The sequence below is a fragment of the Sarcophilus harrisii genome, chromosome 1, assembly GCF_902635505.1.
Source record: "Sarcophilus harrisii chromosome 1, mSarHar1.11, whole genome shotgun sequence".
Classification (NCBI taxonomy): domain Eukaryota; kingdom Metazoa; phylum Chordata; class Mammalia; order Dasyuromorphia; family Dasyuridae; genus Sarcophilus; species Sarcophilus harrisii.
The window spans coordinates 621,711,775-621,779,366 of record NC_045426.1 but is presented as its reverse complement, the minus strand read 5'-3'; the positions used below and the strand labels follow the sequence as shown (position 1 = coordinate 621,779,366).

Below are 67,592 nucleotides of genomic sequence, written 5' to 3'. Positions count from 1 at the left end.
CTATGCATGCTCTTACCCCAAAGGTACCAGTCTTCCCTGAGCACACCCTATACCCAAAGTTATGGTATATGAATATAATGGAATACGATTATTCTATATAAAATAACAAGTAGGTGGCTTTCAGAAAAACCTGGAAAGATTTATATGAACTAATGCTGCTTTAAGTGAGCAAAACCAGGAGATCACTGTGGTACACAGTTACAGCAACATCTGTGATGATCAATATGATAAACTTAGTTTTTCTCAGCCATACAGTGATTCAAGACAATTTCAAAAGACTTGAGATGGAAAATGCTAACTGAACCTAGAGAGAGAACTATGGAGACTGAACATAGATGGAAGCATTTTGTCTTCATTTTGGGGAGGTTTTTATCTTGTGATTTTCCTTTTTTGTTCTGATTTTTCTCTAGCAGCATAACTAATATATAAATATATTTAAAATGGTTGTGGATATATAACCTAGATCAGATTGCTTGTTTTCTTGGAGAGAAAATAGAGAAAGGAGAAAATTTGGGAACTCAAAATGGAAGTAAATGTTAAAAGCAATCTTTAGATGTAATGGGAAAAAATAAAATACTATTTACAAGACAGAATAGGGCAACTAGGTAGCACAGTGAATAGAGCACCAGCCCTGAACTCAGGAGGACCTGAGTTCAAATCTGGTCTCAAACACAACACTTCCCAGCTGTGTGACCATGGGCAAGTCACTTAACCCCACTTGCTTCAGAAAAAAATTAAAATAAATAAAAACTGCCCCCCAAAAGTTATTATCAGTAATATTGGACAGTAGAATTAATTTTGTAGTGATTTTCATTGACTATGAGATATTATTTATTTCATTGACTGTGAGAAATAAAAGTGACTGTTACTACTTCTCATAGTAAAAATTAGATGAAGAGATTCAGAGAATGCCTTTTTGCACTTCAGGCTTTCAGAGAGAATATTAAAAAAAAGAAAAAGGCCTATAGTCTGAAAATCAAGGAGAAAAATATATAGAATAGCAGGCAAGAATTCTAAACCAGGTCAGGAGTTTGGAAAATAGAAGAATATGAAATGGAAGAAGAAGGGGGCAAAATAACCACTGAATACCTGGAGCTAAGAAACAGTAATTTTCTTTCATAAAAGAAGAGAGATGAATATTTTCAGAAGATTTCAACTGCTTGTCCTTTAAGGAATGATGCAGCTCCATAGAATATGACCATTTCCCACCTGTACATCTAGTAATGGTCAGAGGAAGAAGAAAAGATTACTGGAAGTCTCTGACTCCCTGTCATAAGGGAACTGAAACAATTCTGTTATTCTGATAGCAACATGGGTCTTTTGTCTCCCGGTATCCAAAAGCTAACAGAGAAAATCCCTAAACTTAAAAAAAAATTAGAGACTGGCTCATTCTATATTGCCCAAGCTAGAAGGGCAGCTCACAGAACCAATTTAATTACTAAGTGTGGACCTTTGACTCGCTCCATTTCTACTATGGGCCATTTCTACTATTTCTATTTTGCCCATCCTTAGATTGCTTGATTGCAACAACTCCTGAGGACTTCCATATTGTTGCCAAATTGAGTATGAACACTCAATTAGCCATAGCCATGATACAGACCAGAAATTTTGAATTGAAAAGATCTACCAACATTAGCCTCTCCCGTAGCAGAGATAAAAGCATGTTTCATCATGTTCTGCTAGACTTTTCAAAACAAATGGCATCTACCCACTTTTGATGATGCATATGGACACAAATGATCCTCCCAAAAGAAAACCAGAAAAATACTACCGATGATTATAAAGTTCTAGACAAGTAATTAAAGGACATAGGGACAATTGAAGATGAGAAACAATTAAAAAGAAACACTTTAGAGGCAAATGGGAGGTTAAGATGATGTCTGAGAATGGGATTTGGATTTCTGAAATGACTTAAAATATAAAAATTGTAGTTTCCTGGCCAGGGACAGATTATACCTAACAAAAACCATTAAGAACCTATTTGCTTAGTGTCTTACAAATCTATAAAAACTTTTAACTAAATATGATTTAGTATAGATTGGCGAATGAATAAAAAAGATTATGGCATGTGTGTTACCATGCCATAAGAAATCATGCATATAAAGAATTCAGAGAAGAATAAAGAAAATGTATATGGACTGATGTTTAGCAAAGCAAGTAGATACAGGAAAATAACATAAATAAAAAAACCTCATATAAAAAGCAACAAAAATCCAGGATATTATGCAATTATAATAATAGACTTGATCCCAGAAAAGAAATGAAAAATGTATTTTCTTCTTTCAAAAGGATATAGGAAATGAGTGTAGAAATTATCTGGACTCTGAGACACAATTAATATATTGCTTAGTTTTGCTAAACTGATTTTTTTTTATTTTTTATTTTTTAGCAAAAAAGAAGACAAAAGGGAGAATGGAGCCAAAATTTTGGAGTAAGGCAGGAACTTGCCAAGCTTTCTCCCAAACTGCTTAAATTCCTTTAAATAATGAATCTAAACAAATTTTAAAGCGTCAGAACACACAAAAAGATGGAGTGGAACATTTTCCAGCCAAAGACAACTTAGATCATCAGAAAAGGTCTTTGGCATTAGGATGGGAATCAGCACACAATTCTGGTCTGGTGCAGCTCACACCCGTGTAGCCCTGGTTCCAGTGCCAGAAAAAAAAAGAGAAGGAAAAAGGGAAGTATTAAGAAATAAAGGTGGTAAAAGTGAAAGATCATTTTTTAAAAAGGAAGATAGAGAAAGTAGGAAGAAAACTACACATTTAAATATATATGCGTGTGTGTGTGTGTGTGTGTGTGTGTACAAATGTGTATTAAACTAAGTACTATGGAAGTCATAACACAGGAAGGAAAATAGTTGTGGAGACATTAGGAAGCTAATAGACAAAATCTAAGAAAGGAATCAGAAGTAAAACTCGGGTTTCAAATGACACAAATTTCTATTGTTTTAAGCAGCAAGTACAATGAAGTAGGGGTCATAACACAAAAGAGGTAAATTGATATTTCTTGAGTAGCATTGAGACTATATTAGATGAGACTTGGAATATGACTCTGTGTTAATATGCCCAATTCAAAACACACCAAGATAGGAAAATTGAAATGATATAGCATTGGTTATTAAGAAGTTATACTTATGCAAAAATATCTAGGAACCAAGGTGAGTTTTTTTTTCTCCCTTCCCTGTCTTCTTTTTTTTATTTTAATTGATCTCTCATTTTTACCACCTTTATTTCTGAATATTTCCCTTTTGCCTTCTCTTTTGACAAAATTTTTAAAATGCAGCTGGAAAGTAGTTGGTAAAAACGAATATAAAATCAAGTATTTTATTATGAGGGTTTACAAATAAAGGCGGAGGAAGAGAAAGGGAAATCGAATATATTACTGAAGCAGATCGGCTTTGCTTACAGAGTAGATAGGTGTACATTAAAACTGAAGTCAGGAACTCCCTGTTTGCTTTAGTTTCCTTAACTATAAATGAAGTAAACAAAATACACACACACACACACACACACACACACACACACACACACCTGCCAGGAACAATGCCACGGGGCTTGACTATGCCATTTGGTATTTGTGAAAGAGTCATAAGATCAGCTGAAAAAACTTAATCCAGTTGTGGCATTAGCTCAAGAAAGCTCTGACATAAAGAGATGATGAACAGGCTGGCTTCAGAAAAGACGAGAAAGACTTAGATGAACTGATGCTGAGGAAAAGCAGGAAAACATTGTACTACCATGGTAACAGTGAGATTATGTGATGATCAAATATGATAGATTTAGTTTTTCTCAGCAATTCCAATAAAATTTGCATGGAAAATGTCATCTGCATCCAGAGAAAGAACTATGGAGACTGTATGCAGATTGGAGCATACAGTTTTCACCTTTTTTCTGCTTTTTTTTTCCTTTTTCATGATTTTTCCTTTTTGTTATTTTTCTCTATCAACATGGCTCATGGAAATATCATAAAAAATTAATGTTCATGTATAACCTAAAAAATTAAAAACATTAAATTTTTTTAAAAAAATAATTTTTTTAAAAAAAGAAAGCTCTCACAAAAACAAGCAATGCCCCCATAAAGCCAGGAAATATTCTTTCATAAAGAGAAACATATGAATGGGAAGAGTAGATTTGCAGAGGGATCCCATCTAATGGGCAAACTTGTGGGGAACAAATCACTGTTAAAATCTTCACCCCATGACAGAGTTCTGTTAAGAAATCTTGGTGTGATGGGACCACAAACAATAACAGACCAAAGGGAAGTCATCAAATTCCAAGGAATTGAAAGATTAGGTAACTTGAAAGTCTGCTAGATTATCCTGGATCACAAGCAGGTTCCCACAAAATCAATAAATACATACTGCTGTTGAGAACATAGCCAGACTTCCTTGTGAACAGAATCAAGGCAGGGAGGAGGAATGGACCAAGAGGGGTCTGAAGAGAAGAGACCCTTCATCAATTGTAAGGAGACTACTGGGGTAGGTGATGGACCAGAAGATAAAGTCTCAGATGAAGATAAAACTAGGTATTTCTGTCTGCTACCCAGAGTAGAATGGACAATATTAACTGAAAACAGAGAAAAAACAGAGCTGTCCAGTTATTAACTTATACCTGTTTTCTCTACTTGAGAATAAAATTTAAAGAAAGAAAAAAAATGAAAATGACTAATAAAGTTGATATTCAAGCTAGAAAAACAGAGCAATTAAATATTTTTGATTAAATCAAACCATGGAGTCCAAGAAAATTACATACAGGTACTGATAAAATTTTTAGATAAAATTGCTCAACCAATGCTGGTGATATTTGTAAGACTTTAGTATAGGGGAGATACTGGAAGCCTAGAGAAGGACAAATATTGTCATTTTTTAAAAGAAAAGAGAATGGAAAAATATTGAATATTATTCTAAATCTAATAAGATTAATTTCAATATATTAAGATTTACTCTTAGGTTCAAGAAATAAACTTCTTTTCAATATATTCTTATTTTTTAAATGCATGTAAAGATAGTTTTCAACATTCGTTTCTGTAAGATTTTGTGTGAGCAATGTTACCCGGAAATTTTGTCTCCCTCTCTCCCCCATTTCCTCCTTCTCAAGATCACAAGCAATCCAATAAAGAAATAAACTTTTGAGATACTACATAGGGATAATAAAATTAATAGTTTGTCTGGAGAAAGATCTAAGATTTAGTGAACTTGTAATAGAAAAAATTCAGTTTCTAGAATAAGGAGGTGAATAGTCTCCTGGTAAAAGTCCAAGTATACTCTAATATTCATTTCAGAATCCTACATTTTCAGAATTACATTAGTGGGCAGGACAGTATCCAAATAAATGTAATCTGGATAATAAATAGCTTGGAGCACATGCCACCTAAGAACTGATTGAACCAACTGAAGTCATTTATCCTAAAAGTAACATAATAATTATCCTTAAATGGTTGAAAGGCCCAACAAATGGAAAAGGAATTACATTTGTTCTGTTTAACTCTCAAGGGCAGACCTGGGAGCAATGTGTAGGTTAAACACAAATTTAAGTTTGATCTAAAGAAAAAATGCTCTAGCATTTAAAGTTATTCAAATATTGAATGGCACAGTGAGCCATAGCGAGTGGTAGAAGGTCTTATTCGAGGCCTTCAAGCAAAAGTTGAGGGTTAAGTTGCAATGGTCATTCTTTTTGGTAGATCTTATTGGAGGCCTTTAAGCAAAGGTTGACAATTAAGTTGCCATGGTCATTCTTTTTCAATTATATAGTTTGGATTAAATGGGTTTGCTTTCAACTCTGAAATTCTGTGATTCTGCCTTGACAATAACTAACTACTCATCACAGTGAGACAGTCAACCACAATATTATGAAAAGTTCCTTAAAAGAAAATGTGATCATTTTCAGGGTCCCTTCACCACTTCTCCATCTGAGACATGTGTGATCATTCAGGACAAAAAGAGGTGTTGCTATAAAGTCTCAAGCCAGGATCAACAGGAAAAAAGGAATCTCCTGGAACTGAACAATTATACTAGTTCAGGGGTATTTTCCTGGTCAAAGGAGGGCAGGAAAACTCTTAAACGTCACAATTAATATCTGGGGATATATGAAAACCAGGAGCTTTTTGGAAATGAAGGCATGGCAGCCAGGTAATCCAGTGAATAAGGATGCTGGGTCCAATCAGGAAGACTTGACTTCAAATTCTACCTCAGACATTTACTAGCTAGATTATATGGGCAAGTCACTTAACTTCAGTTTCCTCATATGTAAAGTAGGAATAATAATTGCACCTACCTCACAGAGTTTTTATGAGCATCAAATGAACTAGCATTCAGCTCTGCAAGCCTTTAAGTCCTACATAAATGCTATTATTATTTTCTTCATATAAAATTAATTTTGATAAATAAAATTCTCTTGTCTTATGTTTGGCTTATTAATGTTACTTCTTCTGAAAAATATGTCCTTGCTTCCAGTTTATAAAGAATTTAAAATTATTATCTTTGTGAATAAACACTTGAATGTCCTAGGAGAGCTACCTGTTTAAAGAATTCCTGCATTAGTTCCTTTATAAAGGAGGAAATTTTCACTAAATGGATGGAAGTTTAAGGGGGAATCTTTAAGGGATCTTTGATAGAAAAATGGTGATTACATTGAGTCAGACTGCTCTCCAGTCCTTTGCTGTTGTCAACAGAGATTGGTGCCTTGAAGGCCATCCCTACTAAATAACAACTGATACCAGATGTATCCATTTGTGGATAAAGCAGCTGAAAGAAGAATGGGGCCATGTTGTGTGGCCTTTCATCCACCTTTAATCACTAAGCAGTTCCATTCCTAAACCTGAGTCTTATCTCTAGGGTTCAAAGCCTTGAAGGAAGGTAGAGAACAGAGAATCAATTGTTATCTAATTAGTGGCAGGGTATCTGAGCAGGGGTCCCTCTGGCCAATGTCCTGTGCAGGTGAACTTCTTAATATAGAGCCCCCAGTGTTTCAGTCGGGATTATTCTGTCCCCTCCCTCCAATTATGGTTTGACATTTTATGAGTAGTTTCATTCACAAATGAGTAGAGGTTGTTGGCTAGAGAGTAATCACCTGTACTGGGGGTAAGGGTATAAATCACTTAGTCCTGACTTTGTTCATAGACATTATCATCCATCCGACTGTACTGGAATAAGCCAATTCAGGTAAGCATTTTTGATTCATGTGTTACTGTTGATTGTGGATATAATGAATGGGGTAGGAGGAAGGGAGGGTTGAGTGTCATTGAGAGGGAATGGGGACATCTCAATATAGTGATGGATAAAACACTTACTAAATTCTAATACTCCGTGCCAGACTCTGTGTAATAATATGAGTTAGGTTCCAAAAAATTGTAGGCATCTCATGCTACAGTGCCCTGAGCCAAAAGAAGCTAACAAATTCCCCTTTTCAAATCTACCCACTCTGTGTCTGCATTTATTCCAGTCTGTGCATATCTGGGCATGAAATAAATATCCTAATTCAGACATCAATATTTCCAGTCCTTTAGATATATGGAAACAATTCTAATTTTTATAGTCTTTAAAGTTTTGAAGGCACTTTCCTCTCAACAAACCTTTTTGTAAGTTTATTGACCCCTTTCTAGTAGATGATCAAACAAGATTTGAGAAGTCAAGTCACTTGTTTAAAGTGGTACAGTCAAGGTGTGGTAAAGGCAGGATCCGAAATTAGCCATCACTGGCTCCAAATTCAACATTCTTTTTGTTATGTTGCCCTACCTCAGTAGATAATGGTGAAAAAGCAAGGAATGACAGTTTCTTACATCTATGTAGCATTCACAACAACCCTGAAAGGTAAGTCGAGCAAAAATTATCATCTCCATTTTATGGATAGGAACAATGAGACTTTAAGAGCTTTAAAAATTTTACCTAAAGTCACTCAGTAATCATCTGAGATAGAAATCAGACTGAGGTCTGTGGACTCCCAATCCAGTGCTCTTTGTACTACTCCATGTTGCCTGTGAAGGAAGGCTAATTTATATCTTATTTTACAAAAAGAGGCATTCAAAATAATTGCATTGGGACTTTCATAGAACAATTGCTTTAAGTATTTGAAGGCTATTCATTATGATTTGAAGATTTGAACTGTTTAGATCTACTGTTCTTGTTTTTCTTTTCTTTGATTTCCCCCTCATATGACATCCCCCTACCCCAAAAAATAATGTTGACAGGAAAATAAGAAGGTGTGTGTATGTAGCAGTGCCTTGGCGATGGTGGGATGCTATAGCATTTTCATGGGCTGGCTCAATATTATGACCTTCAAAGGCCTTTCAAAAAATTGTATTGGAATCAAAAATATCTTCATCCTCCTTGCATCCCCCTGGGCTAACGTAAGTCATTAGCACAGCCTGACACTGAAAACAAAATGGTAAGTGAAGGTAGGAGAAAAGAGAGCACAGGTTAATCAGACAGAAATGAATAAGCAGAAATACAGAAATTTGGGCTATCCGGGATTGCCACAACCAATTAAACACTGAAATGAGAAAAGAATTTAAGGGAAGGAGATGTAGGGAGGTAGCGAAGAGATGAATTATTTTTTTTAATCCAGTAAGTCAATAACCATTAAGAATATGGCAGGCACTGTGATAAGTGCTAGCAATACAAATAAAAGCCAAAAAAAAAAGATCTTTTCTTTCCTGGTGGTCACATTTTGATGGGGAAGGATAAAGAGTGGGCAAATTGTGTATATGAGATAGCATACAGAGGAGATGGTAGGCAATTTCAGAAGATATGAAAAACGGAGGGTGGGGAGGCAAGTGAAACAAAGACTTAAGAAGATGGGATTCTAGCCAAATCTTGAATCCATTAGGTAGAGATGAAGAGGGAAAGCATTGGAGGCATGAATGGCAGCCAGTGAAAAGGCATGGGATTCAAAGATTGTCTTGTCTAAAGAACAGCAAATAATCCAGTGTAGCTGGATTTTAGACTGTGAAGGGGAATAAAATTTAAGAAAGAAATATAGGAAGAGGCTAAACTAAGAAGGCCTTTAAGTCCCAGACAGAAGATTTTTATTTGATCCTTGAGGTAACAGGGAGTTTAAATATGGGCGTTGACTTGGTCAGACCTTCTATATTCTATAGAAATTACCTCGGCAATTAACTGGAAAATGAATTGAGGCAGAGAGCAATTAGAGGCAGAGAGAAATTAAAAGGCTATTGAGATAGTCCAAGCAAAGAGTGAATAGAAGGTAAAAATAAAAAGATTTGACTATGTATTTGTGAAGTGAGTGAAAGCCACGGATCAAGAATAACACTAAAGGGTTATTGTGTCCTTTCTCAGAAGGAAGTTCAGAAGCAAGAGTTTGGAAGGAAAGACAATGAATTGTTTTAGAGTTTAATATGTCTGAGGAACAAAAAAATAAAGTGAAAAATGCCCAGCAGAGAACAAAAGAAAACCTATCAGGAAGCAAAGAAAAGATGGACAGTTATGAATAGAGTGTCTTCTGTTGTTGTATGTGCTTTCTTGAAATGGAAATTCATTGTTGCATATTTTGAAATCTCCCTGATCTTCCTTTAGGCACATGACAATTTTTTTCCTGTCTTTCCTATTGTGTTATTCCCTATTTTTCTTTTAAGTTTTAAATAAATAAATACATTAAAAAGATTCTATGGGCCATCTCATACAAGAGATAGAGATGTGAACTTGGAAATTATGAGAAAAATTTGGCTAAATGTATAAATCTGGGAATTGTCTGCTTTGAGATGATGGTTGAACCCATGAGAGCTGATAAAATCACCAATTGAGGGAGTAAAGAAGAGAAGAGAACCTAAGTTAAAGTGTTAGAAAGTGCCTAATGTTAGTGACCTGAACAAAAATCCATTCAATGAGGCTGGTAAAGTAAAAGGAGAAAGAGGAGAGAATGGTGTCATGAAAACCAAGGGAGGAAAGAGTAATTAGTGATTAACATTGTCAAAAGCTGAACAGAGATCAAGGTGGATGAAGAGGTCTAAAAAGGGCCATTAGATTTGCCCATTAAGAAATAGATGGGAACTTTGAGGTGAACTATTTTATTAATTATACACTGTGTTATTAAGCATTTAAATGGAGTAGGAGATAGAGGGAAGATTCAGTGGTCTCATTACCTTAGTCTTAACTAGAAGGATAGAGGTATAGGAGGCAGCTAGGTGGTATAATGGATAGAATACTAGTCTGGAGTAGGAAGATGACTTTCCTGAGTTCGAATCTGTTCTCAGACATTTCCTGGGTGTGACCCTGGGCAAATCATGTAGCCCTATTTGCCTCAGTTTCTCAAATGTAAAACAAATTGAAGAAGGACATAGCCAAGAAAATGCCAAATGGTATCACAAAGAGTTGGATGCTATTGAAAAAATGACTGTACAACAATAGCTCAGTCGACAGAGATCTGGGTTGGAATCAGGAAAACCTGAGTTCAAATTTGGTCTCAGACACATTACTAGCTATGTCACTCTGAGCAAATTAATCTTTCTGAGCCTTAATTCTCTATCCAAAATTGAGGACTGAATAAAAAAAGATCACATTTCACAATTCTGAAATTTCTTACAATTCTAACATTCTGCAATTAAAAACTTTGACTCAGTAGAATTTATGTAACTAAACAAATATTCCAAATCTGATATTGCCAATACTCTTGGCATAAAGTAGGCCCAACAATGGTAGGTGTCTTGTTTTCTCCTCGGTGGAGTATGTCCCACAGCACCACTATCTGCAGATTTCCTTAAAATTACTCAAGCTCTCTAGCAGAGGAGGACATTCTCAGGATATTATGAATCCTGTGCTTTCTTTCATCTGCTGAACTTACAATATTTTGTCCTTAATGATAATATAGATTCCATATCTTAGAGAATTCTTTGCTAGTCAACCCCTCCCCCAAAGTCCAGGGGACATGCCATTATCAGATCTGAATCTCTGATCTCAGAGACATGAAAATCTTGTCTCTGAAAATTTATCCACATTTTATGGCTGTCAAAGTATTATCAGCACTTTTTGCCAAAGTGAAATATATCCAGGTCCCTGAAACATTTGATCATAAAAACAAAAATTGCTAAGAGCTAGAAGAGAACGTGGTAACAGAATATATTACATTTGGAAGAAATTTTACCCTGCAATGGTAGAGCTGGAGTGGATCTTATTTTAAAGTTGAAGAAATTTTCTCTGAAAAGCCCTAAATTTCAATAGCAAATTAAGGTTTTCAAAGTACTCTCATCCCAACAACTGTGTGAGCTGCACGTGTTGTTGTCCCCATGTTACAGATGAGGAATTGAGGCTTGATAATTGAGCCCAAATCTAAGTCCTACTTTCTAGCTCCTAGGACAGGATGTCTCTGAGCCCCAAAGTGGAGAATTTTATCTTTCTGAAAGTCTCAAAGTACTACACATAATAGCAAGGAGCCAGGGTTGGAGCACAGGCTTCAGATAAGCAATCAAGTGCTTCCTCCACTGATCTACACAGCCTTCCACTGACAAAGGTTTCCTATCTGCATTTGGCTTGCATAATTAATATTTGTGGAATTGAATTGAACTGAGTTGAGCAAATATTCTTCATCACATTTCACTTCATTCAACAGGACACTGATTCATTTCTATTCTTTGGATGAAAACCATGCTTACATTTATCGTGATGAGTATGTTGATGTTGCCAATTGTTGGTAAGTGAATATCCTTTTTCAAATTCAACATAGAGTAAGATATCTGACTAGTTTAAAAGATGTTCTTTTGAATAAGATCTTAGTTTTGCTGGGAAAATGGGGGGATAGGGACTGAGGAGAAAAAGGTGATACTTTTCTGTAAATGTAAATGCAGAAAATATATATATATTGGAAATTCAAAATGGGCATAAATGACTTGGCCCACACTCTCAGGTCAGTAGAGAATTATACTGGGACCTCCGTCTATTGGTACATTATAAGAGCTCATGATTATATTCTTTATTTTTGAATTACATTCAAATTATATTCAGAATTATATGAGTATCTAAACTTATTGGTATGGGCTCTCTATCTTTCATGCCCTAGCAGATGATTTCATGTGACAGTTTTCTGTGAAAAAATGAAAAAGAAAAAAAAGTTATTTTGGTGGCTGACCAACTTTCTTGTGATGAGCCTTCCCAAACATAATTAAGCTGGTCCTCATGCAACAGAAAAATGTCATATTCAGAACTCAAGATTTTCTATTTTCAAAAAATGATCACAGTCTGTGGAAGCTCAGTTTCCTTCTCTGTAACAGAGAGACAATAATGCTTATCCTGATCACCACGAAAGTCAGAAGGCTCAAATTCTGCCTTTGACATTGACTGTGTGATTGACTTTAAGCAAATGACTTAATTTTCCTGGGCTTCAGTTTCTGCATCTGTATAAAGAGATGGTGGGAGAGTGGAGAGATTTACTAGATGAATTCTTGGGCTACTGATAGTTCTATCCCTATAAAAAATAATAAATAGCACTTGGAAAATAAGAAAAAAATCTACAAATATTAGGGTTGTTATATAAAGTACCACTAACTTATCTAGTTTTAAAATTAATTGTAGCTGTATAAATCTTCTTATCTACTCATTTATCAGTCTAGTTATACTATCTTATTTTTCTCATCTCTATCTTGTCACCCAAACTGAATTTTTTAAAACTTCTTTCCAGATGAACCTTCCTTGATTAATAAATAAATTAAAGCTAAATCCCTATAGTGTTCAATGACATACTCAGCATGCATATAGTATATTTCCTCAAATCTTTCTGCTTATTTTCTCTGCATAGAAATCCCTCTCTTTCTCTGTCTATCTCAGTTCAACATGGATTTAGTTCCTTCAAGTCTCACCATCTCGAAAATTCAGTTTGATTCAACAAATACTTTATTTGCATAAGTGCCTACTGTTGAAATATTTGAACTAGGGAAGAGTCAGGAAGAACTGGTTTCAATTTCCCTTTCTGAAATATACTGACTGTATAGTCAATTTGTTTAAGTTTTCAGTAACAAGCAGCTCTCTATATCTGCTATAGAGAATTCCCATCTTTGTATTACAGGAGATATCTTCTTACTTGGATGCCCCTATGTTGCAGGTAAAATGACAGGTCCAGACTTTCCAAATATAATCAAGACATTGTTCTTGGTGCTGAGTATGCAAAGACAAAATAAATAAATAGTACTTTCCCTCAAGTAACTTGGGCAGAGATAATGCATACAAATAGAAAACCTTCTCCAAATACGTAAGACTGTATTGTTCTCTCCTTCTCTGAACTAGAATCAGAGAAATTTCAGTAGTAGAACAGTTCTTTGAGGTTAAAGTTAAATCATTTAACCCTTACTAGAGAGCTGAATACCTTTTTGCTACAAACTCTCCAAACCAGAACATCAAAAGAAAGGAATTATATGCCAGATAATAGAGCCATCACAGCTGAATCCATAAGATAAGAAGGTAGAACATCTCTGCATAAGGTTAAAAATTCCACACATTTTAACTCTGGAGAACTGAGGTTCTTACTCAGTACTCTTTCTTACCCCACCTCCCCAATCAACTCCACATACTAACTGAAGTGAGAATTGGACCTCACAAGTTTATAACTCAGGCCATTCTAAAAAGGATACCATATAGCAGGCACATGATCCAAATCCCTCCCTGACCCAATAAGAAACAGAAGACAGTGAATTTTCACTGTCACAAAGGAAAGAAAAAGGATTGACAAATGAAAATTTCTCCCAAACTAGTCTAATGCCATTGATTGGTTGGTTGATGATTAATAGAGATATCTAGATCCATACAGGGAGTGTTCTCAATTAACAAGGGCAGTTATTTTAAGGGAATGGGAGTGATGATTGGTTGACTGGATGGATAGATCTACATTTTAATTCCAGGTCTATTGTTCTACTCCTACCATGTTGTGCCAACCGATAAATCCAACACCATTTTGAATCCCATGATTTTTTTTTTACCCTTATATCTTTTCTTTTTTTGTTTCCTATCTTTCTCTATCTCGATTCTTTTACATGAACTAGCCCATTCATAGAACCCAAGGATAGACTCTCAGATAGTGTTGGAAGGTACCCCAGAGATGACCTAATACAATACCTTCATTTTACAGATGATAAGATGGAGATCCATGGCAGCTAAGAGACTTTCCTAAGTTCATGTGGTCAATAAGGATCAAAGGATGAATCTAAATCTAGATTTTACCACTCCAAAGTCACTAGTGCTCTCTCTCCTATACTCTTAGATTGTCTTCTAAGTCCTAATGGGATGGAAGCATTTATAATGTATGGTTAGAGTATATGAGAATTGATCTACTAAAAATAAGTAGAAATGAAATAAAAAAGATATTTCTCATTAACACAAATTGGTAATAATATCAGCTAGAATTCTGGAATAGAATTTAATTATCAGTCACATGAAGAAAATAAAAATGTAGTAATTATCAAGTAGGAGATAATATTCTGCAATTATTTCTTCAGTGGAGAGCAGCCATTCTTACACCAGTACCTTTTATACTAATTAAACAGATTTGAGAAATTACACTGCATTTGAAAGAAGCCAAAGTTATTACTGGGCCTTTGTGCTACTGACTAGCACTTAACAATGTTCTTTCAAAATCACAATAAAGAACTGTTTTTCACTGGAAAGGTTTATATTTTTTTTCAAAACATGATGAAAGAGCACTCCATGACATTTTTGGCATAAAGATGTAATTTTCCAAATTGTAAAAGATTTCTTTTCTCACCAATCACTGTAGTAGCCTCCTATTCAGTTTTCCCTATTTCTGAGACATCTTACCCCCAAACCATCCTTCACATAGTAGCCAGATTCATATTTTAATACACAACTCTAATTACATCACTCCCACTACTCACAACTTTTTCTTACTAATCTTCACATGCAACACTGCTGACCACCCTCTTTTCTTGAATAGGCTCTCCTCTCTGGGTATTCCATCACTCAATTCTTCTATTGTAATTTTCCTCCTGCAATTCTGATTGCTTCTTTATTGGATCTTAGGTTTAGGTATATCCCAAAACCCAAGTCCTCTTCTCTTTACACTCAATGAACTTATCCATTCCTGTGGGTTTAAACAGCGCCTCTATGCAGATAACTTTTCCACTTTATATCTAGCCCCAAAGTATGTCCTGATTTGTAGCCCCACATCAATAACTGCCTATTTATTATTTCAAACTGAATATCTCAGGGACATCTCAAATTTAATATGTCCAAGAGCTGTCATTTTTCCCTTCTTTATCCTCACTCTTCAAGTCTTGTCATGTTTGTGCTCACAAAAATCTCTTTCATCTGTCTTCTCTCTATTCACAGTGTAACTATTCTAGTTCAGGCCCTCATTACTATTGGACTACTATAATGAATTCATAACTACTTTGCCCAATTCCATCCCCTCTAATCCATCTTTCACACACTTTAAAAAATAAGTATCTAATGCACAGGTATTTATAGCAGTCACTCACCTGGTAGATCCATCTGAGCTATAGTATTTGTCTGATCAGCCACCACTTTACCCAGTGTACTATCATCCCAACACAGAGTTCAATCCTTTTCAAAAATGATGGATAACAACCAACCAATAACTAACAACAATCTCAACTGGCACTATTCCTTATGCCCTGGCACTTTCATTTGGGGGAAATGCCTTTTTGAATGAGTTACAGAATTATTCAATCAATTTTGCCTCCTGTTTATAATATCATATCTAAAGTATGGTGCCTATAAGATGATCAGCCTTCAAATGGTATAAAAAAACTTGTATTCACTTGTAATTAACCTAAAATTCTTATTCCTAAAACCCATTTTCCCATCAAGAAGGCAAAAGTGATCAATCCTCTTGTAACTGTAATTGAAGAGGCTACTTTTGGGAAATTGAATGTCTCAATTCTTTGGTACTAGGGAGTTTTATTCATACTTACATTTATTTACCTAACCCAGAAAGAAACTACTTATTCTGGAACGAAGAAGTTTTATTTTGTTTTGATTTTGGGGGGATAGTTTCAAGGAGAGAAGGTAGTTAAAAGTCTCATAGGCCAGGGTAAAGGGAGATAAACATTTAGGAAAGGTTCAGTTGAATTGGAAATTCTATTTTGGCCATAAATTTAATGCTAACTTTGCCTCTCAAAAGGAAGAATGCAGGGAAGGATATGTGATATTCTCTCAACATTTCTCTTTACTCTCTCCAGTTGATTGATCATCAGGCCAGACAATATGATATAGGAGCCATATTGAAATACTGCTGACTGGCCCAGTTGTCTTGGGCCATTGACTGTCCCCATGTCTGCTCCACTATCTGGTAATGATCAGCCAGATGGGGACATTAATAGAGAAAAAAAAGAAGAGGTATTTAAAATGTTCATTTTTTAAAATTGTTTCATAATTATTTCCCCAATCTATTGCCTCACAACTTGAGGATGAATAATTCCTATTTAACTACATAGTCATAGGATTGTTTGATGGGCAATGCAATGGACATGATGCTGGCCATGACATTAAGGAGGCCGAAATTTAAATCCTGCCTCAGATATTTGCTAGCAGTGTAATCTTGGGCAAATCATTTACCTTCTCTCTATTTTAATCATCTATAAAATGAGGATGTTAGATTCCATCTTAGGGGAAATGGCTAGTTTTTCATCTACTTATGAAAAAACTGAAGCCCAAGGAAAATAGCACAAGTTGTCATCCTTATAAAAGGCTTTAGAAGTAGAAGAATCTTAGAAAATATTTAGTCTAATGCACAGTTGAGGAAACTGAATCTGGAAAGGAAAAGTGGCCTGAGATCATACAAGCAATAAAGAGCAAAATTGGTATTTGAATTGAATGTGTCAGACTATACATTCAAGATTCTGTCCACTATTCCAGTAATTCTTAACCTTAACCAGGTATTGGACTGGATGCCTTCTGAAGTCACTTCCAGCTCTAGGTTTCTAAACTATGAACTCTAAAGGCAGTGACATACTTTTTCAATGTTTTGACTAGTTTGGCTGATTTCTTTCTTTCTTCTTCCCTTCCTCCATATCCTTGAATAGATATCTATCTAAGGAAAAAGGAAAGGAAAGATAGAGGAAAGGAAAAAAAGGAAGAAAAGATAGGAAGGAAAGGAAGGATAAAAGGAAAAAAAGGAAAAAAGGAAAAAAAGATAGAGAAATAAATGTGTACATATTTAGATAAATGTACGGATATCTACAAATATACACATCTCTATATGTTTATTTGTATAGATATATTAAATGTCTACTTACATGTATGTGCATATGTATACACATAGAGATATAAGCACATATGTGTATATTTCATTTCTAACATTTACTAAATCATCTAGAATAGATCAACAGGATCTTCCAGGGAATAGGAGGTGGTTCAGTGGGGCAAGATAATATATGTGGCTACTGCTTTACATCTTGGTATTAGTATAGCCTCCCCATCCTTGATATACAAACAGATGTGCTTCCATTCTATTTGATCTCTTATCCCTTACTTAACTTCTATTATAACTGGCTTAGCAGACAGAATGGCGAAAATTGCTTCCCTGTTCAAGCAAGGAAAAAGAAAGGTTGTTAGATACCCCCTGACTCACCAACACATATCTGCAGGAATAGTCAAACACTGGTCTGGGGAATCCTGTAACTTCAGAGCTGTGGGCACTTCATTATCCTTACAAAGTAGGAAAATTTTCATTATCATTTAAGACTTTTCTTTGTCATAAATAGGTGGACAAGCTGGGGATACACCTGACCTTCCATCAGAAACAACTCAAGGATTTCCAAGAAATATAAGTAAGAATCTTTTGAATTTTTCTTACTAAGTTAGGTTCAGGAAGGAATTGGAGAGATTTAATGGGGAGGAGGGGAAAAGGGAGGGGAAATGAATCTTCCTATATGACAGCTAAAGAAGTTTATTTTTCTTAATGGTACAGTCAATCATTGTGTTTCATAAAGATTTAGAGTTTTTTCTTTTTCTTGCAATCCTGCCTCTTAGTAAATAGTATGCCATGATTTCCCCTATAAGCACCTCTCAAATTTGGTAGGAATACTCTCCCAACTTATTCTACTGGTAGGATTTCTATCAAACTGCCCACAGCTCTGAAGTTACAGGATTCCCCAGTCCAGTGTTTGATTATTCCTGCAGATATGTGTTGGTGAGTCAGGGGGTATCTAACCACCTTGTTTGAAAAGGGAAGCAATTTTCGCCATTCTGTCTGCTAAGCCAATTATAATAGAAGGATAAAGAAAACACCTTAAGCCAAAGTTATGAGGATTATAAATAACTGATTTGACATAGAGAGTACAAAAGTTTCATTTAGCTTTTAAGGATACATTTTACAGGGCAAGGATACATAGTGGTCTCGGTTCTGGTTCTGGTTCTGGTAAATATCTGAACCCCCTTGTTTCCTTTATCATTCTGAAGATTATGCCCATAATGGTAGTTGATTCAGTTTTTTTCAGGAAAGAGCAAACTTCCTGAAATGTCTGAGAAGATCCACAATGTCTGGGCTGGGTGTTTTCTTTCACTGTGAAAATCCAGGGTACTTTATAACCAGTATAAAACCTTCAGTCAATGGGTCAACAACAATCCGTAGCTACCCATGTGACTTGAAATTCTGTTTCATATTCTAGAGACGAGTGTTAGGCAGATGTCCATCCTAAGAACATTAAGACTTCCCCCAGTGTTATGGGCAGATGAGAACACTTTGTTCCAATAGCCATGGAGATAGTGAAAGCAGGTGTTATGGAGCACTTAGAGCTTTGTCAGACATCAAAGACACCAAGGTCCTCCACTGCATCCCAAGCCATAGCCAATCATCTTGACTTTTGTCCTCCCATTGGATTGTGATGACTCTGGAAGACATAGTGAGGCTGAAGACTTTGTACCATTCTGCCTCACTTAAATCCATTCAAGCAAGAGCCATTGGTCCTCTGAAAATGAAGGAAAAACAACAATAATATTGTATGGCTGACCTTTTCAATGATCTTTTTTTTTTTTTTTTTTACCCTAAACCAATTTCCTTTTTCTATTTCCCAGGCACTTATTTAGTTGCATGGTTATTGACCACTCCCCCTAAACTGTCTTTCAAATCAATTATCTTACCTTCCTGAGGGTGGAAACAGAAGATAATTTTACTACCCTATCCTAAGCCTTTTCTAGGTTCTAGCAAAATAGAAGTTTATCTTTATACAAACATTATTCTTTTCATGATGACATTTTTTAAACTTTACATCTTTCCTCTCTTTTTAGATAACATCACATTCTTCAATGGAGCATTTAAAGATGTAGAAAGTGTAACATTATTTTTTGGTAAGTTGAATCCCCGATTTGTCAGAATAATATCAAGGCAATTGTTTTTAACTGTTGGGAATAGCTGCAGTTCCTTTCATTAAAAACCCACTTACAAAGGATAGTTTATGTAGGTAGGATCATAAAATCAGTGATTTAGAACTAGGAGGGACTTTATAGGTCATTTAACCCATCCGCATCACACATTTTATAAATGAGGAAACTAAATCCAAGAGATACTAAGCTTTGTATCAAGGTGCATGAAAACTAAGTAGAATAACTGGGAATAACTTGAGACTACCTGAGTCCTCTATGACTCCAAATTCCACATCTTTTCTACTGTATCATATTTTTTCATCAGTTCTGTCATAGTAGGTATTGAGTAAGCAATAGGGTAATCTTGATGAGAAGAATCATTGCTCTTAGGACTTAGAATTCAACAGAGGAGGTAGAACACTTATGAAAACAGATGATGACTATATTAGAATTATAAAAGAACTGCCACTTCTAGAATAGAGTATTGGGCATAAGAAAAATACATCTTCCTATTGTAGAGGGCTATTTTACTACGAGCTAGAGAGGAAAAGTAATTTAACCAAATGTCACAGCTCCATAGATCCAACTGCAGGAGCCCTAATTATAGTCCATTTCCCCTGTTGCCACTCTGTAATAGTAATATTGTTATTCAGTCTTGACCCTATTTAGAATTTTCTCTCTTTTTTTTCGCTAAGGCAATTAGGATTAAGTGACTTGCCCAGGGTCACACAGCTAGGAAGTGTTACAAGTCTGAGGTCACATTTGAACTCAGGTCCTCCTGACTTCAGGGCTGGTGCTCTATTCACTGCATCACCTAGCTGTCTCTATTTAGAATTTTCTTAACAAAGATACTGGATTGGTTTTCCATTTTCTTCTCCAGCTCATTTTACAGATGAAGAAACTGAGATAAGCAGAGCTAAATAATTTGCTCTGCATTACACAGCTAATAAGTGTCTGAGGCCAGATTTGAACTCAGGAAGGCTCAGAACTCTCTCCACTGCACTACTTGGTAGTAGTTAACATTTCAAAAGGACTTTATAGTTACAAAGAATTTTATATTCTTTTCTATGGTCTGAACAATAAGTTTCTCAGATTGATGATGGACTCTCCCCTTTTCATAGATTATATAATCCATAATATTATATTCATTTGACAGATGAGGAAACTGAGGATCATTAAGTAACCTTTCATGAGGTAATGCAAGTACTACATGATAGAACTGAGACTACAACTCAGACCTACTCATCTCCATTCCAAGGCTCTTTGGTTTATGCCATACAAATGTCTTCTGTGTCTCTAGCTGTATTTTTCATAGTGCTGGTCACATACCAAGTAATCTATGCATCCTTGTTGATAAAGAGTACCATGGCAACATCAAGGCAACTGGACAAAGACTGCTCATGGCAGTCAGATGAAGTCCTGGTTTCTATATCCCAAAGAATTTCTTTTTCCCCTCTACTTTCTGCAGACTGCTTGGGCTCCCATTTTACCTGGCTGCAGGCCATCTTCACGAACTTCCCCGCCTTGTTCCATTTTGTGAACAAGTTGAAGTGTGTGGCTGGCCTCTGTCCCAAGGACTTTGAAGACTATGGCTGTGCCTGCCGGTTTGAAATGGAGGGGGAACCCATAGATGAGACTGACAGGTAAGTCTATAGAACTTGGGAGGGAGAGTTTACTGGCTGCTAGAAGTTAAAGGAATCATGAGGAACTTCATCAGCTAGACAAGGGTTAGAGCAACTCAGCTGTCCATTAACTTCCCATGGTATACTACTCCACTTTGGGAAAGGTCAAACTATTAAGTTCTTTGGGATGTGAGTAAATCAATACAAGAAATATAAGGGATAGAGAGAAAGGGAAAGACAGAAACAGAGAAAAAGAGAGAAAGAAAGAGAGAAAGAGAAACAGAGAGACAGAGAAAAAGAGGGGGAGAGAGAGAGAGAGAGAGAGAGAGAGAGAGAGAGAGAGAGAGAGAGAAAGAGAGAGAGAAAGAGAACAGAGAGACAGAAACATGTACATACATGTATATCTCAGTAGATAGATAAGAGCCAGACAGACAGATAAATGACAAATAGACAATAGACAGACAGACAGATAAAGACAGAGATAGGTAGATAGGTAGACAGATGATAAATATTCAGCATACAGATAGACAGACAGACAGAGAAATAGATGATATACAGCAGACAGACAGATATGTCAGCTAGATGGCACAATGAGTTAGACCTGGAGTCAGGAAGACTCATCTTTTGAGTTTAAATCTGGCTTCAGACTCTTACTTAACCTCATTTGCCTCAGTTAGCTCACCTATAAAGAGAGCCAACGAGGAATATAGCAAACCACGCCCAGTGTGTTTGCCAAAAATACCCCAAATGTGGTCATGAAGAACTGGACATGACTGATTAAACAACAAATAACTGTGTCTATATATCTGAATCTATATATCTATATCTGTGTGCACACACAAATATATGCACATACAGAATATAAAAATGTATGTATACATATATATCTTGTTATATTAACTCATATATATAAACATATAGATCTGTGTGTGTGTAGATCTAGAATGAAAGAGCTATATAGTCTCCCAAAGTCTTAGTGAAATATTGTCTGAATAAATCAAAACTGCACCAAGACATTTTAGAAACTCTGTATATATTCTATTGTTGGACAAATCAAATTAATTTTATATTTATGTGAATGGCAAGGGATATATGGATATATACACATATTTATATCTAGATGTGTGTTCCAATATATGTCTCTGTCCCATATATACACGTATCTTTACATTCTTTGCATGCATGTGTATGCACACATACACAGGGATATTATATAGGTGCATAAGGACACATACCAGGAATACAAGGTATACACACATACATTCAAATATATGTACATACATAATACACACATATGTAAGGAATATAAGGAAATGCAAAAACACAAATATATACATAGGAATATAAGACTATATATATGCATATGTAGACATGTATATATTTCTATATATAACATAAGTTCACATGTGTATATGTATTGTGGGCATACGAACATGCCCACATGCCGAACATACACATACGAAAAGACAATATTAATATAAGGACATATATCTATATGTATGTACACATATGCAAGAAATATAAAGACAATAGCAATATAAGGACACACATGGAATATAAGATAAACACACATGTTATATTCCACATATATACACACACATGTGGGTGTCATATTCCTTGTGTATGTCCTTATATTGCTATATGGTCCTTGTATAAGTTTGTCCTACCAAGCTAGAAAGAATCTAGAAAGAGAGATCTAGGGAGGGACCACATACTTGTTATCCAAGGCCTTGATTAGTCACGTTTTGAGATACTTATCATCAGACTGGCTACAGTAGAGAGATTTTTGTTTGTTTTTTGCGATAGCAACTAGAAAGACCAGTTCAGAGCCATCCAGAGACACTTAAGTGGCTGTAGGGTTCTGAGCAAATTATTTAAACTTTGTCTACCTCAGCCTCCTCATCTGGAAAAGATATAATAATAGCCCCTACCTCTTAAAGTTGTGAGGATTAAATGAGAAAATGTTTATAAAGTACATCACAAACCTTGAAGCACTATAAAAATGTTAGTTATTATCATTATTTTCAAATCATAGAGGGGCTGCAATCTTTCAATGGAAGGAACACCCACACTGTTGAAACTATAGATTATTAAAGTATTGAAGCAGCAAACTTTACTTAATCATGATTTTTTCCCCACTTCACTCAGGATAAATTATATGGGAGGCATGGGAATGTAGTGCAATGAGCACTATTTTTGAAGCTAGAAAACCTAAATTAAAATCTTAACTCCACAATGTATCTATAGTGTAGCCTTAGGAAATGACTTACTATCACTGAACCTCAGTTTCCTCATCTGTAAAATGAAAATGATAATTTTTGCACAGTTGACCTCACAGCATTTTGAATTTCCAATGAAATGTTTGTTAAAAATCTTTGTAGAAAGCTAAATAAATCTAAGCTATTATTATGCTTCTTGAGGACTTTTGGATGTAAAATCGTTCAATCTGCAATAAGACACTAAAACAGAGCTCCAAACCTCTATATCTGACCCCTTTAATAAACAGGAACTCAGATTTTCCTCACTATATAAGATTCCCCCTGTTCCCAGGGCCTTACTTTTATAGTTTTTAATGCCCAGATGCACATAAAAGGCAAAGTAAAATATAGTGTCTCATTGGTTGATAGACCTTAGAAAGATCTGTTATATCAGATATTAATTATACCTTAAAATAATAAAACATTTAAATGTCAATCATGTGCAGAGTTTAACTGAAAATGAAATATCCCTTATATAGTACTTATTAAGTAAAAAATGAAAATAAGCTGAAATATAAGCAGTAGGAAAAATTCTCCAAGACAATCCAGAAATGGTGCATCAGCACAGGTGGTCACAGAATAGTCAAGGCTCAAGAGTCATTTTTACTAAGTGACTATATACAATTGTGAGTCTCCACCCCTCATGTTGGACAAGGAAGGATGGTCCAGAGGTATAAAAATAATTTGGGAAACTTTCAATAGAACATACCACCCACATTGGATTTATTCACAGTGAAATAAGCAAAAGAAATCAGAATCTGAAGTCCTTTCACTCACCTTAGCCTTGATCCTGTACTCATCAGACTAAAAGGATGGAGATCCTCTAGTAAGCATTCTTCTGATTAAATAAGTAAACTTTATAATAGTGCACTTAGGGCTTATCATTTAATGTTTGGATATTAAAAGAAAGACTCTATCTTATCTAATTAATCCTAAATATATGTAAAATATCTATTAATATATGTGAGTTCTATATTAATATTAGTTGACCTGGCTAACTAAATGTATATTAATAAATAAATATAACATGAATAATCACTATTCTTATGGAATCACACTGATTAGAATAAAGTAGGGTCTAAATAATCATCTGTCACAGGGCAAATTATTCATTTTTATATCCCACAATGCCTAGCAAAGGCCTATGAATGAAATAGTTTGATTTAATCATGGTAAGTTTTTGACATTGTTCATTAGAGGTATCTGGCCCTCATTACATACTTTATTGATCAGGTTATGAAAAGTAAAATTTCCATGTTTTAAGAGGGATTAGTGACTTCTGTATTATTAAAAAAATAAATAAACCAACCAACACACAAACCTTCTTCTGCTTTTAAACCTCCCAATGTTGGCCTGTTTTTAAAGATATCCAGGCAAAAGTTTGTCTCTGTTTCAGAAACTCTCAGCAAGAAGAATTCCTTGAATATGCATGTTTTCATTCTGAAATGGGAGATAGATTCAGCTCAATGAGTTGGTAGAAGGAGGAAATCCTTCCCTTGCTCCCTTTATTCTATTGCAGGGATTGGGGTGGGAGTCTCCCAAATGTGTAAGCATCAGAGACTACAAAGCAAAGCAGCAATCCATCAAAGTCATGGACAGATCAGAATTATTAAATCATGCACATTGAAAACTGATGGATGGGTGAACACCGAATTTCATTTTCTTCACACCATCTGAGACGATACCAGGAGCCCAGAGGGAACTCTGAAGGAGAGGTAGTTTCCTTGGGGATTTGCAGATCAAATCTGAATAAATCTTAGCAGATTTATTTAGGGATTCCTTATTTTTCTATCTCAAATGTCACAGACTTCCTGATCAAAGGCAGCTTTTCCTCTGGATGAAGTTTTGATTACTCAGTCTATCAATCAAAAAGCATATATTGAGCTCTTACTTACATAGTACCACTATTCTAATGAATATCCTATTTTGGACAGTTACTAGATTAGAGGGGTGCCATATACGTAGTGTGCTTGATTTCAGCAAGGCATTTGGGAGAGCCAGAACTATGTCATCATAAAGGTGATAGACCTGAAGTTGGAATTTTAACTCTACAGCTGTGACCTCTGGCAGTTCACTTCACTTATGGATCTTCTTTTCTCTTAAATTAAGTATTTGTATTAGATGAAAAGACCTCTGTGTTCCTTTCTGCTTTTATATCTATGAGTTGGTAATTCCAAATCATTCTTTGGAACTGTAAATTAGGGACAAAATGTTTATGGAACCTGGTTCACAGGACTTTGGTGAAGGTCAAATAAGATTCAGTATATAAAGAACTTTGTCAGCTATGTAAATATTAGCTATTATGAAATCCTTATGGTTAAGAGATAAGGATAGAAATTAGACAACTCCAGTTGTATAGGACTATAAGGTACACAAGGAATAGAATATACACACATATATACATATAACACATACATCTATGGAATATAATGACATACATATACATATTTGTGCTTGATTTAAAAACTAGATACAAAACATTTTGATTTTTGAGTTGATAGCTACCTAAGCAAAAGTTCCTATTGAAGTGTTCTGGGGATATGTCTAAAAATGATCTGTACCCATGAAGTATTTAAAATATAGTTAGGGTGATAAAATATAGATACTTGAAAGATGGAGCTCATCCAGAGGAATCCAACCAGTATAATGAAGAGTCTCACAACCATACTGTATAAAAATTAATTGAAAGAACTAGGAACATTAAGCCTGGAAAAGATAGTTATCTTTGAATGTTTTAAAGATTGTCTTATAGAAGAGATAAGAGATTTGATCCCTAGGGCAAAACCAAATGGACAAGATGGATTCCTGAAATCACTGATCCTGAATCAGTGGAAGAACAATAACAGAGCTAGCCAAAAGTCAAATATATTGTCCTTGGAGAGAATGTTTTCTTCACTAGTGGACATCCAGCTTTTGCTTGATTCAGTAAGTTATTGAGGAGACTTGGTATTGCTTTTAACATTTTGTGTGATCTCGGACAGATCAGTTTCTTCATCTGTTAAACAAAAGACCTCAATGACCTCTAAGATTCCTTCAAGTTGTAACATTCTATGTTCTAGTATTCTTTATTCCAAGGTTCCTTCTATATTCTAACTAGAATTAATGCTGTATTCTAATATGCTCTTCCTTCAAACTTTGATTCCAAATATAATTTGTTTAGAGGAAGACATCTATATGTGATTCTCCTACTGGGGAAAAATTATAGTATTATTAATCCAGAGCTAGAAGTTCCCTTAGATATAATCTACTCCAATCCCTTTGTTTTACCAAGGAGGAAACAGATCCATAAGGTCAAGCAGGATCATAGAGTCAGTTAGCACCAGAAGAGGGATTTGAATTCAAATTTGAATCTTGGACTCTTTCCACTCTAACAAGATGCTTCTTTATTCTAGTATACTTAAATAAACAAAGAGTTCTTTCTTCTCACTCCCCAAATTTTATTTTTCTCCCCACAACCATATGTCCAGTTGTTGTTTCCAGCACCGAAAATGTTATGAAGATGCTGCTGAATTGGAGTGCACCCAAGACTTAATCAGAGTTTCCACTGATGTTACTTGTAGCAATCAAAACATGACTTGTGGTGAGTGAAATTCATTTCCCTAAGTCCAAGATATCCTAGATAACTACCCTGTGATACTAATTTAACGTACGTTTGGGATACAAAGAACTTCCCTTCCTTCCCAAGATATCCTCTGTCCAGGGGAGCACAGAAATTGATCCAAAGGATTTCCCCTTCTAAGAATCTATCACCCTTTGGGGGAATAGCACCAGCTGGAAAAACAACTGTGATAAATTTGATGGATATGTCTGATATTCTCTTTACAACACTCACTCTTCCCTTATAGGACCCAAAGGATCTAGAGCTGAGATGAATCTTAGAGATCATCTAAAGCAAAGCTAAATTGTGGGTTGTGACCCCATATGGAGTCATATAATTGAATGTGAGGGTTGCAAAATTATGACTTATTTTCAGTAAATGTTTGATTTAAAGACCTTTTTCATATACCTGGGGTCACATAAACATTTCTTGGGTAAAATAGGGTCATGAGTAGAAAAAAGGTTAAGAAGCCCCAGTCTTAGGGGAAATGAAATGAGTTGGGGAGTTTTCTCAATCTTCTCCATTTATTTGGTCCATCTCTCTAGAGTCCAAGGATCTTTGTGAAAATCTTCTATGCAATTGTGATAAAACTGCCATTGAGTGTTTTCTTCATTCACATATCAACTCTTCCCTCAATGGGCTTGACATTGCCCTCTGCATCCCCACAGTCACAGGTAAGAAAAAACAGAATGGATTTCTCAGTCTCCTCCATAACACTTGCTATCAGTCACTGGCTTTACCTTCTCTTCCTTGTTAGTTATCCTTTGTCCAGTATGATTCAATGACAGCTATTCATAAAGGACCTGATACTTTATAAGTCCTGTGCTCAGCCTTAGGGGAAATCTTGATTCTTACCTCTAAGAAGCTTAAACTCTAATGGGAACAAGAACACAAATAATTGAGATGCCAAATAAGGTAAGATAAGTAGAAAAGAGATAAATTAGAAATAGCTGTAGGCAAAATGTAATGGGAAATATGGAGAGAGAGAACATTTTCTTTTAGGTAAATAGATAGAAAATTTATTAAACACTTGCCATATGCCCTGCATTATGTTAAGGACAAGAAATACAAATAAAAGAATATATATACACACACATGTATATGTATATTTTATAGCTATATACATGCATGAATATATTTATAGATATGTACATATATGCATTAGCACACATATACATGCACATATGGTGTATATATACATACATGGATATATAGCTTTACATATATGCATGCCTGTATTAATATGTGTATATATACATGTATGCATATATTTGTGTATATATTTGTGTTCACATGTGTGTTTATATACGTATGCATGTATATTTATAGGTATATTCACATATATATGTATAAGATATATTCACATTTGTGTATATATTTATAAATATGTGTATATGTGTGATAGATGTATTTATATGTTTATATAGATATATACATATATGTGTATGCATATCTTTATGTATAGATAGATGTATATACATATATAGATACATACACATTTATGTATGTATATATGTACTTATAGATATATACATACATAGTAATATACATATGTATATTACTATCCTTATATAGACATATACAGGTATAAATGTATATATTTATAGATAGATATATACACATATATGTATGTATGTATATTTTAAATAGAGATATATATGTGTATATATGCATTTTATGTATATATATATGTATAGATAATGTATATATTTATATATATATGTACATACATATAAATATACATATATACATTTCAAGCATGTAGAACAGCCAGTGAAAATATGTAGCATTCAAAGAAGTCTTGTATGAGGAGTCTGTGATTTTGAAGAGTAGTTTATATGATCACCTAGTGATTAGTATACAAAAGAATATTAGAATAAGAATTAGAATATGAATTCCAGTCCTGTAACCTCTACAAAGTTACTGAGTAATTTTCAACTTCTTCAAATCTTAGTTTGCTTATCTGCAAAATGGTGACAGCTTTAACTGTCCTATCTATCTCCCTCAGGGTTCTAAGAATGAAATGAGAAGATATATCATTGCAGGAAAAAGAAAATGCCATTTTACTATGTCATTATTATCAAGACATGATTTTTAAATAGCCCCTTGCCACTGGCTCAGAATGAGGAGACATTTATAGTCAAAGAATAATAAATAAGAATGCTCATTTCATCTATTTTATTCCTAATAGGAACTATGAGAGAACAAAATATACATATTTAGAGCTATAGTCTCAGTAATTCTTTTAATAAATGGGATACCTAAAATCATTTTGTATACTCTATTCTCAAAGAATGATTTCTTCCTCTCTAGTTGGGCTGCTGCATTCAAGTGACTTTTCCAGATAGTTTAGATAAGGCAATACTAGGGTAGAAGAAGGAGGGTTCATATGGGGTCTTGAGAATATGGGTCTGAATCCAAGTGAGACCCTGAGTAAATCATCCCTGTGGTAGTGGTGTCCATTCATTGCAGTAGGATACTACACTTCATGATCCCATTTGGGGTTTTCTTGGCAAAAATACTGAAGCCGTTTGCCATTTCCTTCTGAGATAAAGAGGGTTAATTGACTTGCCCAGGATCACACAGCTAGTAAGAGTCTGAGGTCAGATCTGAACTTTGGTCATCCTGACTTTAGGTCCTGACTCACCTTTTTGAGTCTCCTTTATGACAGTATAAACTACTGCCTCTCACACTATCTATTTCTCAGGGATATTATCAGGAAAGACCTTGAACTCTCAAATTCTATAGCAACGTGAGATATTCTCGCCAACTCCTGCATCTCATGAACTCCTGCCATCTTTATCCTTCCCTGGATTCTTCTGGAGATGTGAATGTCTAACCCAAAGGTGTTTCAATATGCACTGAACGGAATTCTTGAGGCCTTTTCATCTCCTTTCTCTCAAAGTTTCTCCTGTCTCCCAAGTTTTTGTCCCTTGATTCTGAGACTGAGTTTAAAAGATTGAAAACTTAATTCTCTAAAGTTCTCTACCAATATGTTATCTTTTCAGATATGAACAGCAAGGAAGAGACCATGGCCCTCCCAACTGACCGTAAGTCTTTCTAGTTATATTTGTTTGTATGCTAAGGGAGTAAAATGACGAGGTGTTGATGGGTGGGTACAGATAATATTCCCACACTTTAAGGGTTTGCAGAATACTTTCTTGACAGCAGTCTCATGAAGTACTTGCTAATTGTGAGACTTTGAAGGAGTTACTCTGAACCTCAACTTAGTTATCTGATCAAGTCAACAAGCATTTATTAAGAGCTAGCTATGTGCTTGAGCTAAGCATTAGGGATACAAAGAAATGTAAAAATAATCCATGTGCTTAAGAAATTAACAGAATAATAAGGGAGGTGCATGTAGGCAACTATGCATAAACAAGACATAAGCAAGATTAATTGGAGATAGCCCATGAGAAAAGGCACCAGCGCTAAAGGAAACCAGGAGAGCCCTCTTGAAAAAAGGTAGGATGCTACCTGAGAAATGAAGGAAACCAAGAAGCTTCTTACAACAACCTACTTCCATGACTGTTTTATCAGAAAATGTCATTTAAAAAAAATCCACTGTTATCATGAGGCTTGTAAATGGTCCCACATCTACTGGCCCAAGATGAGGAGACATTTGAGAACAATGAATAAGAAATAAAAATACTAGTGTCATTTATTTTACTACCAGTAGGAAATGTGGATGAAATTAGAAAATATGTGAATATGGGAAATCATAAAATTCCATCCAAATATAAACCATGATTATTAAGAGGTTTGAAAATGTCTCCCCACCTACTGACTCAATCTGAAGAACCATTTGAGCCAAGTGAATAGAAAAAAAAAAAAAAGGTCTCACCTTTTGATAATATTGTTTTTGTTTTTATACAATCATTTCAAATTATGTATGATTCTTCATAACCCAATTTAGGGTTTTCTTGGCAAAGGTACTGAAATAATTTGCCATTTCCTTCTCTGATTCATTTTACAGATGAGGAAACTGAGGTAAAAACTGGGGGGTAAAATGACTTGCTTAGGGTCAAACACCTAATATGTTTTTGAGGTCAAATCTGGATTCAGGTCTTACTGACCTGACTTTAGACCTAATGGTCTATTCATTGTACCATCCAGCTATATGATTCATCTTATAATACTTGCATATTATTAAATCTTTTTATAGATAAGAAAAGATTCTGAACATTTAAAATGCCTTGCCTGGTACTACACAGCTTGGACCAGAGCCAGGATTCATAGGGTAATAGATTAAAAGCTACAAAGATTCTTTAAGGCTATCTACTGTATGGATTTAATATATATAACATGTATTGCTTGCCATCTAGGGGGTGGGATGGGGGGAAAGGGGAAAATCTGAAAAACAAGGCTATGCAAGGGTCAATGTTGAAAAATTATCCATGCATATGTTTTGAAAATAAAAAGCTTTAAATAATTTTTAAATAAATTTTAAAAGATCATTCAATGTAGTCCTTTCATTATACAGTTGAGATCCAGAACAGTCAAATGACTTACCAAAATCCACCTGGGTTATAAATGTCTGGGGCAAGATTTGATCCTCCCAACTCTAAAGCTGATACTCTGTCCATTGCACCATCTAGTTGCCCTCCATTGTAAAATGAGCCCCAGAAAAGTTAAATGAGTTTCCCAGCTTCACATAGGTTATAAATGACAGAGCCAAGATTTGAATGCAGCTCCTCTGACTCCAAGTCCAGCACTCTATACATAACAAGAGGCTTCCTCTTTGATCAAAGCATCTTCCAGTGGGCATTGCTGGGTTAAGCCAGAAGTATCTATGACAGCAGATGTGCTAAAATTCCCAAACTCAGCTATTCCTCTGCTTCCAGCAACAGGAAACATTAATTACCTTCCATAATGAGACTAATTCAAACATCCAAGTGCAAAACAGGTCCCCGTGCTGTACTTAACAGATGTGAATTTGCATATGTTAGGATGTAGACCATTAAGTACCCTTTTTCTCCTGCCCTCACTGTTGCCTCCCTTGGATAATTAAGCTGGTCTGTGAGCTGCCTCATGATGTTATTGAGGTAGAGGACTCAGCAGTGCTCAGAAAATGCACACAGACCAGGCAGAAAACTGCGTACAGCATCTGTTCCCAATCATTCCTCTCCAAGGTCATGCTGGGCTCTTCTCCCCATGACTGAGTGAGGAAGTTCATCACCAGCTGGGCCCTCAAAGGGATTCCACCTCTTTTCTCCTCCGTGGTTCAAGGCACAGTGGTCCAGGGCCGTGAGGCTATATTCAGCCTCCTTCCTCTCTGGAAGCTGTCAGGGCAAGTCGAATGGTGAGTTCCCCACTTATTCAAAGAGAAGTTAGAGGGAAGACTTTTGATCTGGTAGGAATTGAAGTCTCTTCTGACTCAAAGATTTTAGGATTCAAAGAGATCCAATAATGAATTCATCATCTAGTGTACTTAGAAGCTGAGTAGCTTCTAAGAAGTATCAAGACCTCCCTGATTCTGGCTATCACAGACTTGGCCAAGGGATGATGGGCATGGCAAATAGTGGAAAGAGCATTGACTTGATAATTAGGAGGTCCTGGCTCTGCTAATTCCTAGCCATGTGACCTTAAGTAAATCACTTAAAACCTCACAGAGCATCAGGTTTCCTATCAAATTGAAAGCTCCTTGAGGGCAAGGTCTGGTTTTTTTTGTTTTTTTTTTTTTACCTGTTTCTATCTTCACTGTTTACAAAGTGTCTTATACATAGTAGGTACTTAGAAAATATTTATTGATTGACTGGAGAGTAAGAGGACAGGTTGAATTGGATAATCTCTAAATTGTCTTCCAATGGATTAAGACATTTGGGGTAACAAATTAATGATGAGAAAGCACTGTGACTCTTAAGTGAGAGATCCTAGAGACAATGGAGTCTGTCTAATTTTAGATGCTGACCATGATTCCTTATATATGTTGTTTACTTCAACTAGAATATAGTTTTGTGGAGGACAGAGACTCGAATTTTTATATTTTTTATCCTCAGTGTACCCAGCATATATTAAGCACTTTGAAAATTATTTTTATCCAAGATGATAATGAATGGTGGAAAGTGGGGAGCCCACTAATGATACTTGGGCTCATTCTTGACTATACAACTTCTTTCTTATGAACAGAAAACACTACATAGTGTCCTTTAGAAGTCAAAGGAGGTGGAGCAAAGCAACATGTAATCATATGAATGATGTGGGTGTGGAAATTCTAATCAGAATCAGTATTCTGCATTATACTCCAACTTTAGGATATGAGACAAGAAAAAGACTGGGAATTTATAGATCTTTTGGGTCAACTTCCTATTGGAACAATGAGAAATTAAGACCATTGATCAAAAGCCTTCATTGAGTCAATAGTAGTTCTAGTATCCAAACCCAGTTTCTCTTAGTCTACTATAAGTTTCAGAAAGTTCTTTTGTGGTGTGTAAGTACAGGGCCACAACAGAAAAAAAAGGTTATACATAATATAAACTCTGGGGCACATCTAAGCCAACTATGGTTTACAGAAAAATGCAAACCTTCACCAACCCAGTATTCTTTGCCATCATCTTGGCAAAGTCCTTCTATCAGGATCTTAGTTATCTCATTTCTATCATCTTATTTTAGAGACATAGACCTTAATCATAAAAATCTCAGTAAGGCTGGGAGAACCTACAATGCAGAGTGATGGTCCTTTCTTGATAACTGTTAATTATGATGGTTTGTATGTAAACAGGTTTGATAATGAGAGATTTTTTGTTTGTTTACTTGTTTGTTTTTAAAAGATCTCTTCTTTCTTTCACAGAGCTTCTTGGCCACAAAAGTTCTTTGACACCATGGATATCCACTGCACTAACAGAAGGTATGATACGAGGAAAATACAAAAGAAACACCACAAAAATAATATTTGTTGCTTATACACTTACTGTGATTTATGGCATCCCAGAATTATAGAACCTCAGAGATGCAAGGGACACCTAGTCCAATCTCCCTGTCTTACAAATGAAGCCCCAGGAAAAGCATGATTTGTTTAAAATCACACAGTAATTGTCAGAGCTGATATTTGAGCCAATTTCTTTGGATTCCAAGTCCAGTTCTCTTTTTGCTATAACATCTTTTTTGGGTTTTAGCTTCATCAGCTGTAAAATAGGAGTAATAATTTCTGCTTTAACTTCACATAGTAGTTATGAATAAATCACTTTTGTAAGATGTAGAAAGATAAGTAATATATCATGTGAATTTTGCTTTTTTGTTTTTAATATTCGTACCCTGTAAGAATACAGTCCCTCTATTTTTTCCTCTTTCCCTATGCTCATCTACTATCTCCTGCCTCCCAAATAACTGACTGAGGACTTATTTGAATTTTCTGTTTGGAGTAATTGGTGCACAAATAGGCTTAATAATAGTCATGAAGATGGCTCAAGAGGGAATTGCTAGCAGAGGACTTTGGTGATATCAAACTGAGACTTTGGGAAGATAAACATTTCCAAGTGTCTCAGAGAAAATAAATCCCATTTTCTATAGGACTCTTCCTTAATGTCTGCCTTTAATTCTATTGTCTTCCTTCTGTTAGTTATCTTCTAGTTATAATCTATACAACTTTCTTTATTGCATGTTGCCTTCACCATTAGATTATAAGCTCCTTGTAGGAAGGTACTATTTTTTTGCCTCTTTTTTATATTTGTAGCACTTAGCACACTGTCTGACACACAGTTAAGTGCTTCATAAATGTCTATTGATTGATTAATTGAAGGAAACTGGGGCTCTGAGACAACTAGAAAGCTCCAGGCAAAACATTACTGTCACCATAGAAATATTGCTGACTTTGTCAATGGTGACGACCCATGGCACTCTGGGCCTGTGATAGAAGTCCCTTTTGTGATGAATTAAGCCTTAAACTAAGACTGAAAATGTCCTGAAGATGAGGAGGGCATTGTTTGAAGGCACCTGGAAGAATTGAGAAGTGGAATAGGCCACTGGAATATGAGAGCTAGAAAGGTCTATTGAGATAATCTGGTCCAACTCTCATTTGAAAGTTACATAAACTAAGGCCCTGACTCTCAGCCATCTTCAAGAATTTTCCCTCTTCCCTAGAGTAAATAGGGTTTGTGGTAAGAGCCTTAGATTTGAGTCTGCCATCGTGTGAACTATGGGACTACTCTAGGAGAGATATTTCACTTCTGTAGCTTTCTTGGTTTTATCCTTTATGAAAATGAGGGGATTGAATTAAATAGATTTATAAGTTATTTGCCCAATATCATACATCTAAGCCAAGTTATTATAATTCTAAGATCAAAGATGTAAATGTGGAAGAGATCTCAGAGGCTATCTAGTCCAATTCCCTCATTTTACAATTCTCTGGGTCTCAGGGAAATTAGGTGGCTTGCCTATCTCAAAGAAAATAGCTTTAATAGGTAGGATTTTGTCCTGACTCAATAGCCTTTCCACTGTACCACACTACTTCCCTGTTTTAAGTTCAAATTTCTCCTTTTGTTGAGTCTGTTGCCTCTTCTGAAAAAATCTAATATAGTTCCAAGACTGGCCTTGGTTACCATCCATCCTTGGACCTAAGAAACATGGCTGCTTCTGAGTTTTCTTGAACACTTTAATTCCATCATGGAAACAGAAAATCTCAGAGCTGGAAGAAATCTTAGAGATCAGCCTATTCAAACCCTACATAGCTAATTTAGAATCTCTCCTATGATACCCTCAACAAACTGTCATTCAATTTTTGATTAAATATTCCCAATGAGGAAGAACTTACATTCTGCCATGATAGTTCCTTTTACTTTGAATAGTTCAAATTAATGTTATTCCAGACACTGTCTAAATCTGCCTTTTCTCCTAGTTCTGTCTTCTAGAGTTCTAGAGTCTATAGCTTAATTCCTTTTCTTGAGAAGGTAGATGGTGCAGTGGATAGAGCCTGGATCTGGAATCAGGAAAATTCATCTTTTGAGTTCCAATCTGGCCTCAGACACTATCTGTGTAACCCTAGCCAAGTTACTTCACCATATTTGCTTCAGTTTCCTCATCTGTTAAAAGAGTTTGAAAAGAAAATGGCAAATTACTCCAGTATCATTACCAAAAAAAAAAAAAAAAAACAGATGAAGTGATAAAGAGTTGGACACAACCACAATAAACCACAATCTTCAACTATAAAAAGTCAGCTAGGATGCTCGCATCTAAGTCTTCTTTAGTCTAAACTTCCCCAGTTCTTTTACTGGTCTCCATATGGCATAATTTTAAAGCCTTTCATCTGTCTCATTGCCCTCCTCTGGATACATTCATCCAGTGCATGGAAGAGGAGGGAGAGGAGGAGGAGAAGAAGGAAGAAGAGGAGAAAAAGGAAGAGGAGGAGGAGGCAGGGAGAAAGAAGGAAAAAGGAAGAAGAGAAGGAAGAAAAGGAGGAGAAGGAAAAGGAGGAGGAAGAAGAAGAGGACTAGGAAGAGGGGGAAAAAGAAAAAAGCAGAAAAAGGAAGAAGACAAGGAGAAGGAGGAAGAAAAGGAGGAGGAGGAAAAGGAAAAAGAGAAGAAAAAGGAAGAAGACAATGAAAAGGAGGAGGAAGAAGAGGAGGAGAAGGAGGATGAAGAGAAAGAGAAGGAAGAGAGGAGGAGGAAAGGGAAAAGAAGAAGGAAAAGGAGGAAGAAGAGAAGGAAGAAGAGGAAGAAAGTAGGGGAAAGATGAGGAGGAGGATAAAGAGGATCAAAGGATGGAAATGAAGGAAGAAGAGAAGGATGAAAAGAAGAAGGGGAGGAGGAAAAAGAGGAGGAAGAAAAGGAGAAGGAGGAGGAGAAAAAGAAAGAACAAGGAGGAGAAGGAAAAGGAGGAAGAAGAGAAGATGGAGGAGAAGAAGAGAAAGAGAGGAGAAGGAGAAAAAGGATGGGAGTAGGAAAAAGAAATGAAAAAATGAGGAGTGATTCTGGTGGTGGTGTGTTGTGGTAATAATCCCTACCATTTATTTACACTTTAAATCTTACAAAGCAATTTACATATGTTATCTTATTTGATACTCTTAACAACTTCATAAGTAAATTCTATCATTCTTACCATTTTACAGATGGAAGAAATTGAATCTAAGAGAGGTTATTTTAAATTTTTTAAAGGTGTCTCATAGCTAATAAGTTTCTGAGATGGGATTCAAACTTAGGTTTTCCTTATTCCAAGCAAAGTCCGCTAACCCCTTCACCAGATTTTATAACTAAATACTGGTGATACAAAGGCAAAACCAAGAGGCTTTATATACTGGGGGAAAATACATCATGAATACAGATAAGTGAATCCAACGACATAAAAAGTCAACATAAGGTAATTTCCTGCAACAAGAAAGGGTACTAACATCTGAGAAGATCAGAAAAGATTTCACATAATAGGTGAAACTTTAGTTGAATCTTGAAGAAAATTAGGGATTCTATGAGGCAGCAGTAAAGAGGGAGAACATCTCAGGTGTGGGGCAGAGTCTGGTTAAAGGCATGGAATGTTCTGTCCTGGGAAAAATTAGGAGTGCTGTTGTTTAAAAGATAGAAAATGTAGAAGAGAAGAAAATACTGGGACCAGATTATAGCAGACTTTCAAAACCAACCAGGAGTTCATTAAAACACTTCTGTCCTAGTTGTCTGTTTTCAGAATTCTACTCTCTTCTCTGTCAGTCTAAGAACCTGTCAGTGCGAGGAGATTAATGAGTATTAAAGTGGTATGACAACTCAAGAAATAAATTTTCATTTAAGGATCATTCCTCCATGTCAGAAAGAACACCAAACTAGTTGTCAGGAGACCTATGTTGTTTCCCTGATTCAACTACTAACAAGGGGAAATGATCTTAGAAAAGTCATTTAATTTTCTCGGCTAGTTTCTTTAGCCATAAAATTATGGGATTGGACTATAAAAGGAGTTTTAAAAATTGTGTGTGGGGGTGGGGGGGTGTCCTAGATTTGAACATCTATGGTTTTCTTAGGGAGTGGTGTAAATCATAAGGACATTTAGAAAATAATGTTTTGAAATGGTATCAAATATTGCAAAGGAAATTTGATTACATTGAAATAGTTACCAAATATATATATATATATATATATATATATATATATGTGTGTGTGTGTGTGTGTGTTTATATATATAGATATTTTTTTTAAATAAAATATGTTAAGATACATATTATTATGGGTAACCTAAATGGCACAGTGGAGAGAGTGCCAGGTGTAGAAGTAAAGAAACTCATCTTCATGTATTTAAATCTGGTTCCAGATTCTTACTAGCTCTGTGATTCTGGACCAGTCATTTATTCCTGTTTGCCTTAGTTTCTTTATCTGGAAAATGAGCCAGAGAAGGAAATGGCAAACTCTTTCAGTGTCTCTGCCAAGAAAACCCCAAATGGGTTCATGAAGAGTTGGGTACAAGTCTTGGTATTAATTCAAGTTGTGGGATCTCTTTTCATAGTCACACCTAAAGTTCCTACAGACAGCAGCTTGAAGGATTCCTCTGTGGAAGGTATGTAGAAGGGATTTTCTTCAGCATTATTTACACCTGTAAGGAGATATCCCCATTAAAATTCTTCTCTGCTGCCTAGTAAGAGGGGGACCAATATCATAGAAGGTAGAAGTGGGTTGTAAAATGCCAAGCAGATCCTACAAAACTGGAAAGGCCCAGTGATGATTGTATCATTCTTCCCAGTAACTGAATAAGTTTTGAAGGTCTTAGTGGACTCACAAGCTCAAGGTAAATCAAGAATGTGATTATTGAATAAACTAAGGGTGAATTAAAGGAGGCATTTGGAAGACAGCAGTCTCAATATACTCAGTCCTAGTCAGACCCAAAATAAAAGTGTTGTGTTTATTTCTGGATGTTGTGTTTTAGGAAAGACATTGGGAAGCATTCAATGATAAGAAGTGAGATTATTAAAAAGGAAATCATGCAGTTTAAAGATTAACTAAATAAATGACAATAAGTCTTTCAGGGAAGTTTTCTGGTTGATGTGATTTTTGTGCAGGTCTTTAAAAGATGGGAAAGAACTCAACAAATGAGGAAGGGAAGGAAGAAAATCTGGTAATAGGGAGGAATCTGTGCAAAGACAAAAATGTGTTTAAGAGGCAGTGAGTCATCCAAATTAGCTGGAACATACATGGACAGGCAGGGCTCTACCATATTTTAGAGGACCTCGAATGTTGAAAGAATCTGAACTTTTATCCATATGCCCCCATTTAATATTTGCTACATCAGAAAACTTGAGGGGCAAACAAGAGCAGATGTCATCATTATTTTGGTAGAAAGGACCAGATTGTGATCTTGATTATTTTGGTGAATTTCCAATTCACCAATTAACAGTGACATTCAGCACATTTGGGGGAATATCAGGTAGTAAAAGTTTAAGTTATCTACCTAGAATCACCCAATCAGTATGTGTCAGAGACCACATAATAGTCTTTAATCAGAAAGGGTTAATGTTAGAGTCTGAATTTGGGTTTTTCTGACCCAAGACTAGTTGTCTACCATACCATGTTACATATAATTCTTATTTTGTAGAAAGAGAAATTGAATCCCAGCAAAGTTAGCTTGATTTCTTTACATCATATAATCAGCGATGGTCCCTTCTCCCCACCACATTGTATTTTTCAGGATGTGCTTTTCCACTTGGTTCAAGGATCTTTACACATTTGGGGAGGGAAGTAACTGCTCCCTCATTTTAAATTAGATGAATTTTACCCAAGCTTTTCGCTTCAGTTAGTTTAAAGATCAGCTAACTCTTGCTGCTCTTAATCGATAAACACTTGTTTGGATTATAATCATATGTTTTCAACTGTTCCTACTGTCCCCAGTTCATAGGAACACACAAGTGATTGGAGCCCAGGAAAAGGTTACAAGGTCTCTAATTGGCTTCCTCTTCTATCATAATAGATTCTACCTTCTGAGAACAGAGGTGAAGTTGAAAGGAAAAATCAACCTTCAAGTGATTTTTTTTCTCTCTTTTGTTCAGCTATTGTCAGAGGCCATGAAGGCACAATACATCCAGATACTGTAGCAGTGAAAGGTAAGTAGCCCATGGATTTTTTTGACTTGGATTTTATTTCCTGGCTATGGAATAAATTAATGAAGCCAAGTGCATTGGAGTGTGAAGATTGGGGAAGAAATAATACAACACAGACAATACCACAGAGAGAGCAATTGAAATAATCAAGATGGTCAGGAGAACTGATGTCAATTTAGGAAATATTAATTGAATTATTACTGTGAGCAGAACACACAATAATTACTATCCTTAGCACCTGGAGTGGGAGTGGGGGATATAAAGCAAAAACAAGAACTGAGAACCACATAGAGAAAAATCTAGAGTTATTAAGATAGTCAGTTATTGTGAATCCTATCAGTTCACTGAAAGTTAAACATAGATTTTAGATTTTCAGCAATATTTCATCTCATTCCTTAAATTCATTCGTCCAGCTATTGGGAAAACGATTCATTCTGTCTACCACCAACTGTTATTGGTTTTTCCAGTGGCAGAAACAATTTAGGGGATTATAATAGTTAATAATTATAATAGCAATTTTATAGTATTTATAGGTTTGTAAAGCACTTTACAATTCTTTCACTATAATTAGTTATCATTATCATCTTATTTTATCCTCACAGTCACCTTGAGAGGTAGATGTTCACCCTATTTTATAGGAGGGGAAACTGAGGCAGCCAAGGTTTCTTTGTTTTTTTGTTTTTTGGTGTTTTTTAGTACTTTGTAAAGAGTCATAGAGCCAATAAATTCCTAAGGCAGAATTTGAACATTTTATATATTCCTATACTTAAGAGACTAGAGTCTTTAGGAGCAACACTGAGCTAATGAGTGAAGTAGAACAGAAACCTGGTGAATACTTCTGTTACTGTATTCCTTCTGTAGATAATCAATATAGTGATACAATCCCTACCACAATAGCATATCTAGTATTTGGCACAATGTTTATTGGTTGATTGACATGTTGTCTTTTACAAGATTAAGCAAGATGCACAAAGCAAGCTATATAGCCAAAGTGTCTAACAACCAGTTTATAAGGAAAAAATGTGTCCAGGATATGTTTTTAAGTTTAATCTGCTTCTTAACATTTTCTCCATTAGTTTCTTGAGTCTTGACAATAGACAACACCATAAATTAAGTCCTGATTTGTATTATTTGCTGATTTCCAAGAAATAAATGCTTACACTGAAAATTTAACAACCAGTTCTCAAGAGCCAGTTTGAGCTAGCTCTGACATAATCTTGTCCCTAAGTAAGGGAAAAGGAGAAAAATAGGTGGGTCACACAGACAGTCCTGATTTTTGCTTTAGATCATGTACTGTCTGATGCTGGTTGGGAAGAACTGAGGTAGACTGGAGGAGAGTCTATATTATCATCCTATGTTTTCTATCCAAATGTGAAAAATACTAATCTTCCAAAACTCTACTCTGGCTCCTCATCATGGTATGAGGGTGACCTTCAATTTTCAATGGCTAATTCAACATCTGGCAAAACTAAAAAATAGATTTTAATAGGGTCACATTGACACAGACAATGAAGTAGACCAATAGATTAGCCCCTTGATAATAGAAATACATGAAGAAAAAATATAGTTATCCTCAGTCTTATGTGGCCCCCTTCTGGTTCTGCAGTAATAATAGAAGTTTAAAAAAGAAAAAATGGTGCTAAGAATCATACAAATTTTAGACTTTTTATTAATTTTAACTTGTTTATCAATAAAGGTGAGATCCTTGCCTAGTGACCAATACACTTACTAGAACTGAATCATTTCAGTTTTAATATAGTTGCTATAAATGATACTAGAAGGAAAAAGAAAAGTTATAGCTAAATGGAAGGATGATACATATATTTCTCCTTGAAAAAAGCAAATAAAATAATTGATATAATTAGTTGCCTTAGGATTGGAGTCAGGAAGCCCCAAGTTCAAATTCAGTTTCAGACACTAATTGTAATCATGTCACTTAACTTGTGTTTGCCTCAATTTCTTCACTTATAAAGTGGAGAAAATAACAGCACCTATTTCCTAGGATTGTTGTGAGAAACAAATGATGTAATATTTATAAAACTATTAGCACAGTGTTTGGCGTGTAGCAGGAACCATATAAATGCTTATTCTCTTCCTTTCCTAGTCCCTTCCCTACTCATCAGAAGATAAGAAGGAAACATCATTTCATGGATCATTTCTTATTGTATTATTTATGATGAGCATTTACAAAAAAACAGCCATGAAGATAATTACATTTTTTTGCCATCTGTTACAAATAATAATGAGATAAAGAAGTCCTAGCAAGAACTCAGGAAGACCCATGAAATTAAGTTAATATACCCTCTAATGGAAACCAGTTAGGTAGTACTATGTATGGATAGTGCTAGACCCAGAATCAAAAAAACTTGATTTCAAATTCTGATTTACTAGCTGTGTGATCTTATGCAAGTCACTTACTCCATGTCTGTAACCTATGCATGCTTGTCTGCTTCAATAACTCTAATTTCTCAGGGCTGTTGTGAGGATAAATTAGATAATATTTGTAAAGCACTTTGTAAAGCTTAAAGTGATATATAAATTCTAGCTATTATTGCTAGATCTCCCCCATTCGATACAAAGGGGAAAATGGCCAAAAAAAAAAAAAGGAAAATATGGAGAAAAGGAGAAAAGCTAAAGCCTAGGAGACTATGCAAAAGTCTCATTTCCATTTATCATGAATACTCTGAGAAAAGTAGGGAAACTTTGGACATGATGAGTACTTTTTTAAATGAAATATATTATATTTTAATAATAGGAAAATACAGTACAGGGAAAAGTGAGTTTATAGGAAATGTGGTTAGACCCAATTAAGCCAGACCATACTAAGAGAATTTAAAGACAAAAAGTAAGAGAAAAGGAGATCCAAAAAAATGGGTAAGACACGTAATGATTTTTATCACCAACTTTTTCCCTCCATCAATGACAGAAAAGCCTCTACTTTGGGATTTTAATATCACAATTTCCAATGGGTAACATGTAGAAGCAGAAATATCAGAAGGGAAAACAAAATTGGGAATAGAGTTTAGAGATCAAGAAAGACTCTACACAAAAAAAGATATATGCTAGAGTTAACACAAAGATAGAGTAGAGGGATTCTCCAAAATGTCTGAAGAGAAGATGAAAAATCAAGAGCTCCTTCCATGTCACAAATTCCCAAAAGGCAACTGAGAAAGTAGCAACAACTATCCACTCCCCAAACCTATTTTCCCATGTCAACAAAAATTGTATGTAAATAACATGAGCACATATCAGAGATGAGAAATAGCCTGAGCAAAAGTATGAGCATTTTAGAGGGAAGGCAAAGAGTAGTCTAGTTTGAGTGGAGCCAAAAGTGCATAGAAGGGGAGAAGAATATGAGATAAGGTAAGAAAGGTAAGATGGTCCTTGAATACCAAGTAGAAGACTTTGAATTTGACAGAATAGACTGAGGCACTGGAGGTTTTTGATCAGTAAAGTAACGTAGCCAGATATATACATAAGATTATTAGATTAGACTAGACTGGGTTGTATCATAAAAGATAGTATAAGAATGCAATAGATAGATTTTGGTAAATTATTCTACAACTGACCACATCTTTCAATTGGAAAATGCAGACACTACAAAAAAACTGTACTCATTAAAAAAAAAAAAAAAAGAACTATTAATTATTTGATTCAAAAGAGCTATCTGCCCCTTTTGTTTGCTTTTTTCCAGTAAGATCTCTCTTATACATGTTCTAAAACTCACAAAAGCCTTTGAAAGATATAACAACAGGAATGACTTTGTAAGAAAATTTCTAGTTATCAGATCAAATGAAAACAGAGCAATTCATGGTAACCAAAGATCTTTTCTCTTGTCATAAAGGATTCCCAACTCTCAATCCCAATGAAAGATGGATTTACTATAAATAATGCCTCCTTCCAGGTGTTCTTATTTACATATCACATTGTTCTGATAACATAAAGCTCTAGCTCTTCCTCAGTGAGATCCATAGTCATTCAAAAGAGTTCAGACAAATGCAGGAGGAAGAGTGTGATCTAAGTTGAGACGTAGTAATTTAGATCATAAAATCTTATATTTTGGCTAAAAGGGGACCTGAGAGGCTTTCAGGGCTGACCTCATTTCATAGGTAAAGCTACTGAACTCCAGAGAGAACCTAGTTAGGATCACACAGTAGTTACAGGTCTGAAGTAGAATTGGAACCAAAATCTTACTAATTTCATATGCATCTAATGTTTATCTGTGATATGCACATATACACATATTTATCTATATATGTGTATTGCTCTATGTACATCCTAGTACATACATAAAGTTAAGTGGCAGAATGGTTTGAACACTGTTCTTGGAGTCAGGAAGACTTGAATTTAAATTCAGCCTTAGATACTTATTAAATGTATGACCTTGGACAAATCACATAGGTACCTTTGTGTAAATATATGTGTGCACACTGTGCATGTATGTATATTCAATGCATACTCAAATTCAATATATAATAAACAATATATAAACATATGCTATATGTGCATAAATGTGCATGTTAATGCACAATCATTTTGGCATCAATATTCTTCCAGTGATGATATATAGCTCTGAATTATAGAATACTGTGGTCTCCAAAAGAATTAAATTAGAGGGTCAACCAAAGCAATTGAGAGCTACCTGATAATCAGAAGCAAGTTGTATTATACAATATGAAGAATTATGCATAGTGGAGTAGATCATCACCAAAGAGTTATATAATCTAGAAAGTAGATGGCCATAGAAAAAAATGTTAGACAACCAGTGTTCCATTTACATACAATGTAAGAAGAAATAGGGAAAGATTCCTAACAAGTTGGGTAGAGATGAAATCATACAAGTATCAAAATAAGAACAATAAACCACATTTATATAATCTCTGTTGTTTCAAAGCTGTTTACAGGTATTCAGGCAAGCAAGTACTTATTAAGCACCAAATATGTTCTGGCACTGCATTTCTGCTAGAGATACAAAGACAAAAATGAAATAGTATCTTCTCTATGAAAGTTTATATTCCATAGGGGAAAGAGGGTACCACATGTAGATCTATAAGTATACATAAACTAAGTGTAAGGTAATTTGGAAGACTTCACTAGCAGACAAGAAAATCAGAAGATGCCTCATGCGGAAAATGGCTTTTAAGCTGGACTTTGGAGGAAAGAAAAGATTGGGAGGTCAGGAGGAAATATGTTCCTGGTATGGAGGATGGACTTTGCAAAGGCACAAAGATGGTTAATAGAATGGTCGGTGTGATGAAAAAAGCTAAAATAGGTGTTTGACTAGACTGGTTGAATGAGTTAAAAGGAGTAATAAATATTTTCTTGTGAAGTTCAGATGTAATGTTATCATTCCACTTTATAGATGAGGAAACAAGGACTTAACCAAGTGCTATGACTTGGCCAAGAGAATACATCTAATAAGAGGTTAGAACTCAAATACAGTGTACCTGACTCCCAGCAGGCTGCTCTTCCTGCCTGGATCATTTTAATTATCGCATCATTCCATTCACAACTATTATCGAATGAAGGGCACTAGAATATAAATGAATAATCCACAAATAAGTACAAGAAACAAAAAAATAAAACCCATTAGAGGCCCAGAAGAGACATTCACCCTTCGAGAACTAGATTCCAGTGAATTCTCATGGTGACAATGTTAGATTTGTCCACTCTCTCAGAAGTCAGAAGAAAAGATCTTGGTCTTTTGGATGGACACTACTACTATCTCTATTAAGACAGCACCCACTGACTAATTTGCCTAATGAACAGTTTCTACACACGAGCTATCATTTATGTGTTTTAGGACCCATACAGCCTGTTTCCATAATGAAAGGAGTAACAATTGCTCTGTCTGGTCTTAAACCTGTGGAGTCAGATGTACAAGCTTCCCAACTGATCCCTAAGGAGACAACAGGAAAAGGTAAGTAGGAATGCCAGCACTGTCCTTGGATCCAATTAGAGAGAATCCCTCCTGTCCATATAGATATGAGACCTATTAAGTCACTGGAAGGAGGGTTTTGATTCTGAACTCCAAAGTGGTAGTATTGTAATATTGAATCCAAGCTTATTTGTTTTGCTTGACTATATATGTGTGTATATAATACATGGTGTGCATATATACACAACCATTTTATATATATATATGTGTGTGTATATATATATATATATGTATATATGTGTGTGTGTATATATATATATACATATATATATATAATATGAAAGGGAGGGATGTGTAGAGAGACAGAAACGTTTCTTACATTTCAATAATATTCCATCACATTCATATTCCAAAATTTGTTTAAGCATTCCCTAATTGATGAACACCTCCTTATTAAGCAACTTTACCTAAGCAACAAACTTTGTGAAAATTAGAATGGACCAAATAGAATTTAATGATTCCATGAAACAATAAGAAGCATTAAAATAAAGTGCCCCAAAAGTGAGTAGTGAGTGACAGAGCTTCCGTTTAGTAACTGCTCCTAAATCCTGAACAAGGTCTGACCCCTCAGTGCTAGACTCGTCATCTCTTTTTTCCTTAAGATATCCAGCCTCTCTCTTTTCTGAAATAGATTTTGTCCCCATTGTCTGCAGACCTCTCTCTCTTTGATGACCTAAGCTTAAAAAAAAAACAAAAAAAAAAACCTCACTGTGATATTTTTTTTAGATTTTCCCAAACAGAACTTGATATAGTAAGTTTCTAGATCTGTTTTGTTGTTACAGGAGAAAACAGATTTGCATTTCTTCCTTTTATTCTGGATTTGTACATATTACATATATTTAGAAAACAATCAAGCAAGCTATGTGAAGAGATTCGTATTTACACATGTAATTATATTTTTCTGTTCTGCTTTGCAAGTGTAAATTTTTTTAGTGTTTATTAAATTCAGAATTAAAAAAAATAATATTGGACTCAAATCAGGGCTAGGCCATGCAGATGGTTTAAGTAATCAAATCAGCCCTTTTCTAAGCAACTTCCCTCTAAGACAATAATTTGAAGACAGTTGCCAACCTGCTTTGGTAAAGTAAGCTCCCTTAGCCAGGATCTCCTTATATCAATGGAATCATAGGTCTAGGTCCCTAATGGTCATCCCTGCTCCCTATACTTACATTGATATCCCATTTTGGGTTAAAAGTAATCTATCATCCCCATCACCACCTGATTCAATTACCTCTATCTGACAATGAATGTATATAATTTTAGTTTTGTGCCATCTGAATATCTGCCCAATATGCCATTTGTGCTTTTTCTAAGTCACTAATAAAATTTTTTCAAAAGTCAAGCAAAGATCCAAGGGCACCCCATTGGAGATCTTCAAAACTGATACTGAACTGCTCTCTCAGTTAGTCTATTCAATCACTTCTCAATTCATCCAATTGTATTTATTTTCTTGTCAATAAGAATAGTAGGGGAGACCTTACCAAACACTTTGCTTCTCTAGACATTCATAGCCATTCCTTTTATAATACTTTCTTTCCAGGTAGCTAAGTCAAACAAATGATGGCTTATAATTATAATTTTGAAGATAACATATTCTTCTGTAGTCCTTTTATAACATTTCTCCCTCCATGGAATCCCAGAAGTCACTGACAATGTCTTGGAAATTTTCTTTTTTATTTATTTCAGTATTGACAGATACTAAAAGATTCATCTGAGACAGTTGACCTGAGCTCATCAAGGGCTTTTATGTCCTTATTCATCTTGTTTTTGTTTTGTTCTTACTTTTGAAAGAGCATTTGTCTTGGAAAGAGAAGACAGGCAAAGAATAAGCATTGAGTAACTCCGATTTTTCTTTATTATTAATTATCATTATTCCATCCACTCTAATCAGGGATCCTATCTTTTTGTGACTTTCCTCTTTTCTTCAACAAAGCCATAAAATTTTTCTTTTATTATCCTTAGCTTTCCTCACCAGCCTCTGTTCATATTACTTCAGAATTTCTAACATTCCTCTTTAAAATTTCTTTTCTTATTCTTTTGAAAATGTAATGTTATTTTTGAGTCTACATTCTCTCTTTTCCAAACCCATATCCCCAGTGATAAACTAAGAAAAACAAAAGCAACTACTAAAAAGAATTCATCTTCCTGAGTTCAAATCTGGCCTCAGATACTTACCAGCTCTGTGACCTTTGGTAACTTACTTAGCCCTGTTTGTCTCCTCATCTATAAAATGGGCTAGAGAAAGAAATGACAAACTACTCCAATGCTTTGCCAAGAAAACCTCAAATGAGCTCAGGAAGAGTCAGACACAATAAGCAACTAAACAAGTACATATGTGTGCATGTGTATAGATATAAATAGATGCATGTGCACTTATAAACATTTACATACATGTGAGTACACGTGTATGTACTTGTATGTATGACAAGATATGTACACACATTTATATTTCATCATGAATTCTCTGAATTGTTCTTAGTTATTATCTTGACATTCTTCTTACAAAATTTTGCCCTGGTTTTGTATTCTTCCTCTATTACCTGCCTTTGCTTTCATCTTCTGTATATAATCTTTCTTTTTTCAACTCTGTGAGTCGCCAGAGCATCTACCTTGGTATCTTTAAACAAACCCCCCTTTTCTTCTTATTGAAGTTCTTCTTTGGGTCTTGAAAATATCATTCTTGACAGTTTCTCATCCCTCCTGGGCTAACTTCTCCTACAGAGTTCCAGCTTTCATTTGAAGTCTATGAAATTCATTCAACCCAAATCTAGAGTGAATGTCAGATTATTTCTTTCCTTCCTTTCCTCTGTGGTAAGTTCAGTGACTGATTGTTTTCCCTTCAAGGTTTCCATCATTACTACCTCAGGAACTAGTTCCTCCTTAGGGAAGATTTAGATAAATTGATGCATTACATACTTGCTATAAAGGACTAGTAAGGGAGGTTAGATTCCAGGTTAACCTTTGACTGCCTTCTGCTAAAAACAAAACCACAGATTGGGTATGTGAGCAATTTATCCAGTGTGGTGTTGATAGGAAATTTTTGTTTGTTTGTTTGTAAGTTCATTTATTTTTGATACACATTATTTTATGAATCATATTGGGAGAGAAAAATCAGAGCAAAAGGGCAAACCATGGGAGAGATTAAAAAACAGCAAAAAGAAGTGACTATAGCAAGTGTTGATTTACATGCTGATTAGAATTTCAAAGAAGGAAGTAGGCCTAAGGATTGTGTATTCTGACTTACCTTGTTTTATAGATAGGGAAACTGCAGCATGGAGAGGTTAGATGCTGGAAGAATCTGAAAGTCTGATTTCCCTGACTTGCCTATACTATTGAAATGTTAATTCAAATCATTGGATATCTCTATAGTTTCACATAGTGAAAATGTGAAACCTACAATTCCAGGGTTTACTGATATCCCTAGTAAAGCACTAAGCATGTAAGTACACATAGGCCTCCTCTATCTAGCCATCCATTCTTAGACTCTAGTTTTAAAACTATGTGCATTCCATCAGCATAGCAGAGAAAAGTCATCAGCAATGATCTCAGCTGAACACCAAGGCTAAATGTCTCATTTGGATGACTGAAGGTAGTTTTTTTGACCCTTTGAAAGCTAACATAGCTTTACATAACGTAGCTTTGTTTAGGTGATGGAAACAGGTTTCCTTCAAATACTCCTTGCTGAAAGGCTGTTAGCTGGGCTTTCTACCTTCAGCTCTTCCAATTTTTCATGAGAAATTCTCTGGAGAAAAGTTGAACTTGATGTCCAGCATTGCTTACTGGTTCATTGTATACTTGGAGGCTTATCTGTATCTCTCTATGGCAGACTAAATGGTAATATTCCCTGAAGTCTTAAGGAAAAAAATTTTGTGTTGCTAGGAGCCAAATTAGTCATAAGTCCTAAGCTAGTGAAGCCATTCCACACACATGCTTCAGAGACAAAGATATGTCCATGTCCCTCCATACCCCTCACACACACACCGGGTAATGAGGTGTAATGGAAAAAACACCCTATTAAGAGCCAAGAGATTCATATCCCATTTCTGCCATTTTTTGGTTCTGTGCCTTTAGGCAGGTCACTTTACCTAAGATTCCCTTTTCTCATCCACAAAATGGAAAAATACTTCATAGCATTTTTATGGGGATCAAATGAGATATAAAGTGCTTTGTTATTATAGAGTGCTGCTTAAAGATTGTCTAGCCTTAACAGCAGCAATAAAAACAAAAACAACATTGATAAGTCCCCTACAGTTATCAGGAAATCAGAGCTGCTTTGTAGTTTGGGAAATGAGTCTTCAGCTAGATACTGAGGAAGTAGGAGTGAGCTTAAGATACAGGACAAAGCCTCAGCAAATCAGAAATTCAAGAGCAGAAGGCTTTGTCATGCCTTGAAAGGACCCTTCAGATTAGTAGTCACAAGCAGAAACAGAATTGAAGAAGTGATTCATAAGTTCTTAGGCATTTACAATTAGAACTTTAGATGTTATCTTGTGCAAACACCTCATTTTTTACAGAGGAATAAGATGAAACTCAGAGTTGAATCAAAAGGTCTTTGTTATGTTCTTTTAAAGGAAAGTACCACAAAATATTGGGACCATATATGAGGGGAAAATAAAATAGAATGAGAAGATAAAAGTCATCTTGAACCTTGTGATTCTCAATGTCTATTATCAAGAGAGCCATTGTTGTCAGTCCATGGTTAGGAAATATATAAAGTCTAAAAAAGATGAAATTTGTGGAATTCTAAAAATATCTGGTCTTCCTTTATTACCTTTGGCCAAAAGGCATTCAGCCTGTAAATATTGCCTATTAGGCCCAATCGTGTTCTGCAAGGGCCTTTTCTTTCTAGGCAGAGGTTGGTGCTCCAGAATTTACCATCTTCCTTTTCCTGTGCCTCTTTCCTTAGTTCTCTGGTAGCTAATGGAATAAAGTTATCACCACTAAGGTGTTAATGACTCATAATGGTGTAACATGTAACCTATGTGACATTAGCCTTTAAGTGGCCACCTTCAGTTCCTTGCCCTTAATATTAGGGTTAGGGTTAGTTATGGATAATTTCAAACATCCTAGATCCACGTGAAAGATATTTTTGTAGAGACAAGGCTTATCTAGTACCATTCAAAGCAGTCACCCATTGTGCCCACATGTAGGGCTATCCCTGTATGAGAGATCATCATCCTATTCAGACTGTGTGAAGAAAACCTTCCAATCTTGGTCTGTAGATTCCCATTCTTACCCCCAAACCTGTACTTCATTATGTCAGAACTCTCCATCTCTGAATTAGAATTGTATTTTCAAGGTTTGTCCTTTTGAGATGAATAAATTCCTCTATTTTTGCATCTGAGAGAATGATCATTTTATCAGTTCTCTGGAGTCATGGTTGGTCATTGCATTGATCAGAATTCTTTAGTATTTCAATTATTTTTTCATTTGCAATGTTGTTGCTATGGTATAAATTGTTCTCCATTTTACTTTAAATTAATTTCTAGAAGTCTTGTCAAATTTCTCTGAAAACCTCCTTTTTGTCATTTTTAGACAGTGCAGTAATATTCCATTACATTCATACACCATAATTTATTCAACCATTCCCCATTTAATGAAGACCCTCTTTGTTGCTATTTTTTTTTCTTTTGCTTTAGTGAAAAGAGCTGCTATAAATATTTTGTATATGGGGTCCTTTTCCTTTTTCCTTGATCTCTTTTGGAGTATGTACCTAGGAACAGCATTGTTAAGTGTATATATGCTTCAGTGATCTACAGCATTTTAAAAGTCCAATTAGACTAATTAGACCTTTTGCCTTTCCATTTATTTTTGAAATAGTTTTTAATTTATACATTTGGTGAGCCTATGAGCTCTTTGATAGCAGGGATAGAGTTTTTGTCTTTCTTTTTGTACATAGTACATTTATACAATATACTTATTGATAGGATTGATTTTTTTATATTAGATTTTTCCTAAATCCCCTTTCCTTCCCTAGGCCATAACCTTGTGAGGAAAGAGAGCTAAATGAAAAATAGCTATTTTTCATTTTCCCTAAGACTGGAAACCCTTTCCCAAAAAGTAAAGTAAGGTGATCTGACCTTGGAATGATGATGAATGGAGGTGGGGGGAGGGAAAGGTATGGTAGTGGTAACTGATTTGGAAACCTTCTCTGATCCTTGTCAGTAATAATGTTTAGACAAGACATTATCCCTGGTCTCATGGTAGATGAAAGGAAGATTTATAACTACTAAGCATATAATCAGTATTTCTATACAACTATTTCCTGAAAAATATTAATTAATGTCATATGGCTTTTTTTCCAGGCTGTTCTTCAAAAAACTCAATTTTAACTCAATTTGACAGATAAAAATGTTGGTGGGAAAAGACACAAAGACATAGTGTGATTTAGTACTCGTTTAAATTCATCGATAATCTTAGATGTCAAAATTGCCATCCCTACAATCCTTATCAAACAATTTAATATGTGGAGGAGAGAAGATGGTTAGGTAACAAGTTCAGATCATGAGATTTTAAAAGAGAGATAAAGGTACAAACACCAGATATTGGTGATATTCTATCCACACTGATGGTAGATGCATTAAATAAACAATCAGTAAACAATATTAGTGAAACGATGGTCATGCAAAGATGAAAAAAATACCTAATTGTTGATCACAAAGAGCTTCTCAATTGAGTAGTGGAATGAAACATGTTCATAAGTAATCATAGTACAAGCTAGGATGTGGCAAGTGAATTGGAGAAATCTGAGATATTCATAAATAATGATTTATCATCCCCAGAAATTCTGATGGGCAGTAAAGAATGCTAATGATAGTATCTTTTATTTATTAGAGATTTTGCATGTCTCTTCAAAGTACTTTCACATGAATTATTTAATTTGATCCCTACAAGAGTCTTGAAATAGATAAGGTGGATGTTATGTATGTTAGAATGTTAAATTCCTCAAACACTACACACAGTAATAGCAATATGATCAACTGTGAAAGATTTAGCTATTCTGTGATCAATACAATAATCCAAGCAAATTCCAAGGAACTTATGATAAAAGTGCTATTTATCCACAGAGATTTGATGAAGTCTTGACTGCAGATTGAAGCAAATTTGTTCACTTTTACATTTCCTTCTTTTTTTATTTTTGGAAACATAGCTAATATGTAAATATGTTTTATATGATTTTTACATATATAACTGATATCATATTACTTGTCTTTTCACTGGGTGGGGGACAGAAAGGAAGAAGAGACTGTGGAATTCAAACTTTTTTTTGGAAGACCATCAAAATTACTTATCCAAGGTTACACAGCTAATGTGTCAAATGTTTGAGGCTGAATTTGAACTCAGGTCCTCCTGACTCTAGGGCCAATATTCTATCCACCACGCAATTTAGCTGCCCCTTACATTTTTTAATGAATGCTAAAAATAAAGTTTTTAAATAAAAAAAATCATAATCTAATTGATTAGATTTAGATAGGCTGTCTTTCTGCCTCTCTTCATATCTTTAGCACTTAGCAGTGCTAAGCACTTTGCCTGCTTAATAAATGTTTGTTGATTGATCATTGCTATATAGGAGAGAGCAGAATAGTGTAATGGATAAAACACTGAACTTGGAATTAAGAAGACCAGAGTTTAAATCCTAGCAGAGACATTTATTAGCAATGTTGAACTTGAGTAATTTATTTAACCTCTCTGGGCCCCAGTTTTCTCATATGTAAAATGAGAGCATTAGATTAGATGACTTCTAAGATAACATCCACCTCTAAAACTTGTTTTTCATCTACAGATAGGACAAAGAAGCAATTCTATTTTCCATGGGTCTCACAGGTTTTTGGACTCCCAAATTTTATGGTCTTTCAAAGTCCCTCCCTCCTAAAAGGCTTATAAACTGCCAAGGATTTCACTGTCTTTAAGCTCAGTTTCCTCGATGGCCTGAATAGCTGAATATTTGATTTTCTTTTTCTTTTTTAAATTAGATTGTGACAGATTCACCTTGGTGCAACTGGGAGAAAGTGGAGAAGTCAAGCACGAGATGCCCCAGATTGGAGAAATGCTCTATTGTCTGACAGCTCGGTGCCCAGAGGACTTTGAATCTTATGGTTGTTATTGTGGTCAAGAAGGAAGGGGAGACCCTGTTGATCCCTTAGATAGGTATGGGGGATTGATTATTGCTCTGTGATATAGATGCAGGGCCCACTGTCAGGACACAGTCCAGATACAAGGTCAGCTGTCATTGGTTCATTACAACTGAACTTCGACTCATTAAGACATGAAGGAACAGGAATACTCTTAGATCAGAGCTCTATAATTTGTGTGTGTGTGTGTGTGTGTGTGTGAGAGAGAGAGAGAGAGAGAGAGAGAGAGAGAGAGAGAGGCAGAGACAGAGAGAGAGAAAGAGAGAAAGAAGGAGAAGGAGAGGGAGAGGGAGAAGGAGAGGGAGAGGAAGAGAGAAAAGGGGAGAATGAGAGGGAGAGGGGGAGGAGAGAGATAGAGAGACAGAGAGAGACAGAGATAGAAACAGAGACAGAAAGGAGAAAGAGAGAGAGAGAGAAAGAGAGAGAGAGAGAGAGAGAGAGAGAGAGAGAGAGAGAGAGAGAGAGAGAGAGAGATGGTCTCTGTGGCAGTCTGGTGAAGCCTATGAACCCATTCTTAGAAAAATATTTAGAATGCCTAAAGCAAAATACAAAGCATTACAAAAGATATTATTTATATTGAAGTAATGATGTGATTTTTTCCCCATCAAGTTCACAGTTTCCTGAAATGTATCCAAGAATCTCTTAGGGATCTATAGATTTCATGTTGAGATTCTTTGTTATGAATTATCCTAAACTAGTTTTATCAGCAAAGACCATCGGGAAGGGCAAGGATATCTGTCAGACTTATTTCCAAATGGAGGAGGGGAAAGGAATGCTAATGTGCTGAACAACCTACATATATAGAGAACTATAAAGTTGTAAAGTATGTGAAGTAGATAATATAAGGAGTGATCAAATTCAAGAGGCCTAGGCCCCTCCCCATGGTTCTTTGTTTTTAAGTTTATCTTCCATCTATACTGTGTGACACTTTGGTATATACTTATTTACTGGTTCTTTTCCCCATTAGAATGTGAGCACCTAGAAGACAATTGTGTTTTTGCCTTTCTTTTTATCCCAAGTTCTTGATGTTTTTATATTGCTTGGGTGTCAGATTTTTGGTCTCTTCTAGAGAAAAAAAAAGGCTAAACAAAACAGCAAAAAAATTTATTGAGTAGACAAGGTTGTTCATTTTTAGTCATATCTGATCTCAAGTTTATTTTGAGTTTTCTTTGAAACACTTTGTCATTTTCCTCTCTAGCTCATTTTACAGATGAAGAAATTGTGGTAAAAAGGTTTAAATGATTTCATGGGTAACTGAACAAATCAGTTCAGGGTCACACAGCTAGTAAAATCTGAGGTCATATTTGAATTCAGGTCCTTGTGACTCCAGGGTTGGTACTCTATCTACAGAAGTATAAACTCTTAGAGCTGGGAGAATCTTCATTTGAATGGAGTTCATTTCACATTTATTGTCTATAAGTACCAGGCCCTGGACTAGGTGAGTATTAAAACTAATATGGGCCTTAGAGGTGATCTAGTCCAAAGACTGTCCATTCCAACCTCTACATTTTATTGATGAAGAAACTAAGATTCAAAAACACAAAGGTGATTGCATCTATAGTGAGATTTCAAGAATGTAGCAGGGTCACTAACTCCCCCTACGATTTCAGTTTCACATATGATTCATGAATTAGGTGCATGAATTGCCTGCTGCAGCATCAGAACTGGGGTTATTGATGCTTTTGCTTTTTAAAAAAAAAATCTTTTATCATGTTCATTTTGTTTAATTGTAATGATTATTAGCTTAATATCATTCATAAATGTAATGTCTTTATGGCTGGCATAGCTCAGTGTTTTCTTCCCTTTTTAATCTACTTATTCTGGTGATTCATCAGTTCCATGAGTTTAACCATCATCTCTGTTTAGAAATCTCTCTTGATTTCAGCTGCCCATCAACCGCTGTCTACTGGAGATTTTAAATGTGGTGCTTCATGAGCATCTCAAACTGAAACCTCTTTGCAACCTGGTCCCAACCTACCTTCCCAACCTTTTTACATTATACTTCCTTCTACATACTCTATAACCCAGACACACAGATCTACTTACTGCTTCTCTCACATAGCATTCCATCTACCTTTGCCCTTAATACCCTCCAGCTTTTAACTTCCATGGCTTCTTTCAGGTCTCATATTTATTAATCCCTTCTGTAAGAGTCCTTTCTTTAGTATTCTTGAGGGTAATGCTTTTTCCATTAAGGTTATCTTCTATTTGTTCTATGCATAATTTGTACACACCTGTGTTTTGACATTGCTCCCTTTGGAAAGCAAGTTTCTTGATTGCAGAGATGTTGGTCTTTTGTTTGTTTCTTTGGTTGGCTTGTCTGTTTTTATCTTACTTTGCATCCCCAGCACTTAGCATAATGCTTGACAATACTCAGCTTCAGAAATGTTGAATCAATAACAAAAATCCTTTGAGTATAAATGAACACTGATTTTTCTATTTGAATACTACTGAGACAAACCAATAATCAGTTTGCTGTTTGAATCATATTCTGATTGATGGATTCAACAATTCATTTCTTAGTGGATAGTCCAATAATTTTTCAATCAATATCTGCATTAGCTTATTACATATATTTTGTACTTGCAGAGAAGAGAATATATGAACATGATAAGTAAGATCACATTCGCCACCATTACAACTTTGTTTCCTCAAAGAATCCCTTGGCTAGTTTCACCTAACCCCAGAGATTCATAGAATACAGTTTTAGGAATGTTGATGTGATGTTCCTAGTTTACAAGAGAGCATTGTTAATATATTGCTTTCTTTTTTCTTAAAGGAAAGGGCATAGGTTCTTGTTTTTAAAGAGAAAAACAAAATTGTTCTTGGACTGTTGGTGGACTATACATGTTTTGTTTTGTTGTAGATGTTGCTTTTCACATCATTGTTGCTTAGAACAAGTGAAGAAATTTGGCTGTGATTTAGACAGAAGTTCAGGATCCAAAGTGACATGTGAGGATCGCAAAGCAAAATGTAAGTGACTGAATGGAGAATTGGTGGTCAAATCAAACCAGAAGGAAATCACTGAGTGTCTACTAAATATACACATAGCCCTTCACTCCAAATAGTTTAATAATTATAGAGGAAATGGATACAATTTATCTATTTTTGATATTATGTGTATGTATATTTATATATATAAAAGCAGCAGTATAAATTTTAAAGTATTTTTATAAAAGTAATTTTACAACAAGAAAAAGTCACAAAAATTATGAAGATTAAAAAATATAAGAACCATAACAAAACTATAAATAATTCAAATTTATCTATATTGAATTTCTAAAAGTATTAGTAGTGTCTTTGGTTTTTACACCATTGTTATTACCCACTTACCTCAGCAATTTTCTATATAAAAAGTTAATATTTATCGATAAAACAATTGTCTAATATATGTATATTCTGCTCCTATAAGTCACTTACCTTTGTATCAGATATATTTCATTATGTAATCTCCAAAGATTGATTACTGTGAATAATGGGAGTCTGCTTTATTTATGTTGTAATCATTGTACATATTGTTCTCCTCTTTCTCCTTATTTTACCTTCAATTTTGGTCTTCAAGTGTATGCTGGATGGTCAGCATCATCTTGTGGTGATGGGATTTATGTTTCACTTTGGAACTAAACTAGATGAACTCTGAAGTTCCCTAATTCCATGAAATTGTTATTTTAAATTTAAAATTGTTATATTTAAATTTTAGTTCCAACTAAAACATTATTTCTCAATGCTTTAAGCAAGAATGTTAGACATTGTGAGGCCTATGAAGAAGTATACAAAGAAAGGGTTAGGATACCCAGAAACCAGATTAGATGAAGACAGTTGAAGGAAGTGGGACTGTTTAACCAGAAGCAGAGGAATCTTACTTAGGTAGATTATGAGAGCTGTTATTAAATATATGAAAAAGTATAATGTGGAAGGGTTATACTTGTTTACTTAGGCTAAGAAAGAAATTGAAAACAGGCAGATTTAGGCTAAATATGAGGAAAATTTTGCTAAAAATATAAGCTGCCTAAAGGTAGAATGTATGGGTTTTGTAACTTTTTAAAGAGAGGATAGACAGACAGACATTAGAGACAGCATTTAATAAGCACTTAATATTTGAACGTCTCTGTGCTAAATGCTACAGATAGAGATAAAATTGACGACATAGGAAAGAGTGATAGGTACTAGAGGGGGAGAGTACTTGGATGGGTGGAAGGAGACTTTATAAGACCAAATTAGAAGAAGGTGTATGTATCTTCAAATTTGTAAAATGCTGTCACATTCAAGAGATCAAATGTTTGTTTTACTCAACCCTAAAAGGCAAGACTAGAACTAATAGGTAGAATTTAATTAAAGGAAAAACAATTGGATAAACATAAAGAAAATATTTCCTAAATATAAGAGTCTTGCAGAAATGGACTGGGCTGCTTTGAAAGTTTGCACAAAGTCTTTTAGCACTGGAACAATCCAAGCAGAGATTGTGCTGTCACCTATTAAGGTTGCTATAGGTGATAGCCAAACTTTATATGGGGGTAAATACAGTATCTCCAAAGTCCCTTCCAACTCCTCAAGGAATTTACTATCCAGCAAGGGATTTCATTCCCATAGCGTACAATAAAACAAAATTGTGCTTGATAGGAGCATTATAGCTAACACATTTCTATGTAAGAAGTGATAAAGGAGAAAGAGAGCTCAACTTAAAATTTAAGATCTGAGTTTGTATCCAGATACTTCCATATATTTTGTAATAATGGGCAAATCATGTAATCCTCTGAGTCTTTAAAGGGATGATAATATCACACTATCTGTGTCACATGACTATTGTAAGGAAAGTCTTGGCAAAATATAAAGTTTTACTAGATATGCATGAATAATTATTGATGACAAGGATGGAACCTTCTCATTTGTCCACTGTTTTTACCTCTGCTTCTTTAGGTAAAGGGCAGAGTCTGTGTGAGAAGCTTCTGTGCTCCTGTGATCAGACGGCTGCGGAGTGTATGGCTGCTGCTGCATTCAATGAAAGTCTCAGATTCTGGAGCAGATCCAAATGCCAGGACAATGGAACACTATGTGAAAACAGTAACCATGAATGGCCTTTGGCTCCTACTGGTTTAGGGACGAGGAGCTCAAGCTCTGATGAGAACAGCAGTGAAGAGTCTATTGCCTCCCATGTGAGGGGTTTCAGAAGAAAGGAAAGATTTTTGGGAAAGCTATTTGGCAATGCTGATTCCAGAGCAGCCCAAGGACAATAATGTCAGATGCCTTTTTAGTGAGAGATACCAAAAGCAGGAGTTCTAGATCTATATTGTTCCAAATTTTAGCTTTCTGAAGCCTTGGGTGCTTCATCATCCTAATCATCATAATGATGATCTTCTACCTTTCTCTCCACAGGTGTGATGGGAAGATTGAATAAATAAAGAAGGCACTTTGCAAGTTAGGAGTCTTACACACAGAAAAGGCATTATTATTGTCATACTTGTTAGAATGCAAAATCAGAGGGGTCTGGATACAGTTTTCTGATTTGTACTGCATGCATTGTATTATGGAAATTAAATAAACATTCAAATTAACTGTGTTTTTAGAACTCTACCATTTTAGATGGCAATGCACAAATACTACCAGTGGAATATATAGGAGAAGAGATGAGAGGATTGTCACCTGGACATTTAAGTCTTTAAATGCCATTTCTAGCAAAATTGACCTAATGGTAAAAATCAAAATTAGCACTTTAGGTAAAGGATATTTTAATCAAGTAATGCGCCACTTAACTAGCAGGCAACCAAGTGGACAGAGGACTGGCTCTGAAGTCAGGTAGATCCATCTTCTTAAATTCAAATCTAGCCTCAGGCACTTAATTATGTGACCCTGGGAAAATCAGCTAACCCTGCTTGCTTCAGTTTCATCATCTGTAAAACTAGTTGGAGAAGGAAATGGCAAACTACTCCAGTATCTTTGTCAATAAAATCCTAAATGTGGTCATGAAGAGTCAGACACAACTGAAAAAGAACTGAACAACAAAAAACACTTATTTATATAGCAGTATGCATGTGACTATAATTAGTTGTTTTTCAATCCCAGAGATAAAAATGTAGTTTGTTATCTATGAGTCTTCAAGTACACCTGAGATTACAATTCTGCTCAATTCACTTTAGATTTACCACCTGCTTCAAGAGACTCCTATCATGGAGTTGTATACAAGGAGTACAATTTAGTCAGTGCAACAAAAAAAGATATTTCTTAAACAATAAAGTACATTCCGAATGACACTTTGAAAAGATAAGCAATCTGACACTACATATGATCAAGATTTTTTATATGAGAGGGTGTAGGCTTTGTATAATTGTAAACTGTATGCTTTCATTCCACAATGTAAAACCTACAAACTTTCATCTCTGTAGCAAGGGGGAAAAAATTGACTTCTTGTATTTTTTACTTAGATATTTTGGAATGGCAAAAAATATGGAATCAAAAAATACAACAATTAGCCTTAAAAGGAATTTCAATAATCATGTAATCTCACTATTCTATTCAGGAATCCTTATGTCTTTGATTGGTGGTCATCCAACTTCTGCTCCAATATTCATGATGGAGACCTTGTTGCCTCTTAAGACAACCTTATTGAACCACCTTGTTGAACCACCTTGTTGGACTTTCTATTAGGAAAGTCAAATATCTTGAGTAAAACTTTTCCCCCTTCGTTGATGCCATTGATTCTGTGTTCTCTGCTTAGGCATGCCATCAAATGTATCTTTAAGTAACTTCCAGGACAGAGAAGAGAGACTGCTCTGAGCTTGGCTTTCCTAGCAAATACCTGACCTTCAGCATATAAGATATAAAAGTGATTAATATAGAAAAGGCGTTCCAAGGCAACCAACTTTTTTTCCATTCTAAATATTATCATTTCACTCTGCTGTCATTTGAAGGTAGTGAAATATCTCCCCCACATCAGCAAGTACAGGACTCAGATTCTACCCAGAATTCTGTTATTTTTGGCTAAAAGATTTTAAAGTGTATTAAACTGGAAAAAAAACTCTCATTCCCTTTCTCTCCTAAAAGAGGAAGTTTTTTAATGAAAGATATTTAATGGAAACATTCTTTCTTGAGATCAGGTTTTGAAAGATGTGAAGTTAGAGAGGGACGAATGCTGGGAAGAATGGGGGAAGCTTGAAGTGCTGAATATCCATGAACTGATAATTTATGAAATAATGAAACAGCAGACATGCCCAGTTTTATTAGGTACTTGAGGAAAGATCATATTTGGCAGTGGGAAAAGGGGTGGCAGTCACACTTTAATTAAACAGGAGGTTTGGAGGCAAAAAAGAAAGCCTGTAAAGACCAAAAAGTCTAGAGACAGATCTCATGGGAATAGGATGGGGTAATGAAGGGAGGTAGGAAGGGTACGAAAAAGGGTGGAGAAGGAGAGAGGCAAGAATCTCACCCATGTAACTGTAGATTAAAGTCTGGCAGCATGGACCTTATGGAGAGGTGAGAAAAGCACTGGGGGGAAGGAGAGAAAAGAGTTTGAGGAATCATTTTATTGTTTTGTTTTTTGGTGGAAATAGGCCAAGATCCTATCTATGATACTTTGGGGTTAGTTCATTGACATATCCAAATTATCACAAAATCATGAGCATTCTTTTGATATTCTGATCTAGAGCTTTGGAAGTCCTGATTTCATAAGGAATTCAAATTTCTTTCTTTTTTTTTAAATTTAATAGCCTTTTATTTACAGGATATATGCATAGGTAACTTTACAGCATTAGCAATTGCCAAACCTCTTGTTCCAATTTTTCACCTCTTACCCTCCACCCCCTCCCCCAGATGGCAGGATGACCAGTAGATGTTAAATATATTAAAATATAAATTAGATATACAATAAGTATACATGACCAAAACGTTATTTTGCTGTACAAAAAGAATCAGACTCTGAAATATTGTACAATTAGCTTGTGAAGGAAATAAAAAATGCAGGTGGGCATAAATATAGGGATTGGGCATTCAATGTAATGGTTTTTAGTCATCATCCAGAGTTCTTCTCATGGGCGTAGCTGGTTCAGTTCATTACTGCTCCATTTGGAAATGATTTGGTTGATCTCGTTGCTGAGGATGGCCAGGTCCATCAGAACTGGTCATCATATAGTATTGTTGTTGAAGTATATAATGATCTCCTGGTCCTGCTCATTTCACTCAGCATCAGTTCGTGTAAGTCTCTCCAGGCCTTTCTGAAATCATCCTGTTGGTCATTTCTTACAGAACAGTAATATTCCATAATATTCATATACCACAATTTATTCAGCCATTCTCCAACTGATGGACATCCATTCAGTTGGAATTCAAATTTCAAAGGATCAGAACCTTAATACCTTCATAGATTGTTCATTCCTGATCTACCACTATATTACCAGCATATGAATTTTAATTAATATATGAAACAACTTATAAATCATGCTCCTTTGATCTTTGAGACAATTGATATATATATTGTGATTTAGGAATTGTATAATATGTTAATCATCCTGAATGGGTCAGGCTGGTGGATCAGCAACTAGCTGTGACTCCTCCAACACAACCACAGATGCTAAATTATGAGCTCCCAAACTCCAGCATAATAGGTAGGACTTGGTCAGGCTCACCCAGCTCAGTGGGAAACTCTGCAGCATCACTGGCCCAGTGAGAGAGAGAAGAAGAAGAAGAAGAAAGAAGAAGGAGGAGGAGGAAGAAGAGGAGGAGGAGGAGGAGGAGGAGGAGGAGGAGGAGGAAGAAGAAGAAGAAGAAGAAGAAGAAGAAGAAGAAGAAGAAGAAGAAGAAGAAGAAGAAGAAGAAGAAGAAGAAGAAGAAGGAAGAAGGAAGAAGAAGAAAGAAGAAGAAAGAAGAGGAAATAATAAGACCTATGCAGGAGAAATATGAAAATTTGGGGGAAAATATCAGCAGCTTTGAAAAGGAAGCACAGAAATTGACTTGAGAAAACTCCTTAAAAATAAATTTGGTGAAATAGAAAAAAAGCTTTATTTTATATATGTGTGTATGTGTGTGTGTGTGTATGTGTGTGTACTGAAAAAAAAACAATATCTTTAAAAATAAATTTGTCAAAATAGAAAAAGAAAAAACCCTTAAAAATAGAATTGGTGAAACAGAAAAAGAAAACATCTTGGTGGAAAAATCTATTGAACAAAATAAGTCCTTTAAAAGTAAAATTGATCAAATGTAAAAGGAGGTTTAAAAAAAAAGCTAAGTGAAGAAAATAATTCATTAAAAATTAGAATTGGACAAATAGAAGTGGATGACTTAATGAGATATCGGGAATCAGTCAAACAACCCCACCCCTTCCTCCCAAAAAGAAAGAGAAAAAGATAGAAGAAAATGTAAAATATCTCACTGGAAAAATAACTGACCTGGAAAATAGATCTAGGAAAGACAATCTAAGAATTATTGAATTACTGAAAACTATGATGAAAAAAAAATCTGAATAACATCTTTCTAGAAATCATCAAGAAAAATTGTCCTGATATTTTGGAATCAAAGAGTAAAATAACCATGGAAAGAATCCATTGATTACCTCCAGATAGAAACTCCAAATGAAAACTCCTAGAACTATTGTGGCTAAATTCCTGAATTATCAAATCAAGGAGAAAATACTGCAAGCAACCAGAAAGAAATAAATCAAATTTTGAGCAGTCACAATTAGGATTACCCAGGACCTAGCAGCTTTCACATTAGAGGATCAGAAGACCTGGAATATGATATTCTGGAACTACAACTAAGAATGAACCACCCAGCAAAATTAAGCATAATCTTTCAGGGGAAAAAATGGATATTCAATGAAAGTAGAGTATTTCAATAATTTCTTATGAAAAGAACAGAACTGACTAGAAAATTTGACCTCCAAAAAGTTTCAAAAAATATAAAAAACTAAACATGGAAGGAAAACCCCCAACTATTTTTAAAGGTTAAAATGTTTACATCCTACATGGGAAGATGCTACTTATAATTCTTGAGATGTGTATATTTGTCAGGGCAGTTAAAAGGGGTGTACTTAGAGAGTCACATAAGCTTACTTTAATGCAATGATATTAAAAAGAAATTAGGGTGAGAAAGGAATTGTACTGTGAGAAAAGGAAAAGTTACATGACATGAATAGGTACAAAAGACATTACAATTGAGGGAAAAAAGGGAGGAGAATGAGCATTGTTTGAACTTTAATCTCAATGGACATGGCTCAAAGAGGGAATATCATACCTAGTTAGTTTGATTTAGAAATTTTTCTCACCATATAGGGAAATTGGAGGAAAGGGGAGAAAAGAAGGGGAGACACTAATAGAAGGGAATGGAAAAGTAGAAGGGGAAAGAGATAAAAAGAAGGGGCTGAAAAAAGAGAGAGCAGATTGAGGGAGGTGGTCAGAAGCAAAACAATTGTGAGGAGGGAAAGGAGAGAGAAAAGTATAACTTGGGAAAAATAGCATGACAGGACATACAGAGTTAGTAATCTTAATTCTGTATATGTATGTGAATGTATGAACTTTCCCATAAAATGAAAGTGGATAGTAGAGTGGATTAAAAGCCAGAATCCTAAAATATGTTGTTTATAAGAAACACATTTGAAACAGATAGATACATACAGAGATAAAGGTTAAATGCAGGAACAGAATATTTTTTGCTTCAGCTGAAGTAAAAAAACAAATAAACAAACAAACAAAAACAGGAGTAACAATCCTGATCCCAAACCAAGGAAAAGCAAAAATAGATCTAATTAAAAGAAATAAGGAAGTAAACTACATCTTGCTAAATGATATCATAGATAATGAAGTAATATCAATACTAAACACATATGTACTAAGTAGTAGCTCACCCAAATTCTTAGAGGAGAAATTAATTGAATTACAAGAGGAAATTGACAGTGAAAATATGCTAGTGGGGGATCTTAACCTCCTTTTATCATAATTAGATAAATCTAACCAAAAGATAAACTAGAAAGAAGTTAAAGAGGTTATTGAAATTTTTGAAAAGGAAGGTATAATATAGAAAATGTAGAAAATTGAAGTGAAAATAGAAAGGAATATATCTTTTTCTCAGTGGTACATGGAACCTACACAAAAATTGACCATGTGTTAGAACATAAGAAACATCACAATCAAAGGAAGAAAGTCAGAAATAGTAAGTACATCCTTTTCAGATCATGATGCCACAAAAATTACATGTAATAGAGGCCCATAGAAAAATAGACTAAAAGTTAATTGGAAATTAAATAATTTAATCCTAAAGAATGAATGAGTCAAACAATAAATCATAGAGACAATAGATAATGAGATAGCATACCACATTTATGGGATATAGTCAAAACAGTTCTTTAGAAAAGTTATATTTCTATATGTTTACATGAATAAAATAGAAATAGAGATCAATGAATTGCATATGCAATTAAAAAAGCTATAAAAAGAACAAATTTTTAAAATCCAATTAAGTACCAAATTAAAAATTCTGAAAATCAAAGGAAAGATTAATAAAATTGAAAATAAAACTATTGAACTGATAATAAAATTAAGAGTAGGTTTTATTTTAAAAAACAACAAAATAAATAAACCTTTGATTAATTTGATAATAATTTGATAAGAAAAAGGAAAGAAGTTTTCAATTCAAGAAATTACCAATATCAAAATGAAACACCATTAATGAAGAGGATATTAAAGCAACAATTAAGAACTATTTTGCCCAATTACATGCCAATAAATTTTACAATTTAAGTGAAATGGATGAATACTTTAAAAACCATCAATTGGCCCCATTAACAGATTAGAAAATAAAATATTCAAATAGCCCCATTTTAGAAAAAGAAATTAAACTAGACATTAATGAACTCTCTAAGAAAAAAATCCCAATCATTTCAAATAAAAAGACCATAGCTGAACAGAAAATTTGATCAAAAAAAGCCTAAAAAGATAAACATAGAAGAAAAAAAGCTATGTTTTTTATGGATTAAAGAAAGGATCTAAAAAAATAATCTCTAGGGCCAGATAGATCTACAAGTGAATTCTACCAAACATTTAAAGAACAATTAATTCAAATACTATATAAACTATTTGGGGAAATAGTGGAAAAAGGAGTCCTTCCAAATTCCTTTCATGACTCAGATATGGGGCTGATACCTAAACTAGGCAAGTCCAAAACAGAAAAAGAAAATTATAGACCAATTTCCCAAACGAATATTGATGCAAAAATCTTAAATAAAATATTAGGAAAAAGATTACAGCAACTTATAACCAAGATAATACACTATTGACCAAGTGGTATTTATCCCAGGAATGCAGGGCTGATTCAATATCAGGAAAACTACCATAATAATCAAGTTAACAGAACTCCTATGATTATTTCAATAGATGCAGTAAAAAGCATTTGACAAAATACAATGTCCATTCCTATTAAAAACACTAGAGAGCATAGGAATAAATGAAGTTTTCCTTAAAATGATAAGTAGCATCGATCTAAAACCATCAGCAAGCTCGACCTATCCATAACCACTTGATATTCTTTTAATTGTTTATATCTTATTTTATTTGTGTGAAAAGTGTTTTATAATTGTATAGTTCCTGGCTTTGTTGTGACAGGTAGACTCCCAAATATTTTATAGCATCTATAAGGAGAAATTTATAGGCATGAAGGACAGTCAGTGAAAATGACAGGAATCAAAAATGCACTAATATGTGCAAAGAACAGCAAGGAAAGTAGTGTCATATTGTTTTTAAAACTACCATCACTGGTAGTTTTCATTCCATGCCTATTGCTTTACTTAATCATAAATTTGGACATTACAGAAAAAATGAAAAAGCCTAAAAACAGTTTTGGCTGTAGAATTTTAATCACAGAATGTAGAGTTGAAAAGGAATACGGTTACAATCTAGTCAAATTCATTTCTGAAAGAATTACCACTACAATACAGTTTATAGGAATTCTTGTGGCCTCTAGAAAAACCAGTATTTTATAGAAGGAAGATCACTTCACTTTTGAAGAGTTTTAATTATTAGGTCAGTTGGGTTTTTCTCTGACTTTAAGTCCAAATTTACCTCTGAATCAACTACCCACTTCTTTTAAATGTGCCATCTGGAGTTGAATAGAACAAATTTTTGAAAAAAAAATATCATGTTTCAGGAGTTTTCTCTTTTACAATTTAAACATCTCCAGTTCAAATGGCATTCATTAGATGGAATTAGTATCATTTACTTACAATCTTGCCTTTCTTCAAGTGTTGCCTAGGTTATTACTTTCAAAAAAGTAGAACTCAGAATGGAACCCAATACTCCAGATGTCATCTGACTAGTGCAGAGTACATTGAGATTACTTTATCTCCTTATAACTAAAAACTGTGCTTCCCTTAATGCAGCAAAAGCACATTAGCTTTTTGGATTTCCATATTACAGTGTTGACTCTGTTTGGCCTTAAACACTGTTTAAAAACCCTTATTTTTTTCTAAATAACTACTACCCATAGCTACTCAACTTGTACTTGTAAAACTGATTTTTTGAAGCAAAGTGTAAATTGTTAAATTAAATTATTTTAAATGTAAATTAAATTTTCATCAAATTTCATTTTTTAAAGAAAATTTAATCCTCATTTTATTCTATTCTATTAAGATCTGTTTTGGATGAAGGTTTTGTCATACAGTATGTTAATTAAACTTCACAATTTGGAAAATGAAAAATGAACTGTGTGTTATCTATATCTATCTTTATTTAAGTCATTGATAAAAAATATTAAACCGATCAAGCAGAGATCCATGGGGTGCACTAACAA

At 34.9% G+C, this 67,592-nt stretch overlaps 1 protein-coding gene across 1 annotated transcript; it reads left to right on the top strand.

The window, feature by feature from the left end:
• Positions 1–11,395: 11,395 nt before the first annotated feature.
• OC90 (otoconin 90) lies at positions 11,396–59,379 on the top strand. The gene is made up of 13 exons (XM_012541827.2): positions 11,396–11,642; positions 17,680–17,745; positions 19,205–19,264; positions 20,748–20,922; positions 26,627–26,739; positions 27,303–27,431; positions 29,766–29,807; positions 38,174–38,224; positions 39,708–39,761; positions 45,562–45,678; positions 53,670–53,844; positions 56,695–56,801; positions 58,746–59,379. Exons 1-13 carry the CDS (start codon positions 11,588–11,590, stop codon positions 59,060–59,062), a joined length of 1,461 nt encoding a protein of 486 aa, XP_012397281.1. The 5' UTR covers positions 11,396–11,587; the 3' UTR covers positions 59,063–59,379.
• The last annotated feature ends 8,213 nt before the right edge of the window (positions 59,380–67,592 follow it).

What these genes read in the sequence shown, in the direction of transcription:
- OC90 (XM_012541827.2), top strand. Translation starts at nt 11,588, where the DNA reads ATGAAAACCATGCTTACATTTATCGTGATGAGTATGTTGATGTTGCCA. An exon ending in GAAGGATTCCTCTGTGGAAG is followed by an intron (nt 38,225 to 39,707) that starts GTATGTAGAAGG and finishes TCTTTTGTTCAG; the next exon opens with CTATTGTCAGAGGCCATGAA. An exon ending in TGAGGATCGCAAAGCAAAAT is followed by an intron (nt 56,802 to 58,745) that starts GTAAGTGACTGA and finishes CTGCTTCTTTAG; the next exon opens with GTAAAGGGCAGAGTCTGTGT.